The sequence below is a fragment of the Ylistrum balloti genome, unplaced genomic scaffold (assembly GCF_031769215.1).
Source record: "Ylistrum balloti isolate Yb309-2 unplaced genomic scaffold, AGI_CSIRO_Ybal_v1 Utg370056, whole genome shotgun sequence".
Classification (NCBI taxonomy): domain Eukaryota; kingdom Metazoa; phylum Mollusca; class Bivalvia; order Pectinida; family Pectinidae; genus Ylistrum; species Ylistrum balloti.
In genome coordinates, this window is record NW_026782106.1 from 410163 (window position 1) to 482251 (window position 72089).

At 33.7% G+C, this 72089-nt stretch overlaps 5 protein-coding genes across 6 annotated transcripts in view; 3 read left to right on the forward strand and 2 right to left on the reverse strand.

Moving 5' to 3' along the window:
- Positions 1 to 17916, forward strand: part of LOC132549388 (dnaJ homolog subfamily C member 11-like) — a 21663-nt gene extending 3747 nt beyond the window's left edge. Inside the window, exons 5-17 of one of the 2 annotated variants that reach the window (XR_009554178.1) lie at positions 76 to 155; positions 570 to 747; positions 1164 to 1231; positions 5270 to 5349; positions 5752 to 5876; positions 6313 to 6395; positions 7550 to 7666; positions 8275 to 8430; positions 8917 to 8986; positions 13176 to 13285; positions 13661 to 13845; positions 14714 to 14843; positions 15172 to 17916. Coding sequence is in view for 1 of the 2 variants with exons in the window: in XM_060213315.1 (XP_060069298.1) it covers positions 76 to 155; positions 570 to 747; positions 1164 to 1231; positions 5270 to 5349; positions 5752 to 5876; positions 6313 to 6395; positions 7550 to 7666; positions 8275 to 8430; positions 8917 to 8986; positions 13176 to 13285; positions 13661 to 13754; positions 14714 to 14843; positions 15172 to 15200 (1320 nt within the window). In the remaining variant the exon portion in view is untranslated. The remainder of the gene's footprint in view (positions 1 to 75; positions 156 to 569; positions 748 to 1163; positions 1232 to 5269; positions 5350 to 5751; positions 5877 to 6312; positions 6396 to 7549; positions 7667 to 8274; positions 8431 to 8916; positions 8987 to 13175; positions 13286 to 13660; positions 13846 to 14713; positions 14844 to 15171) is intronic. The other variant, XM_060213315.1, reaches the window with a different exon arrangement.
- Positions 17917 to 21998: 4082 nt separating this feature from the next.
- LOC132549355 (forkhead-associated domain-containing protein 1-like) lies at positions 21999 to 54082 on the reverse strand. Its single transcript, XM_060213283.1, has 24 exons — positions 53987 to 54082; positions 48886 to 49092; positions 40279 to 40660; positions 39534 to 39634; positions 38817 to 39056; positions 35409 to 35579; positions 33296 to 33466; positions 32261 to 32473; positions 31746 to 31985; positions 31224 to 31422; positions 30696 to 30884; positions 29965 to 30420; positions 29194 to 29326; positions 28750 to 28856; positions 27986 to 28145; positions 27435 to 27567; positions 26653 to 26791; positions 26046 to 26269; positions 25408 to 25628; positions 24296 to 24347; positions 23600 to 23713; positions 22746 to 22841; positions 22444 to 22584; positions 21999 to 22104 (listed from the first exon to the last, which is right to left on the reverse strand). Exons 1-24 carry the CDS (start codon positions 54080 to 54082, stop codon positions 22069 to 22071), a joined length of 4221 nt encoding a protein of 1406 aa, XP_060069266.1. The 3' UTR covers positions 21999 to 22068.
- A 482-nt stretch (positions 54083 to 54564) lies between these two features.
- On the forward strand, positions 54565 to 58876 carry LOC132549387 (Parkinson disease protein 7 homolog). Its single transcript, XM_060213314.1, has 5 exons — positions 54565 to 54685; positions 55596 to 55757; positions 56415 to 56484; positions 57075 to 57161; positions 57668 to 58876. The coding sequence occupies exons 1-5, from the start codon at positions 54602 to 54604 to the stop codon at positions 57826 to 57828; spliced, it is 564 nt and encodes a 187-aa protein (XP_060069297.1). The 5' UTR covers positions 54565 to 54601; the 3' UTR covers positions 57829 to 58876.
- Positions 58877 to 60166: 1290 nt separating this feature from the next.
- On the reverse strand, positions 60167 to 69995 carry LOC132549391 (mitochondrial 2-oxoglutarate/malate carrier protein-like). Its single transcript, XM_060213317.1, has 10 exons — positions 69919 to 69995; positions 68273 to 68334; positions 67774 to 67864; positions 67227 to 67310; positions 66292 to 66411; positions 65583 to 65673; positions 64893 to 64983; positions 64457 to 64556; positions 64153 to 64204; positions 60167 to 63128 (listed from the first exon to the last, which is right to left on the reverse strand). Exons 1-10 carry the CDS (start codon positions 69993 to 69995, stop codon positions 62952 to 62954), a joined length of 945 nt encoding a protein of 314 aa, XP_060069300.1. The 3' UTR covers positions 60167 to 62951.
- Positions 69996 to 71792: 1797 nt separating this feature from the next.
- LOC132549390 (SH3 domain-binding glutamic acid-rich-like protein 3) overlaps positions 71793 to 72089 on the forward strand; it is a 4758-nt gene continuing 4461 nt past the window's right edge. The window contains exon 1 of the mRNA XM_060213316.1: positions 71793 to 71893. Within this exon, the coding sequence (XP_060069299.1) occupies positions 71849 to 71893 (45 nt within the window). The 5' untranslated portion in view covers positions 71793 to 71848. The remainder of the gene's footprint in view (positions 71894 to 72089) is intronic.

Consider the following 72089-nt stretch of genomic DNA (forward strand, 5'->3'; position numbering starts at 1 on the left):
ATATATATTAATTATTGATATTTTATTGTGTAAGTATGTAAAAGTAAACATAAACGTTTGTATTTGTTTTTATAGGGAGTGGTGACGATGGGAATTAATGCAACAGATGTTTTCGACAAAGACTCTGACATGGACGAGGAATTTAATAGTTATAGGTATTTATTGTTTCAACATGATAGAAATATTCTGTTTCTGCTTTCACTTCCAGTATGACAACACTATACCTGCAAGGATGAATGTTAAGCTTATATGAAACATTTCAGCAGACAAGAAAAAGAGAATAAGAAAGTTCCATGTTGATGGAAAATGATAAAGTAATAAAGAGGACGTCATTCTAAACATCACCATTTGTTCTGATTTAAGAGGTGATTGGTTTTGAGAAGGATCAGTAAAATACTAGCCACAATATACTACTGGAGTAGGGAGGTCTTAAGCTTGATCCCTTAAGTGAATAATTAGTAAGCTAGAGGTCTTTGGTTCAAATCCGAGCTGAGATATTGTTAATAAATAATGACATCAGTTACACAAATAATTTAGCATTTTCAAAAAGCTGTCGGAATTATTTTCAGATCCAGTATTCCTAGTCTAGAAATCAGTCATATGAGTTTAAACCAGTCGGTGCAGGTTCCACTCACCAAGAAGGACACTGCTGTTATTGCTGGTACATTAGCCACTCGTAATGGGAACGGACAGGGCACGTTCACAGCCGTCTGGAGAAGACTGACCTCTGACAATGGATGGGCGGAGGTATAATATGCTACTGTATCATTACATGGTATATGTTATTAAGTATTGTGGTTTGGAGGGAATTGTGAACATATTCAAGGCAGTCTGTATACAATGTATAACTCAACTCTTTAGGACAAAGAAACACTATCACTATTATTGTACATTTTTAAAGATTCTTGGTATTTTGATGTCTCGTCTGATTCTTATGAAACTTTATGTGCTTTAAAATATTCTAGAATAATGTGGGACTTTGGCAAACTGTTTGAAATTTTAATTACAAAAAGACAAAAACTGTTACATCAGAACTACTTGTTTTGAAAACAAAAACACAACAAAATGACCATTTAAATGATGGATATACATTTTGTATCACTGTAACTATAGATAATGGAAGTGTCACTCTGCTGACTTATCTATGTATGTTCTGTTGACAGTTAGAGATGTCATGTGGTGACAACATTGGGACGACTCTACGTGGATTTAGGAAAATCAATCGTCGATGGTGGGTATCTCATTAAAAAGAGAAATACAAAAATATCATCTGCAAGGAAATAGATTTATTTGAAAAAATGACACATGGAATTTATGACACAAAATAAGTTAAGAAGAAAAAGAAAATCAAATTTTGTTCTTCGATTTCTACTGGTATAGTCACTGTTTTGTTGTGTTTCTGTTTACAAATAAATAAGAAACTGATTATCTAAGTAGGTAATGTTCTGATTAACATATTGGATTTACACCTAATATACACAAATTTCTTTCACAGATACTAAATTACATGATTTCAGTATTGTATCAAGTATGCACTGATTCACTTAAACATTCAAAATTCAAATTATACAGTCTTCATTTAAATACTATAGTGAGCCCTATATCTGCATGGTCAACTGATTTTGCTTGGACAGATGATCATCTGTTCATAAATTGAAATTACTTTAAATACATGTAGCTTGTGTGGCTCCACATACAGGTAAACTGTATGACTTTACATATAGGTAGCATGTATGAGTACACATGCATGTAGCTTGTGTGGCTCCACATACAGGTAAACTGTATGGCTTTACATATAATATGCATGTAGCTTGTGTGGCTCCACATACAGGTAAACTGTACTTTACATATAGGTAGCATGTATGAGTACACATGCATGTAGCTTGTGTGGCTCCACATACAGGTAAACTGTATGGCTTTACATATAGGTAGCATGTATGAGTACACATGCATGTAGCTTGTGTGACTCCACATACAGGTAAACTGTATGGCTTTACATATAGGTAGCATGTATGAGTACACATACATGTAGCCTGTGTGACTCCACATACAGGTAAACTGTATGGCTTTACATACAGGTAACTGTATGGCTTTACATATAGGTAGCATGTATGTATGTAGCTTGTGTGACTCCACATACAGGTAAACTGTATGGCTTTACATATAGGTAGCATGTATAGTACACATACATGTAGTGTGTGACTCCACATACAGGTAAACTGTATGGCTTTACATACAGGTAACTGTATGGCTTTACATATAGGTAGCATGTATGAGTACACATGCATGTAGCTTGTGTGACTCCACATACAGGTAAACTGTATGGCTTTACATATAGGTAGCATGTATGAGTACACATACATGTAGCCTGTGTGACTCCACATACAGGTAAACTGTATGGCTTTACATACAGGTAACTGTATGGCTTTACATATAGGTAGCATGTATGAGTACACATGCATGTAGCTTGTGTGACTCCACATACAGGTAAACTGTATGGCTTTACATATAGGTAGCATGTACACATACATGTAGCTTGTGTGACACATACAGGTAAACTGTATGCTTTATACAGGCTGTGTGTACACATGAATGTACTCCACATACAGGTAAACTGTATGGCTTTACATACAGGTAACTGTATGGCTTTACATATAGGTAGCATGTATGAGTACACATGCATGTAGCTTGTGTGACTCCACATACAGGTAAACTGTATGGCTTTACATATAGGTAGCATGTATGAGTACACATACATGTAGCTTGTGTGACTCCACATACAGGTAAACTGTATGGCTTTACATACAGGTAACTGTATGGCTTTACATATAGGTAGCATGTATGAGTACACATGCATGTAGCTTGTGTGACTCCACATACAGGTAAACTGTATGGCTTTACATATAGGTAGCATGTATGAGTACACATACATGTAGCTTGTGTGACTCCACATACAGGTAAACTGTATGGCTTTACATACAGGTAACTGTATGGCTTTACATATAGGTACATGTAGCCTGTGTGACTCCACATACAGGTAAACTGTATGGCTTTACATACATATAGGTAGCATGTATGTGTGACTCCACATACAGGTAAACTGTATGGCTTTACATATAGGTAGCATGTACACATCCATGTAGCTTGTGTGACTCCACATACAGGTAAACTGTATGGCTTTACATACAGGTAACTGTATGGCTTTACATATAGGTAGCATGTATGAGTACACATGCATGTAGCTTGTGTGACTCCACATACAGGTAAACTGTATGGCTTTACATATAGGTACATGTATGTACACATACATGTAGTATGGCTTTACATATGTGTTACACATACAGGTACTGTATGGCTACGCACAGGTAACTGTATGGCTTTACATATAGGTAGCATGTATGAGTACACATGCATGTAGCTTGTGTGACTCCACATACAGGTAAACTGTATGGCTTTATGGCTTTACATATAGGTAGCATGTATGAGTACACATACATGTAGCTTGTGTGACTCCACATACAGGTAAACTGTATGGCTTTACATACAGGTAACTGTATGGCTTTACATATAGGTAGCATGTATGAGTACACATGCATGTAGCTTGTGTGACTCCACATACAGGTAAACTGTATGGCTTTACATATAGGTAGCATGTATGAGTACACATACATGTAGCTTGTGTGACTCCACATACAGGTAAACTGTATGGCTTTACATACAGGTAACTGTATGGCTTTACATATAGGTAGCATGTATGAGTACACATGCATGTAGCTTGTGTGACTCCACATACAGGTAAACTGTATGGCTTTACATATAGGTAGCATGTATGAGTACACATACATGTAGCTTGTGTGACTCCACATACAGGTAAACTGTATGGCTTTACGCACAGGTAACTGTATGGCTTTACATATAGGTAGCATGTATGAGTACACATGCATGTAGCTTGTGTGACTCCACATACAGGTAAACTGTATGGCTTTAAATATAGGTAGCATGTATGAGTACACATACATGTAGCTTGTGTGACTCCACATACAGGTAAACTGTATGGCTTTACATACAGGTAACTGTATGGCTTTACATATAGGTAGCATGTATGAGTACACATGCATGTAGCTTGTGTGACTCCACATACAGGTAAACTGTATGGCTTTACATATAGGTAGCATGTATGAGTACACATACATGTAGCCTGTGTGACTCCACATACAGGTAAACTGTATGGCTTTACGCACAGGTAACTGTATGGCTTTACATATAGGTAGCATGTATGAGTACACATGCATGTAGCTTGTGTGACTCCACATACAGGTAAACTGTATGGCTTTACATATAGGTAGCATGTATGAGTACACATACATGTAGCCTGTGTGACTCCACATACAGGTAAACTGTATGGCTTTACATACAGGTAACTGTATGGCTTTACATATAGGTAGCATGTATGAGTACACATGCATGTAGCTTGTGTGACTCCACATACAGGTAAACTGTATGGCTTTACATATAGGTAGCATGTATGAGTACACATACATGTAGCTTGTGTGACTCCACATACAGGTAAACTGTATGGCTTTACATACAGGTAACTGTATGGCTTTACATATAGGTAGCATGTATGAGTACACATGCATGTAGCTTGTGTGACTCCACATACAGGTAAACTGTATGGCTTTACATATAGGTAGCATGTATGAGTACACATACATGTAGCTTGTGTGACTCCACATACAGGTAAACTGTATGGCTTTACGCACAGGTAACTGTATGGCTTTACATATAGGTAGCATGTATGAGTACACATGCATGTAGCTTGTGTGACTCCACATACAGGTAAACTGTATGGCTTTAAATATAGGTAGCATGTATGAGTACACATACATGTAGCTTGTGTGACTCCACATACAGGTAAACTGTATGGCTTTACATACAGGTAACTGTATGGCTTTACATATAGGTAGCATGTATGAGTACACATGAATGTAGCTTGTGTGACTCCACATACAGGTAAACTGTATGGCTTTACATACAGGTAACTGTATGGCTTTACATATAGGTAGCATGTATGAGTACACATGCATGTAGCTTGTGTGACTCCACATACAGGTAAACTGTATGGCTTTACATACAGGTAACTGTATGCCTTTACATACAGGTAACTGTATGGCTTCAGCAAACAGGTGACCAAGTTGTTGAATTCACCTGAGAGATTTAGCTATTGTATAGAGATGTTTGTGACTAAGACAAGATACTAAATTTCCAGCTATTGTACTACAAGTGCCAATATATCCTACCTGTCCAGTGGAAACAGAAGAGCAATAGCTTTCACAGGTTTTCAGACAAGTAAGTTCTCAGTCATTGTTTCATTAAATCCACACATTTAGTTTCAGTTATGGTGACCAAATGTTGTGATTTTGCGAAAGTGGTTGCCATTGTAATTCAGGTTACCAGTTAGTGACTGGCTGACCGTGGGTGTAGTTTATGTTAGATGTCAACTATGAATACATTTGTACATTTGCTAAGCACCATGGAGTTTCAAATACATATATTTATTTAGCTAGAGGAAACAAAATCTCGGCTCAAAGAAACACTCTGCTATGTTAACTTTGATAAGGAAATCTGTTAGTCAGAAAGATTTTGTGTTTGGTGGGGAAGGTTAAGCACTTTATTTAGAAAGTTGGTATTATTTGATCAGTTGACTTAAAGCCACACATTAAGTATAATCCTGATTATGTTCACTTCCAGTGGTAGCATGCCAGCTGGACACCCATCTCCAAGGTCGAATTGTATGGAATGTCGGAAGACCATCAGCCATGAGGACAATTGTGGTGTATGATAAGGAGACATATGCTGTAATATTTACTGCACAGGCAAGTTAGCTACATCATGACCTCTCAACATGCTTGTCATTGCATATTTCAAGGGTGTTTGAAAAATACGGATGATGCTAAAAACCCTTGAGTCAAAGTGAATTACAAAGACAAAAAAATGTAGCATGGTAAAGCTTGGTGAGATTAATAAATATTGGCTTCTTAAGGATAACTATGGTCACTTTCATATCATCTGATTAAACTTGTTCAGGCAGCATGGAATTATTCCACGATAACTGGACACACCTGTACCAGATGTTTGAAATGTGACATGTGAAAGTTACCTTTTAATGTGTTTCATGTCCAAAGCACAAAAAATGCTTTATAAAATTATCTCTACTCTGAGAATGTTTAACAGGTTCGGAATAGGTAATGAAGAATGATATTAGCTGTTAGTGTATTAATGTGAGCATCTAATGTGGATTTTTCTTTCCAGCTTGGCATTCCCAGCAGTTTTCTTCAAAGTGTCTTTGTCAAAAAGTTCCCCGACAAGGATGCTAAAGTCCGTCTTTCAGCTAAGTGAGTGTTATTAACATAATGAAGTTTACATAGATGTAAATTTTCAATCACTTTTTCCATCAATAATTCCATATCCTATAAGAAATGCACCTATATTTCTGCTGTTGTTCTGTAGCATTACTTACAATGCTTAATTTGGTGTTAATTATGCACTACTTAGTAAAAGATCAAGTAAAACTGGTCATATAAACAAGACAGATTTTCTTTTACTATCTCGTTAGATAATGATCTTTTATCCTACTCTGATGTTTGATTGTTGACGAACTGTAAACACTTTATATCACAGTTACAGTTCCTTTTAACAGGGACCACAAAAAAGAGAGCAACATATTTTATAAATTTTTTAAAGATAATTTAAAAGTGGGAGAAGTTGTTCCTCGTAAAGACAACTTCACAAAAATAACAGGGAATTTAAAAACTACCCCGACCTGTCACTGTTTGGTATTATTGAATGCAGTTTTAATTCAAAGAATTGTATTAATACTGCTTCCAAATTTTGGAACTCTTCTGTGTTTTTTATGTAGACCATGACAAAAGCGGCTCATAAACATGATACAAAATGAGCGTCTGTTATATGTATTTTTATATCGGGGAAGTACAGGCATTTCTTTTTGATTTCTACACAGTTTTACTGATCCCTGAATACATAGTAATCTCCAAGAAAACTGTACGATAAGTCAAACCAGGACAGCTGATGTTAGATGTTTATGTACCGCAAGCAGAGAAAGTTAAAATTTTGTTGAAATTTAACCTTAAATTTAATGTTAAAGCTGATATTCCATTAACATTTAGTACTGCATGGTAATGTTAACAATCATTACTAATGACACATCACAACAAATTACAAAACATTTTGTAAATAAACCTACATGCGGGCCGATACAGATAAGTCAAAGTCGTTGTAAACAATGAGAAGAAAATTATATGTTTACATTGCAACAATGTATCTTTTTATGGGTACACTTTAAACAATGGACTGAGGAGCAACATTAACTCTGATCCAAAGTACTATTTTAGTGTTCTATGATAAGCCCATGTCCTACCTTTAAGTCACCTGATTCATCTGATCATCGGTCAGTATAAGCTAGCTAGTCAGGGGTAATGTGTTAGACTTGTTGCTTTTGAACCAATTTTCATCTCCATTTTTATTTTAGAATTAGCCCTATTGGTGCAGTAGTGGAATATGGCTGTGAGAAGAAAGTGTCACAGTTCAGTACTCTTGGTGCGACTATGTCTATAGGAACAACTGTTGGTGTTTCTCTAAAGATCAAGTAAGATATCAGTTATATCCTTATTTCTCAGTGTTTTTCTACCACAAAGCTTAAACAATATTAAATCCGAGTTTTTAATGTAGAGACTCAAATTCTCATTAGTAATGTTTACTTTGCAGTAAAAGATGTTAATTATTGAAACAGTGATTTTTATGCTTACTATAAAGTCATATTTGTGTCCTTATTATCAGACAAATAATCTTGTAATTCAAATACTGTATAGTAGCTATCTGTGCTGTTATGAAGCTAAGTATTTTAGGATAAATTATCATTCACAGTTTTGAAAATTTGTGCTGCAGGTTGATCCGAGGCCAACAAGAGCATAAATTATCATTCACAGTTTTGAAAATTTGTGCTGCAGGTTGATCCGAGGCCAACAAGAGCATAAATTATCATTCACAGTTTTGAAAATTTGTGCTGCAGGTTGATCCGAGGCCAACAAGAGTATAAATTATCATTCACAGTTTTGAAAATTTGTGCTGCAGGTTGATCCGAGGCCAACAAGAGCATAAATTATCATTCACGGTTTTGAAAATTTGTGCTGCAGGTTGATCCGAGGCCAACAAGAGTATAAATTATCATTCACAGTTTTGAAATTTGTGCTGCAGGTTGATCCGAGGCCAACAAGAATTTTACTTCCCTGTACATCTTTCGGAGAACATTGTCCCTGAGGCTGTAGTATATGGTACCTTCCTTCCATTAGCTGCCTACTTTGTGGTGAAGAAACTAATTGTGGATCCGTACTTAAAACGTCAGGAAGAAGAGTCAGTGTTGATACTATAATTTTCTTTGGTATTCTGTTAAATTATAAATTTTTGTGGGTTTTTTACACAAATGTAGAAATTTTTTTGAAACCACAAAATTTGAGCCCCACAAAAATATATGATTTTACAGTTTTTTAAATTTACAATTTTTTAGAAGATTTTTAAAATCTTTAAAATAAGGCATTAATAGCACAGTACATATTTTCATTATTAAATTTTTAAAAAATACACAAAATTTCTTAAATGATTGTCAATAAGGATATAGAAATGAAAACAACAGTTATTAGATGTTCACACATGTTTTTATTCTACTAACACCTCCAGTCACAGTAAGATTGTTCGTGTACTTATAGAAATATAACATACTCAGACAGTAACACTAACTTTATCAAATAGTTCCATGTGTACATATTTAAACCTAAACTTTCTTCACTTAACTTTTTTGAAGACTTTAAATTCCTGACAAACATTCGTTGTAATTTTCAGGTCACAGGAAAAAAAGAAGGAAGAGGCAGCGGAGAAAATGGCAGCTAAGAGAAAAGAAGCGGCAGCAACAGTGAGTCGTTCGTAAAAACGATTTGTAGAATGATGATGATCGGTACTAACTAGTGGTATATATCTATAGTTCATTAAAAACAATTTGTAGAATGATGATGATCGGTACTAACTAGTGGTATATATCTATAGTTCATTAACATGTCATACAATTTGTAGAATGATGATGATCGGTACTAACTAGTGGTATATATCTATAGTTCATTAACATGTCATACAATTTGTAGAATGATGATGATCGGTACTAACTAGTGGTATATATCTATAGTTCATTAACATGTCATACAATTTGTAGAATGATGATGATCGGTACTAACTAGTGGTATATATCTATAGTTCATTAACATGTCATACAATTTGTAGAATGATGATGATCGGTACTAACTAGTGGTATATATCTATAGTTCATTAACATGTCATACAATTTGTAGAATGATGATGATCGGTACTAACTAGTGGTATATATCTATAGTTCATTAACATGTCATACAATTTGTAGAATGATATATATATACTGATCGGTACTAACTAGTGGTATATATCTATAGTTCATTAACATGTCATACAATTTGTAGAATGATGATGATCGGTACTAACTAGTGGTATATATCTATAGTTCATTAACATGTCATACAATTTGTAGAATGATGATGATCGGTACTAACTAGTGGTATATATCTATAGTTCATTAACATGTCATACAATTTGTAGAATGATGATGATCGGTACTAACTAGTGGTATATATCTATAGTTCATTAACATGTCATACAATTTGTAGAATGATGATGATCGGTACTAACTAGTGGTATATATCTATAGTTCATTAACATGTCATACAATTTGTAGAATGATGATGATCGGTACTAACTAGTGGTATATATCTATAGTTCATTAACATGTCATACAATTTGTAGAATGATGATGATCGGTACTAACTAGTGGTATATATCTATAGTTCATTAACATGTCATACAATTTGTAGAATGATGATGATCGGTACTAACTAGTGGTATATATCTATAGTTCATTAACATGTCATACAATTTGTAGAATGATGATGATCGGTACTAACTAGTGGTATATATCTATAGTTCATTAACATGTCATACAATTTGTAGAATGATGATGATCGGTACTAACTAGTGGTATATATCTATAGTTCATTAACATGTCATACAATTTGTAGAATGATGATGATCGGTACTAACTAGTGGTATATATCTATAGTTCATTAACATGTCATACAATTTGTAGAATGATGATGATCGGTACTAACTAGTGGTATATATCTATAGTTCATTAACATGTCATACAATTTGTAGAATGATGATGATCGGTACTAACTAGTGGTATATATCTATAGTTCATTAACATGTCATACAATTTGTAGAATGATGATGATCGGTACTAACTAGTGGTATATATCTATAGTTCATTAACATGTCATACAATTTGTAGAGTTCATAACATGTCATACAATGAATGATGATCGGTACTAACTAGTGGTATATATCTATAGTTCATTAACATGTCATACAATTTGTAGAATGATGATGATCGGTACTAACTAGTGGTATATATACAATTTGTAGAATGATGATTCATAACTAGTGGTATATACAGTTCATTAACATGTCATACAATTTGTAGAATGATGATGATCGGTACTAACTAGTGGTATATATCTGTAGTTCATTAACATGTCATACAATTTGTAGAATGATATATATAACTAGTGGTATATATCTGTAGTTCATTAACATGTCATACAATTTGTAGAATGATGATGATCGGTACTAACTAGTGGTATATATCTGTAGTTCATTAACATGTCATACAATTTGTAGAATGATGATGATCGGTACTAACTAGTGGTATATATCTATAGTTCATTAACATGTCATACAATTTGTAGAATGATGATGATCGGTACTAACTAGTGGTATATATCTGTAGTTCATTAACATGTCATACAATTTGTAGAATGATGATGATCGGTACTAACTAGTGGTATATATCTGTAGTTCATTAACATGTCATACAATTTGTAGAATGATGATGATCGGTACTAACTAGTGGTATATATCTGTAGTTCATTAACATGTCATACAATTTGTAGAATGATGATGATCGGTACTAACTAGTGGTATATATCTGTAGTTCATTAACATGTCATACAATTTGTAGAATGATGATGATCGGTACTAACTAGTGGTATATATAGTTCATTAACATGTCATACAATTTGTAGAATGATGATGATCGGTACTAACTAGTGGTATATATCTATAGTTCATTAACATGTCATACAATTTGTAGAATGATGATGATCGGTACTAACTAGTGGTATATATCTATAGTTCATTAACATGTCATACAATTTGTAGAATGATGATGATCGGTACTAACTAGTGGTATATATCTATAGTTCATTAACATGTCATACAATTTGTAGAATGATGATGATCGGTACTAACTAGTGGTATATATCTATAGTTCATTAACATGTCATACAATTTGTAGAATGATGATGATCGGTACTAACTAGTGGTATATATCTATAGTTCATTAACATGTCATACAATTTGTAGAATGATGATGATCGGTACTAACTAGTGGTATATATCTATAGTTCATTAACATGTCATACAATTTGTAGAATGATGATGATCGGTACTAACTAGTGGTATATATCTATAGTTCATTAACATGTCATACAATTTGTAGAATGATGATGATCGGTACTAACTAGTGGTATATATCTATAGTTCATTAACATGTCATACAATCAAGGGTGGTCGGATGGCGCAGTGGTAACACACTCGCATTTCACCTAGCCATGCAGGGTTCGATTCCCGAAATGGATGTGAAAAGGTATGGGGTCACCTGCGCGACCACGTGGGTTTTCACCGGGTATTTCGGTTTCCTCCCACAATAAGACCCCTTGCGTGCTTCCATCCGAGCCAACAAGAGTGATTAATATAAGTTGGAAAAACTTGCTTCGCAATTGTTGTAAAATAAATAAAGAATATTCATCTACAATGTTATATATTAGGTAAAATGTCCTGTCTTGTCCTATTAAAAGACACAATAAACATTTCAATTTAGTATTGAAAAATACATAAATTATTAAACCACATCTACCACATGATGTATAATGTGCCAGTCAATATCTTTTAATGTTGAAATTACAATAATTATAATCTAGTTTCATAGATGTAAGGTACCATATTCTCTGCTTTGATAAACCCTTGTTATGTAAAGTATACAGCCAGTTGTCTTCTTGGGAAATTATATTTTTGCTATTTCTTGATCCGTTAATATGACCGCAAACTTTTAATCTGTGAAATAATCAGTGTGTATTAAATGTTCTCTTACATCCAGATTGTGGAACTTTTATTTACTGTTATATAATTCGGCCATTTTGTTAGAAAATTGTGAATATCTTGAAACATGAAAAGTACCAGTAATACAATACTAAGATTGTGTTGTAATACGGGATACATGATTTGTTAATGCAGTTTTCATTTACTTTTATATTTTTTTCTTTGATTTAGTTGTGAAATATCACATATTAGATAGATACATCCATCAATAACTGCTTTCGTTTGAAAATTATTGTAAAAATTAATATCCTTATTCATTGTAATTAACATAAAACGGTATATTTGTAAACTTAACACTTCATTATGTTGGTAATGACTTGTCTAAATAAAGTAGTTGCTTGTTCATGTCCTCACTAGGCAAATTGTAAGAATGCATTGTTAATAGAAATATTCATTTGTCCATCCTGATGTTAATTAATTTGTGATGCTCTCTTTTTGTTAAAAGAAATACTGAATAATTTGTTCAAAGTACTTAAGTCTGTTTAATTTTTTTGTAATAAAAAGTGAAACAGAGGTAAAATAATGAAACCAACTTTGTGAGTTTATTTTTACATTTATTTTTTATTTTTAAGTTCATCTTGCATCTGTCCATTTGCTGACTGTAAACTTCCCCTCCTGACACAAAAGACATTCCTATTTCATTCTTTTATTTTCTTAGTAAAAGGCTTTAGATTATAAGTGTACCTTGAAGGTGTTATTTAAGACAGCACATTGTCATCTGTCAGTTGTAAACTTTCTGTTTTGCTACAGAAGATTTTTTTGGTTTCCATCAGATTTACTTATATTAATTTGTTTCCTAATAGGTTGAGTTGATGAAAGAGGCCGTTGAACGTAGCATTGAATCAGAGGAAAGAAAACGTGGTCTAGTGATTTTAAAGGCACTCTATGGGAAGCTTATATCTGATGATGATGGGTAAGATATCTTGCCTAAAAATGGAGAAGACAAAGTGTAGGGAAAGATATCTTATGAATTGACAATATCTGGTCCATTAATTTTGAGGACAAGGATGTGAGTGAGATATTCTATCCATTAATTTAAACAACGATGTGAGTGAGATTTTCCCTCCATTAATTTAGAGGACAAAGATGTGAAAAAAGATATTGCCTTCATTGATTTAGAGGATAAGGATGTGAGTGAAATATTCTCTCCCGTAATAAAGAGAGCAATGATTTGAGATTTTCCTTCCAGTAATTTACACGGTAAGGAAAAAGATATCTTGTCCTTAAATTCGGAGCAGATGAAAACCATGTTCATATTCATTTTATGATGATTTTTTCCTCTGTACAGAGAACTATTGGAGGGCCAGTGTATAGACGTCCTCACCCCAGTACAAGCATTAGTGAGGGACTCTCAACTTTTACTGTCTGACACCAAAACAAAGGTAAGGTCTAAAAACACACAGTAAGGTACTCACCCTAGTACAAGCATTAGTGAGGGACTCTCAACTTTTACTGTCTGACACCAAAACAAAGGTAAGGTCTGAAAACACACAGTTAGGTATCACCCAGTACAAGCATTAGTGAGGGACTATCAGCTTTTACTGTCCAACACCAAAACAAAGGTAACAACTAAAAACACACAGTAAGGTACTCACCCACTACCCTTCATCAGTTTTAGTCATATTTACATTATTCTTCACTTGATTGAAAACCAGTAAACTCGGCAAACATTGGTCTAGTTTAAATAGTCTGAGGTCTTGAGCAATTCAAGAGGTTTGTGACATATCTGAATGAATTCTCTTCCTGTTTTCTTTATAAGTATTTTGAAGATGCAAGTTATAGCTCACCTGGTCCAAAGGACCAGTGAGGTTATTCTATACCACAGTGTCAGTCTTCTGTCAGTAAACTTTTTCTACAAATCGCATGTAGAAATGAAATTGGTGTGAAAAATCCTTCAAAATAGGAAATTGTTTTTTATATAAATGGTAGATCTAAGCTTTTGGGATTTATGGAGCATGACCTGTCAAGGGAAATAGGGCAAATTCTTTAGAATTCTTCTTCTTTAGGAATGGCAGGATTCTGTCCCCTTCTTGTCTGAAGCATGAATGGTTTGATCAACCCCCAAAGGACAGAGGGGCAGACCCAATTGAGAAATAGATATAGTGTGTGTTGTGTGCTTGGAAATTTAGCATTCCTTTTCTGTAGCTTGGATGAAGCCAGATGAATAATACAGGCTCTATGGACCTCTTGTTCTTGTATTACATAAAAATGCATGCACACTGTTATCATGCTACATTGTGTATTATAAAGAATGAAGGGAGGTAATGTACATGTTTTATTCCATCCAACTTATACTCACATTCAATGTCATGATAAATATTGGAATATGTTTTGTTTTCAGTGTGATATACCAGGTTTCTATGATCCCTGCCCCGGTGAGAAGAAAACTCTCTATATACGGTATAAATTTAGAAATAAGCTGCACCAGGTTACCTTAGCAGATAATGATGCTATTCGACTACCATTACAAAGTGAGTCATTGTTATACACTTTCATATAAATTTGAAAAAAAAATATAAAACCTGAAGATTTATTGATATTTTATTAAACAAAATCATATTTCTGTGGAAATAAGATAATTTCTTCAGATGTGCATATCACTTTTTTGCTATAGATTTTGCTGCTTCCTATGTTCAATCTACTGGGTTTTTTTTAAATTCTTTCCTATGTTTATTTTTCTCTAAACATTTTATTTCTTAATGAATTCATCATTTTTCCTTTTTAATTCTATTTATACCACTTGGGGTGTTTTCATGGCTTTGGTAAAAAAAATTCTTAATTATCATTAATTTCTTTCAGAACATCTTTCAAACGTAGAAGAAACATGAAGACAGATTTGCCATCAACATTGATGTCTGTAATATGTACTGAATATAGCATCACATTCAGTCACCGCTGGTAACAAAATTCAGGGGAGATAACTCGGACTAAGTTCAGGGATTTAGTGTGAATGTTATTGAAGTAAGAGTCAGTATCAGAGTTGTGATGACAAGTCACAACAGCATATCTGCTCTCAAAACTAGGATTTTGTGACCAGGTCTCTTAAATGTTTTACTTTCTAGTTTCATAATTAAGTTTCAGTGTGCCAAAATCTGCCTGGCCCTGTTGATGATATGTTTAACTACAAGACATTCAAAAGAGATGTTATTTGTTTTTATTGTTATAAACATTTCTTGTAATTTTCAGATTATCTTGATTACCAATTTTGCTACTCATTAGCAGATTTTATAATTCCACTGATAATCAAACAATTACTATACCTTTTGACTTCATTGAGATATAACCAAGGTTTGGGTCTAACCTGCCAAACTCCTATTTGACTGGCATGATGCACCCATGCAGGTACAGTCAAAACTGTCTACAGAGGCCATTCAAAAGAGCAGAGAAAAGTGGCCTATATACACAGGTTACCTTGATATAGAGGTTCAATTACTATGACTTGCATTACATAGGGAACCCAAAAAAAAGTGCCCTTTATCGACAGGTGGCCTTAGTATAAAGGTGACTTTTAAGACAAGTTTGACAGTACATCTTAACCTTCGAGAACTTGTAATTATGTGACTTCGGTGAACAGAAATAAATCTGTATTTGATCCTTGACATTTTAGGACCAAAGTAAGACCACACGAACTTCTAGAAATCAGAAGTATTTTCTGTAATATTAAAATCACTTTACACATGATAAAAAGTTATTTTATGGAGTTTTTAGGGTCTTCAGATGGTTTGGAAACTTTTTTCCTCTGAGGAATTTAAGCAGTACAGCTTCATTTCTGAATACTTGGTATTGATATATATATATATATATGTGTGGTATTTGTCACTCAATGATAAATATTTTAATATGATGTAGCAATGTTCTGGAATTCTATTTTCATTCCAAAATTCACATACCATATTTTCTGTCAAAAGCCCATGTCTAACAATAAGGCCACCCACATATGAATTGCTGTTTAGTTAAATAAGTTTCAAATGTTACTTCATTTTCCTGCAATAAGCCCACCTTCAGCCATTGAGTCAGAATTAGTGTTTTCAGCCCCTGGGCTTATTACAAGAAAAATATTGCAATGGTGTTAAATAAAATAGTTTTTTATATAAAAAAATATAACAGAAAGAAATCACTGCGAATAAAACACATTTAGTTACAAATTAATAGAAATTTAATTGAAATGGCTTTTGATTACCCTAGACTGGTACTTGATATAAACTACGAAATTTGAGTTGTCAAGGGTACAATTTTTACTGAATGTTTAAGTGTTCATTAAACTCAACGAACAGGAAATTCCAATGTCCACAAAATTGGTATATTAATTGTACATTAATTTTATACAACCTAGTGGAACTACGTCTTTGGTCAAATCACAAAATCAATTACCATTTGTAGCAAAAAAAAAAAGATTTTTCTGAAATTTGATTTTGAAAGTTTAATATTTTACATGAAATTGTTTTTTGGTTTGAAAGAGTGAATGTATTGTAAAAAGTTGATTTAGAGAGAAAATGTGTTAGTTTGATAATATATAGATAAATGCTCTTGAGTTAGTTATGTCGCATCAGTCAGCTGTAGAGTTAGTGATGAATGTCAGCACCTGCGACAATCCAGTGAATCAAGAAAATTATGTTTTTCTGCTAACAATCAATTTCGGCCTCTCATGATGCCTTTTTTTGATGCACTATGACTTCATAGTTCAAAGTAAAATAGTTGTGGAGTTTAGTTTGTGACAAGATGTGTTATAATGGCCAGCTCTATATGATAAACAGGGATTACACAACAAGTGGTTGTTCTGTATGGTGTTCCTTTCACTTGAGTTTTTCAGGAGTTGCAAAGGAAAAGAAAACTAGTGTCCCACCCTCATAATGACCCTGGTACTTTGGACATTTCAGCCAATTTAAAAAGTCAAAATAATTCCCAAATCTCTCAATACAGACCAAAACAAGTGATTCAGTCTGCAATTCACAATTCTTATGTTTAAGTACCTTGACCAAAAAATATTTAACCTCAAAAACCAGGTTTGAAAAAAATTTGTTTACAGAAATGTTTCTTTAACATTAGAATTGTTCACAATAGCCTGGACCTAGACAAAAAATGTCAGTGATGATTATTGTACGTTAAAGAATATGAAGTTCGTATGATTGTATGTTACCAGTATTTCTATGTGATGTACAAGAGGTAGGGAGCATTGATGTATTTTCCAAAACTCAACATTTATTTATACATCTGCCCAAATTTTTAACAGATTTTATTTCTGACTGACCCAAATGAAAAGGTCAGTAAATATGCCAGCATAACTACATTCTTCTGTTTCTATGAAACATTAGTCAGTGTTCAGTAAACAAGAGGAAACACTTTGGTACAATGTTGCCTTGCCTCTTTGGTTGTATAAAAAACAGTTGAAACATCAAATATTTACAACCAATCAAAGTGTTAAGGTGTAAGCATGACTGTCAATGAACACGAATGTTATGTACATTAAATTATTATGCAATTTTCGTGTGAGTTTATATCATTGATTGAGTTATTCTTTCTAAGAATAAAACATATTTTATGGAAGTGTTTGTTGTCACTGATTTAGACCTTGAGCTTTCCATCGCTGATAAATCCGTTATCCAATGGGATTTTCTTGGTCCACTTTTCACATTTCAAGAATGTGCTGGTCTCTGTGTAGCCGTGGTCTCATACATCAGTTAGATAAAATTAAAAGTTTAGTAATGTAAGTCAGATGTCTTGGTTTGGACTCTAGTTGAAACATAGAAAAAGTATCTCTGGTTGCACTTCCTGCCATGTAGGAACATAGAAGGTATTAACAGAATTACGTAGCACTATTAAGCTTGACCGCCGAGGGGAGATGAGAATACATTTAGTGATTTTCCGCAATATCTTTGGTGTTTTTACTGATCCTTGTCACCAATATAAAAAATTATCTCCTCGTAGGATACAGATCAGTTAGTAGTGAAGGACAGCGCGTTCATCAAGTATGATCTGTCATCCTCCATTTTGAATTTCAACTTCAGGAAATTAATCCTTCTGCAGTTCACTTATGATGATAAAAACAGCCCATATATGTTCTTCTTTTTTAGAAACCAATTAAGCAAACAGTTTAAATTCAGGAACACGTACATCATAAAAAATAATGTGAACAGTGTATCTAGAAAAGATTTTATTATGTTTGTCCTATCATGAATTTGTCCCAGGGGCCTGGGACACACATCACAGTACAATAACAGTGTTACACAATGTATAATCTTGTGTAACCTACATCACAGTCAGGGATAAAAATATGAGTTTGGTCGCACCAGTCCACCTCTGGCCATAACCTAACCATATTTACAAAGTCTTATTTTATAGAATCTAAAATCATGAAAAAAAAAATGAAAATCATATATTTCATAAAAGGAAATTTTGATGAAAAAGTACTTGGCCAAATACATGGTAAACAAATCTATTTTACTATTAATGTATCAACTTTCTAATTTTTACTTCACTACTTTCCCAATAGGATTTTACAGGTGCCCTGGTGAGAGCTTGCCTTTACAATTGATAGGAATGGAAATTCTGCAGAAAAATTTCTATTTTACTGATAAACTGACAGGACAGAGATTTCAATAAAACTCTGCCACACAACAAAACACTTCCAGCCCCGAAAAAAAGCCAAACATTAGAAAAATGTTCTTGTATATAACATTTTATGATTCTATCCTAGTTACTTTGTATTAAAGGTTTTTCTATAAAATAATTACCTCCATCAGATAATATTAGACAGATATTAGTAAGAATTTCCATATTTGTGCAGTACAAGAATCAATTTAGCACTACACTATAACATGTAGGAATACCATATTTTACATTTTGCAGTCAATTAGCAAAAAAATTTACTAAAATTTAAACTGCATGTTTCTAAAACATAACTACCACTAAAGTTAGTCTATATCTAAATGATATGGAATATTGCTTGTTTTTATACACATTATTGATGGAATCTAATTTCAGTGATAAAAATGAACTGATGTGTATTTTCAAATGCAACAAGCCAATGAAAAAATAATAAAGTAAAAAAAAATCTGACAATGTATATCTTAATACTAGTATATAAGTAAACTTGAAAGCTTTAAAAAAGACTGAAACCATGATACCTCAAAATAGCATTTTTGTAAAAGGATGGAATGAGCTTGCAGAGGAGGGAATTCAGTAACGGACGGAATACAACATATAAAAAAACTACCATTCATTTCGCTAACAAAGATTTAAGCATTCTAACAAACAATTCAATTCAAAAGACTCTTTCAACAATGATATATTGTCATGAACAACAACAAAATCATATAAAAAAAACTGAAACTATTAACATTTTTATAATCCATGCAATAAGCAATGATATCAATGACGGAGTACGAATGATAAGCTATGGTCGACTATGGTAGCAGTTCTGATGACTACAGCGTAGTAAATACATTGTTACATGTAAAACAAAATTTAAGATAACATTATTCTGATGTTTGTTGATCGAATATTGACACAAATCTGAACACGAGTCAAATAATTCAGAGCAATTTTAGGACCTGGAATGTAAGAGATCAAGTGTTTAAAATAGCAAATGAATCTCATTTAAATGGAAATAATCTATGTCTTGCATTAACAGAAACAACTGTACAACCAGAAAATCGAAAAATTCCTTGTAACATACTCATTGTCAGCCAATCCAATTTGAAACAGAAAACAAATGTATTTCCAAATATTGCTAAAATGGAACAAGACAGAAAATCATGATTTTATTAATTAAGAATTTAATATTTTGCACTGATGATATTAGGGGTTACCTCCCTTCCTAAAACTACTTCTTAAGTGTTTGTTGTTCATGTGACAGTTATCATTTCGCCAACGTTTAAATTGCTGTAGTGTACTCTCAGTTTCTCTGCTTTACTTAGATACAGAAGTCTTTTAGTGGAAATCAAAGTATTTTTCACTATGGATAATTCCTACTATCGGTACCACTTAGATTTGCTGGATTTGAAATAAAATTCTTTTCATCACACAAAACTACATAACACTTATAAACCATCTATAAATTTATAAGGACTAGCCATTATTTTGCAAAAATATTAAATCTGGTATAAGTTAATTTAAAGAATTAGTATTAAATAGCTATACAATCTTATTAGTAATCATTGAGCCTACTTAAATATGTACAAATTTGATTATGTTTTTACAACAAGCTTTCATTAACAATATATAATCACATTGGATTGATCCAACATTTCGTTTTATGAAGGCAGTAGTTTGATATTTGACAGATTGCATTATCATTTATGTTCATACAAACAACAATCTTCTATCCAACTACAGCACAAGCAAATAAAAAAGCAAATATTATCTGACTATAGTCCCCCCTTAATGTCATTTTTTCTCTCTCAATTTTGTGATGAAAAAATTCATCAAAACTGACGAGTCTAACACAACTTCCTGTCTATGTCATATCAATGACATAAAAAGTTTATTAAATGTCAAGTTATTGGATATGAACTCAAATTATTGTGATATATTGCCACAATGTACAAATGTAAACAACAGTTATACCGAAGAAAACAAAGTGACTTTTAATGTGGAAAATTTGTCCCACTTAATGTTATCATTTTTTGCCTTGTTAATGTCACTTTTCTCTTAATGTCACATTTTTGCCTTGTTAATGTCACATGATATTGAGAAGAATGTAGCATAGTACACACAATAAAACTTACATACTTACTATCACACCAAATACACTACCGTCACTGTGGTAAATGTTTTTTCTTTAGTACCTTTTTTTAAATTAAATTTCAAATAAATTTTTTACAAATACAACAATATTTTCATAATTCTGTCTTTAACTTTAAAGTGTTCCTGGCCAATATTACGAAGCTATATTGTAACCCTGTCTTTATACATACACAAATATATATGAAAAACATTTAAGGAAATAAAACTTTTAAACATTTTATGGTAAACTATACTTACTTTTCAATTATTCGCCCTAGATTTCATAATGTGTTATGTTTTTGACTTCACAAAAGCTAAGTCATAAAATTATCATAATCATATTTCTATCTTACATGAACCAGGAAAACTTCATCATTCATCATTGTTAAATGAGATTACAAACAAAAATTCCATATCTTTAATCCATTGTACATATTTTCATGAGGAACATCCCGAAAGCATCATTAACAGTATGATTACAACACATATCACACTGTAAAACATTCACTTTTAACTTGTTTTACTCTTAGAGGAGAGAATGCCTCAACAACACCATATGTTTTAGCATTATTCACACAATTATGAAATATTTATTTGGGATATGAGACGCTTTGTCCTCTGTCTTCGAAGTGTATAAAACTCCTTAATGACATCCAGTTGAGGTTTTCACTGGTAAGCATATAATCCAACATTACAGAAAGTATGTCTATTGAGGACAAGACACCTCTTCCTTTTCCTCTTCTTCTAAAGAAAATATATTTGTTATCCTCCTGAGCTGATTCAAGATACAAGACTCGTCACTCACATCCTCTAAAACTTTAGAAAGTGGTTCCATCACCGAGAAGCACACTCTACGCAGTTGCAAATGAGCAGTAAGCACTACTGGAGGCTATTTATGTAATTTGTGAATGTTTGTATATCCTTATATAGTCATGTGTCACTAATATACATATTTATCATTTCTAATTTTGGTTAACTTTCTACAATCTCTGCTTGTCTTTCAAGTCCCTGAAAATACAAAAAAAAAATAAGACTTATTACCCTAGATACAAAGTAATTATTTCATCAGCATTTTCAGCTGTTTCTCCAAAATTTGGATTCGACCAACAATGAAAATTTAATTAAGTTTCAAGCACAGTCATTAATTTCAAGGCTGGGCTGGTTAAGCAGGTATATGATGGTGTTACCTCCCCTACATAGCTGTGTTACCTCCCCTACATAGCTTAAGTCATCGCTTTGGATTTACTGTTCTTCAGATTTTTCAACTAAATATCCAAACCTTTAACCCTTTTTTTTGTGTTTTTTGTTTTCTTTTAGGTTTCTGAGAATTGACTTTAGATAACTTACCATGCTATTTTCAAGTGTGGCTAGTCTGTACTCTGTATCACACAGAGATTTCTCTTTGTCAACTAATTCTGTCTTTAGGGTATGGATCTCATAATTCTTTCGTTTCATCATATCTTTCTGCTGTCTCTTCTTAGCAGCATTCTGTAATTAAAAGATTTTGCTTAAAATTATTTTTAAAAAGCTCGACAAAAAAAAAAAAAAAAAAAAACACAAAAACAAAATGTAAGATTTCACATATTTTTTTCTATAGACTTAGTCATATTACAAGTACATGGTGAGTTTGACTTTACAACAGTACATACCTTTCCCATAATATCCATATTAGAACATTTATGACTAGAGTAAGATCCAGGCCTTGAACTGGGGATGTGTGCTCGCTCATTCTCCAAGTGGAAAGTCTACAACATGAAATTGTTCATTTTCTAATAAAACATATTTTGATAAAGCAACGACAAACCAAATATCTTTCCCAGTTTGAACTCTGAATAACAATTTTGTAATTTTGCTTTAGACTGACAATATACATGCTTAAAACTTCTATTATCAATTATGGAAAAAAAAAACAAACAAACACAGTATTTGATCATAAATCAATCAGAAAAAATACTTTACAGAAGGGTGTGTGTATATTAAGTATTACAATAAACACACCCTCCTAACGCACCCTCTTTACGCACCCTCCTAACGCACCCTCCTTACACACCCTCCTAACGCACCCTCCTTACGCACCCTCCTAACGCACCCTCCTAACGCACACTCCTAATGCGCCCTCCTTACGCACCCTCCTAACACACCCTCCTAACACCCCTCCTACACATGCCCCTAACGCACCCTCCTAACGCACCCTCCTAACACACCCTCCTAACACCCCTCCTACACACGCCCCTAACACACCCTCCTTACGCACCCTCCTAACACACCCTCCTAACACCCCTCCTACACACGCCCCTAACGCACCCTCCTTACGCACCCTCCTTACGCACCCTCCTTACGCACCCTCCTAACCACATCCTCCTAACGCACCCTCCTTACGCACCCTCCTAACACACCCTCCTAACGCACCCTCCTTACGCACACTCCTAACACACCCTCCTAACACATCCTCCTTATGCACACTCCTAACACACCCTCCTAACACACGCCCCTTTTATTGTACCTTTCTTTGTTTTATTGCTGTGTTGAGGCGTTTCTCCTGATCTAGTCGATCTCGGGTACGATTAAGAGATTCTCGTAAATATTGGGTCTCTTCTGCCTTCGTCTTAACATCAGACTGCAATGTAAAATAAACATTTTGAAACAAACTATAACAACTGATCAGAGAGGAAGTCTTCCTTTATATCTATAGAGAATTTTTGCCTTGAATGAGAGTTTGTTTTAAAATGTCAGGCAACAGTGGAGAATAATCAATCTTCAACATTTATCAGCAATAGCTTCACTTTCTTATAGATAATAATGTCAAAATTGGATAAAATTACTCCACTAGTTTCATCTCTAAATTCTTCAATTCAATTAGATTACCTCCCTTTGCACTTATAAATCAACAGGTCATGTCATTATGACATTACCTGGCTCTAAATATTGCATAGATTTAATGACGAAAAATCAAGCACTTGTTAGCACATTAGATTATTGTCGCAGGAACAAGAAATAAAAATTTTGAGATATTTCCATCAATAAATATTTATGAAGGAATAGTAATGAGAGTAATTGTTCCAACTGAGATATTTTGCCAAAACGAACAAAATGAACAGACAACCTGATAACTATAAGGCATCAGTTCATTCCATGTTGTAAAACAATGAGAGTATGAAGCACTTAGATAATGATATGTACATCCATATACAATACTTACAACCAGATTTTCCACTTGTGTTGCTTTTCTTTCTGCCAGTTCTTGAGATTGCCTGTGAAGGTTTTTTGATAAGAATTATTATCTTCACAGAAATTTTAAAGCATAATGTTTATGCCCTAAGAGATAACTTTTCAAAACATCATGAAGATTTGGTGTTAGAATTACCTGATCTATACATAAACACAGTGATAATATTGTAATTGTTGATTGTAATTTATAGTATATTTCTATCTCGAATATTTCTTAATCCAATATAAACAAGATGTTTTAATGAAACACTAGGCCCTGGTTGCAACAAAATCGAATGGTCAAAAATTTGGATACCACCTGAAAGGTCTTATCACAAGGAACACACATACCAAATATGAAAGCCCTGCCTCTAAAGATGCAGTAGTTATGGGTAAAGTTAAAGTTGGCAACAGGCAGACAAACAATCAGACAGACAGACAGACAGAAAAAGACAGATAGCACAAAAACATTATGCACCCTATCTATCAATCTGGGGGCATATAAAGTCTTAAACAACTATGATACAGGTATGAAAATTTTAAATCTTTTAAAAATTTCTCCTTCATGCAAACTTCAAATTTTCCAATAAAAAGGGCTCATAATTATAAGTTTTGGCCCTTCTGTCCATAAGCCAGTAGATATTTGGTTGCCATAACTAGTTTGCAATTATATAAATTTTCTTAGTTCTATATATCATAGAGAAATTTCTGAAGTAAAGTTTCTGATTGTCAAAGTCCAAAGTCAACATAATGAAAATGAGTACCTGAACATGCAAAGGGATTTAAAGGCAAGTTTTGAAACATAAAAGTCCCAATGTAATCGAGAAATTCTCAGGGGCAGACAGGAAGCTGAACACTTTAAGAGGAAGTTGGTAACATACCGCAATGAAAAACAAAAACTTCACTTGTAAGCACATTTGTTTCTGCAGGATGTGAAAATTCAACAGAAGTTGAAATTTTTAATTTGATCATGAAAAGGCAACTTTAAGAAAACTGCTTGTTCACTATTCACTCTGAAAAGTTTGGGCTAGAATACTACATCGTTTGTTTCATTTAAAAAAAAAAGCCCTACAGGTCAAGATTGTCACCACCAAGCAATCTTACCTCATCTTGACCAGATCCCTCTCATATCCCTGCAGTAGTTCATCCTTTCTCGACACTCGTTCCTTCAACACTCTGATACGATTTGCTACAAGTTGACAGGAATTTTCACGTTCCATCATGAGTCGCTCTCTCTCATCACGGGGAATGTGGCCAATCGGACGCAGTCCGTCAACACTCTCCAGCTCAAGACAGCTGGCCACTGCTCGCAGTAATGTGAGGTACTGTAAGAAGGAAAGCACAAAATGAAGTCCCTGATCTGGTATCAAATATATACAATAAAACTTAAAATATAACTTCTATCATTTTAATTTTAATGAGCATTATATAAAAATAAATTTTGTAAATCTTGTTGTAGATATATGTATAATGAAAAAAAAAAGACATTTTAGGGTTAAGAACAGAACAAGTAGTGTATATAGTGATGTGAAACTGAATTTTTACCTTGAATATGTTTTTTTATCAAAAGATGACATTTTTTTTTTATTGTTGATATTACTTCCTGAAAGGAAAACAAAATTCTGCATTCCTCCCTGAGAGCCCATTAGAGATATTATTCTGTAAAGGGAGATAAGTCTACCTATGAAATACACATGGATGTAACTAAAAGTGTACAATTAAGGAAGAAGACCACCACTTACAGTGTTTTCACTGCTGTCTAAGGCATCCATGGTCTCTCTGTGTGCACTTCTCTCCATGTCTGCCTCAGGGTTAGAGTTACCCAACAGACCACGGGCTCGACTAACTTCACGGTCCAGTGATCCTAATGCCACCTTGTCCTCAGACAGAGCCTGATTGGCCCTCATTTCAGCAAGCTCTTTCTTGAGCATAATCACTTGCTGAAGTGCATGGTCCTGGGTCGGTACTGTGTGCATATAAAACATAACATGATCAAACAGACTTTTCTTGTTGTTTGGCTTTCAATAACAGAAATATGCTGAAAACACACACATCACCAGATCTTTCATTACATTACAAGATTTTTTGACTATTCATTATGACATTTGGGGGAGTTTTTTGATATCACTGATAAATAATATATGGCCAAGAATCTTGTACCATATAAAAAAGGTAAATCTGTTTGTAATCCAAATCTGCCTCAGATAAACATGGATTCATGGTATAGCTATGTAGCTTTATACATACCATACAGCAGCTAAAAAACACATCAAACTATAGTCTTTTAAATTACCGAAATCACCTACAAAAAGTCCCGGGGTCAGACAGCAATGTTTACTTCATACTTACACGGTGGTTTTGATACCTCCAGAGATTTGATTCGAGATCTTAGTTCAGACAAGGCTTCCCGTTGTCTCATGATGACCTGTTCGTGTCGCTCTCCACGACACTGAGCACCAAGGGCAGTCATCTCTGATGTGATTCGACCCTGAAAACCAGGTATAAAAATGTAATAAGTAGAACATGGTAGAGTTAATGTACTCTGGAAAAGCAAATGTTTTCATGACAAGAATAATGTGTACTACCTGTAAAATAGGACTGTTCATGTAAATTCAACACATGTGAAACTTTTAATGACAAAATGCTTTTACTTACACTTTAAAGCAAAAAGAACATACTTTTCACAGAAGTAATTGTCTTTTTTTCTATCAGTCTTAATGAGGTATCAATTTTTCAAGATTTCAATCCATTCTCGAAAAACAGCCAAAAACAGAGGCTCTCAAAAATTTTAAATTTTAAAGTAGTTTTGAATTTTAAAATAATTTGTAGATGCAGTTTTAATCCCAAGAACATGAGTCACATATCTCTGACCATCTGTAGGTAACATAGGTATGCTGAAAGTACTCAGGTATCACAACCCTGACACTTGAGGTTATAACCAGGCTTATATTGTAAATATACTGAACTGAATTTAGCTCAATCAAATTTTAATGCATTATCATTTTTTTTGCCTTTTCCTTTATATATGCTTATTATACAGAGCACATGTTGATTATCTCCCCTACTAGATTCTACATCTAAAAAGATAGACCTGAAGATTGTGTACCACCGTCTTTGTGAACTTAAATTACCTCCTGATCCAGCAGTGAGAGTTGGTTTTTCTGTTCCTCTTTCTCCAACTCCAGAGCTGTTTCTAGGGCTCTGATCTTGTCCATGTTTTCTGTCATGTTGGACTTATATTTCTGGGAGAATGATTTCTCTTTACTACAAAACACAGACATTAGAAAAAATGAGCCAGATATTTCTTGGTTATGAGTAATTTTAAGAAAATTATGCTAAACATTTTTTCTTTTTAAGTATTATGTATTTTGCTTCAGGTTTAATAAGCAAACCGTGGTCATTTTTCTTTATCTACTAGACCTGAGCTGATCTTATTTGGCTTTTGTTTACCAGCCTTGACACAGACTAGCCAAACCTGTATTAACAGTACATATCCATCACAATTTAGGCCTGAAATGTTACCCATTTACTTCATTGATGAACAGGGTTTGTCTGCATAAAGGAACATACCCTAGTTATCAAAGTGTTGAATCAGAGTCATTTAGAAGCTTGTCAGTTACACAGACCCCAATGTATAAGGTTTTACACTTGGTGAATTAACAACTTATACAGTGAGACATACCTTAGACTGCACTCCAGCGACTTCAGCTCCTCCTTTTGTTTGTCTATGATCTTTGACAGTTTGGCTAGCTGCTGTCGGACGTCGGTTAGTTCTCTCTCACGCTGTATAAGAAGCTCCTTATTTTTCTCATTTTCACGTTTTTGAGTCTCACTTAGTTCACCTTGAAATAAAGGACATGTGCTGTATAACATACATTATACCTAGGTGTGCAAGACATCCTAATATTTCTATTCATTGATTATATATAATAAACATTAAAATGACAAAACCAACATTTTAGGTCCTGAATTGTACCATCAATTCTTCCTAGCATAATGAATGTGGCAATAATTACGTATAATAAACATATTTAATTCGGTGCAATCAAATTTTAGCAAATTATCTCTTGTTGATAAATTAGCACAATGATGAATTAGCACAACCCATAGGAATGTTATATATAAAACATCCAGAAATTAAAATGAGTGCTATCAGATTAGAGCGCAAAGATTTAAGCATAAAGTGCTAAGTACTCAGGAAAATTTCTGGATAATTTTTCTAAAAATATAAACGAGAGTTTAAGAAACGAGAATACTCATACATAAAGGGACAGTTATATACATGTATTTCAAGGGTTTAGAGTAATTTATTTAAGATATAAAAGACTAAACATGAAATGTGTCATGATTTTCAACAATTCAATTTCCCAAAATCCAATTAAAATCACAGATACAAGTATTGAGTCTAAAATCTTTATGTTATTTAATTATTTATGGTATGGCTACCTGTAATATCTGACAATCTGGCATGAGCTCCAGCTAAGTCTCGCCTCAAACCAAGTATTACATCTTCCTGGTCCTGTATCTTACTCTTCAGCTCTGTAGACTCTTTCCTGTAACACAGAGATGGATCAGGGTCAGAGGTCACCACAATCAAATATGGAGGTATGGGTCAGAGGTTGTCATGTAAGCCATGCGTGGAGATCAGAGATTGTCATGTAAGCCATGCGTGGAGGTCTGAGGTTGTCATGTAAGCCATGCATGGGGTTTTTACACTAGCTAAGCATTTAGGTCATGGTCAGAGATTGTCACCTTAGCTAAGCATGGTGATCAGGGTCAGAGAATGTTACACTTAATTACCAAACATGGAGGTCAGGGTCAGAATTTTTCACTCTAGTTAACTTAATTACAAGATATATCAAAATCCTATAAAAATATCACTATACTGACCTTAGAATAACAATAAGGTTCTCCATTGCCACAAAGTCTTCTGATGGTTTCTGTACAATGACCTTTGGTTTGGGAGGTGGTGTTGGCTTTGGCATGGGTTTACTCTTCAATGCTGTTAGCTCGCCTCGTAATTCTGTAAACAAATAACAACTTTAGAAAATAGCAATGATAAGGTTTAGTCACCAACACTACGGTAGGATTTTGGTAACTCACATCCACTTCATTTCACAAACTCACATTTCTGTACACAACTGAAAGCTGGGCATTCATTTACTATTACTGTAACTCCTTATAATTCATGTGGTATTTACGCGAGGAGAGCCAGTTGCTAATTCAAATCTCTCGTGATTATGTGTACAAATTTCTTGATGACATGCTATTATACTGCTCATCATTCCTGAAGTTATTTCTAAATCAAGGTGAGTTTGCGAAATAAAGTATTTTCAAAATCAAAGTGGTTTACAGTATGTTCTTATCTTTAATTTCCATTTCATATGGGATTTAATGAATAAGAAGTGAAATAGAATGAAAAGTTTCTAAAATTGTCTAGGTATTTCATAGTGGGAGGGAATCTAAGATTCTGTTTATCATGTTGCTAAAAAAGATTTTGTGAACCTTTTTCCCTGATAAATATGATTTAAACACAACTGATATTTAAACCCACTCTTCCTTCATGTGGCACTATTTTCCATTATTTTCAAACCTGTGATTTTATTGTAACCTATGGCAAATGAAGTTTTTGTCCTTTGACCTTTCCACTTTGAGACCTACCATGTATTGTTTTCTTGTAGGTCGAGACCTCATCTTGATATTCTTTGGCTCTCTTGGTCATTTTCACCAGTCTCTCCTCCATGGCACAGATGGTGACTCCATGTTGTTTATTCTGCTCTTTGTAGGACTGAATGTCCTGTTCATATTTCTTGTCCCGATTCAGCCCTTCTTGGGCCAGCTTTTCCTCAAACTCTGCACACCTTGCTTCTAGTGCAGCGACCTGTTCCCTTAGTGATGTCTCCAGTGAGGCATACTCCTCCAGTTTCACTATCATCTGACTCGTCTCCTCTGCCTGGGATCGCACATCACCCTGCTGATTGGTGAATGTCTCCTGTAGCTGTTCCAGGCTCTGCTCTAGCTGTTCCACCCTTTGTCTCTCCTCCCTTACAGCATTGTCCAGTTTCTCTTCCTCCACAGCGCGAACTTCCTCTAATGCCCGATTCAACTTCTCTTCAGCTGAAAACATCATAAATTATTTTCTGGATGTTACAAAGGAAATTTATCATCACACTCTTAAATAATATCTCAAATAACAGATGCCAGCTTTGCTCAATATGAGATAAAACCAGGAGTATACATTGAAAAATTAATTACTATTACATATATTCAGCCGAACAATTCTTTCAGGGCCGCTGTGATGTCTTCAGCACTAATACTGAATCCCACAATACTTTTTCTATCTTCTTGACTACAAACTTGTTTGAGTTATTACATTTGTTTATATAATTTACCTTCAAGCCTGGTTCGTTCAATGGCATCCCGGACACGGTTCTCTGAATCCTCTTCTGCCATGGTACGGTTGCTAGCAAGTTCTTCCTTATATTGCTTTTCCACTTGACTGATCTGGGCCATCAGTCTCTCTTTCTCACTAATAGATGACTCCCACTTGGCAAACAACAAAAGGATGTGTTTTCCAGGTTCTGAAAGACAAGAAAAGGAAAACTGAAATAATGGAAAACTATAAGAAAGCAACAAGAAAATTTGTTTTATTTTACTGATGATTATTTATAAAACATCAAATTGTACAACAGTTAAACATGTATTACAGTAGAGTGTACAATGTTCATTGTTTAAAATTTGTAACATATACAAGAACCTTTGTCGTATTTTTTCTACTATATATTCAGCAAATTTTTAAAAATCTATTTGCACAAAATTAAACAATGGTTGTCTGCCCCTGGTTGTTTTGCAAAATGAAGTCCATAAGAAAACCCTTCTTGCAGCATATAAGTCTAACTCAAAAGTATGTAATTAATTACCATCATTAGATAATTTAACATTGACACCACACTGCTCTAGTGAAGCTTCAATCGATTGTTCCCATGACAACGTGCTCTTAATAAGGTCAACCAATGAGTCTCGGACCCAGACTAGAGTGTCTGACGTCACAACTGAATTGAGCAAGTCTAGTTCCTGTTTCAGTGAGGTAACATTGAATCCATTTGTCTTCAGATGTGTCTGCAAAGGGAAATAATCATTGTTACAAAACAATCTAGGCAGGAAGAATAAATCAGTTTACATCATTAAAATAAAAAAGATAGGGTTTAGTTGAAGGTTTAGTAAACATCCTTGTTACCATATTTATCTAGCAATAAGCCCATGTCTGGTAATTAACAAAAATATATATATCTAATAAATATTGTGGAGTTCATATGAATGTAGGTGTGGCTTGTACTGCTAGACAATGTTACTCTATATTTTGAAACATAATGATAAACCCAAAATTATCAAAAAACTTCAGTGATATATCTATCATATAGTGCCTTTTTTGTCAAACTTACAATAATGCTGTTGAGTTTGTTGCGTAGATCTGCAGAGGTCTTTTTGAAGCTGTCCTGGGCAGAATCTGTTGACTTCAGCTGAATCTCTAGGTCTTTAACCTTCTGGAAGAATGATGTCCTTTCATCAACAATCTTTTTGAGGGTTTCAATGAGTTCATCGTCACCAATTTCTGTCTCTGGAGCCTTAATTCCTGGTGTGGAGTATGTCACCTGAATCACTCTGTTACGGAAACGTTCCAGCTACAACAAAATCATCCTTCCATCAGCTCTGCTGACATCAAAACCATTGGTGCTAACATTAAACTCTCTAATAAACAGATAAAATCAAATACATTGAAGTAAAATGATGGATCCAATTGACTTTATTCTAGGAAATCCTGTCACAAATTCTTGATCCATGAACCAAAAGAGATGAGAAAGCAAAGCGGTACTAACTATTCCTACCCACAATGTCAGTACATATTACAACCATCTGTTACCTACTGATAATACCAGTACATGTTACAGCTACCTACCCGTTTTGTGGCCTGTTCCAGGTCCACTCTGACCACTCGTTCTGTCCGTTGGACATCAACAAGTTCGGCTTTGGTCTGATCCATCTGGATCTGTGTTTTCTTCTGAATCTGTTTCTCCTCAAATACAGACAGCTTGGTTTTCTCCAGTTCTTCCTTGAGTTTACTAATGAGATCTTGGTGCTCCTGGATCTTGTTCTCAGTTGACTTGAATTTCTGTAACACAGATGTGTAGGTGCCAGTCAACAATGATAAGTTCTTGCCTGAACTTCCGTCATAGTGAGCTCTGATATGAACTGCTGTAATGATTAACTTCAGTGTAAACTAGTCTAACAAGTGAGCTCTTGATGAGCAACTTCAATAACACTGAGCTTCATCTTATCTAACAAGCAAACTCTTCAACAACTGAGCTTATTTGTGAGCTTGTGTAGTTAAGTAATCACTGGTAAGAATTTCTCTACAAAGTGAGCTCTGCTGTAAACTTACAACTGCGCTTATGTGTAGACTTCTCTAATATCGACATCTCATGTAAACTTTAGTAAATACTGTATTTTATCAATAATCAGCCACTTCAGCCATTTCTATGCAGATTAAAGGAGAACTGTGTACATGTGGATATATATCCATAGATGTGCATTTAGCCCTGATGTGAATGTTTGCTAATAATAAGTTTTAGATATGATTTGAACAGTTCAATTATAAAACTGATTGCTGAGAAATGGCCACCCTATATACCTGATGTGAACACTTAGCTTGGTTTGATTGCTATTTTGATGACCTGTGATACAATAATCTTTAAAGCGTTGGACTACCTTATCAGTTTCATACTGCAACACCATGTAAAATATCACATCAAGTTTTACCTTCAGGCTTTTGAGAAAATTTTAGGAAAACTCACAGACAGACAGACAGGCAACCTGATTTTAAAAGGAATCAGATTCTCAATGTAAGGTGATAATGATAGTTTCATTACAATTTGCTACTCGCGGTGCAACCCCATGACTGTCCTATTTATGATATCACATAGAAGACCAATACCTGTCTAAGACTGATGAGTTCTTTCTCACGAGCATCCCTTTCCTCAGTTGACTTGCTTGTGTCCTTGAGCTTGTTGACCTTGGCAGTCATTGTAGACACATAACCCTCTTTTTCACGTAGTTCCTTTTTCAGCATCTCAATTTCCCGAGTCAGTTTGCTGATGGTAGAATCCTGTAATGTTCAGTCAATAATGTAATGTAATATTGTCATAAATGGAATAAAATCCAATGTATAAAAAATGAAACAGAGATAAGAGGCACAAAAATATGCTATATAGTGTTGTGATAAATGTGAACTTCACAGTGTTTATCAAAGGAACTTTATTGATTTAGATAACATCAAACAAATAAAAATCGTGAAATCACACAAAAAATCAATGTAAACCACTAAATAAATGACACATTATATCTTCAATTTTCCAAATCTCAAAACATGACCTTCACTTCAAACTATCACATGCCAACATCTCCGATTTGAAAAAGAAAATAAAATAAAATTGCTATAATATCATTCTAATTTGTTTATTATATACATATATTAATATTGACTATTAAAAGATACACATTTAATAAACAAATTAATTTGTAAATAAAAGAAAATACAGAGATATTTTCAATAATGTTAAAAAAAAGGAAAAAAAAACTGGCAGAGCTGGTGAATGCATCAAATCAGTGAGTGATGAACGTGCATCATCAGAGTCAGTCAGGAGCTTGAAATCAAAGAGTGATCAATGTCAGAAAAATGCAATTACATGCAAACGTTAGAATGAAAATGAAGAAATAAAATAACAATGCAGCTCATAAAAATTGAAAACAGCTGTGTCAGTCAAAATGCAAATAAAAAAATACAATTCATGACATATGAACCAATGGCAATATTATTTATGGAATCGTAACGGCAATCCAGCACAAAAATCAACCAATCAGATCATCAGGTAAAGTTCGAGATTATCATTCAGATCACTCTGTCATCGTGGACGATGGAAAAATGGGCTCTTCAATAACAAATCTCTATAAAGTAAGTGAAAAGTTTGACAGGTGCACTTTGTCTTGAAAAGCTCAGTAATATATGCGACAATAAATTTTTTTAAATCTCCAGGTATAATGTACATAGAGTCTATCTTAATATTTGTTGTTCTGTCTTCAAGATTTATCCGTAAAGCTTTGTAAACTTCTGCATTAAGTGGGAAATACCATACATCCTACATCCCAATTTTTGTTTCCCCAGTTCCTGTCTTCTCCAATTACTAAATCAGCAAGGTGCTAGATGGAATCCGTCAAATATCAACAACAGCTAAATCTTTATTACAACATATATTTTTCTGTATGTTAACTTGATTCTGAAGATAAACAGCAGAACAGCACTTAAAAACAACATCTGGAAATAAATCTGAAAATTTAAAAAGTGTAAGTACAAAGTGAGGTGCCCGGGTACAACAAAGAGAATATAGTAATTTATAAAAGGGTGCAAATCTATCAGGGAGACAGGTAGTGCAGGAACTACAGGGACATGCTATCATACATAACTACAGGTCTAGTGAAGATATACTGTCTGTACCAATCCTTTACAATTTATACTCTGTATAATCTATCCTTTTTATTTCTATGTGTAATTGTAAAATACATCATCATATACAGGACATTTTTCATATTTGAATCTGGTTAGTTTAATCGATAATCAATTAATTTTTTTCAGAAATATTATTATCTACCATCATTCATCAATAGCAGGGTTACCTCCCTTAAACATTCAATATAAACTATTTTAAATCATTTTTACTTCAAATTAAATATATTATGTCAAAAGGCAGTTTGATTTTATAAAATTCACATTTTCTAAAAGGTAAATTACACAACACAATTCCAAAGAAGGCATTCCGATATTTAAAGAAATATATTTGAAATTGTAAACCAATAAATTAATGTTATTTTTAAGATAACATACACAGTTTATATAAAAGTTTGTGAGATCCTTTTTGGAAAAGTTTCAAAAAATTGAATTGTAGAAGGTGAGACAGACAGTATAGGGAATGAATCTTGAGATCATGCAGGTAAGGTTAGAGTGAGTTAGAGTCCAAACCAAGGCAGGGCGGTCTACACCGGCGCGAACTTACTTTACTTGACAAATCTCTCTGCATTTGTGTAACCAGCCCAGAGGTAATACCCTTGTCCTTCTTAACTCTCTCCAACTCATTTTTCACATTATTTAATTCTTTAAGCTTGAGAGAGAGTTCATCTGTCATAACTGGTGGACTAGAGGGTCGCTCTAACTGGGCACTGGTCAACTGTGATAAGGAAGTGAAATAAGACCATGCTTGTAATTAAAATGTGGATTGAGGTCTGTGAACCAAAAGTATAGCATTACATTGTCATGTACAAATAAATGAAAATCAAAGTAAAAAGAAATGGGAGACTAATGAGGTTTTTTTTGTGGATGAAAAAAAATCAGAATAGAAATTGAATTAAAATAAACATAATGGTTATAAAAAAGGAAAATAAGATAAAAAAAAAAATGAAGACATCACATACATCACTTATAAAATAAAGTAAGGGACTCATCCAACTTTTATCAGTACAACTTAATTTCTTTTAATAAGAAAAAAATACCATAGTAGACTTGGATCCGAAAATGTGAGAGCAACATACATGATAAACATATGTAACAAATGGATTAGTGTTGAACATCTGGTTTTGTTTTTCAGGTTTTTTCAACTTTTTTCATAAAATTAGAGAAAATGTTCAAATAAAACTTTGAATGCATTCAAATAGGATATTTATGGCAGAGAACAAATGTATTTAGTAGTACAGTCTGAACTGATGTGAAAACTTCATGGAAAGAACATCATATATGCTCCAAAATAACTTTGTGAATAGACTAACATCCACACAAGACAAGTGGTTTCAGGTCAAATGACTGTGAGGCTAAATCTGCATTCATAGATGATTTACAGACATATATAGAAAATTAGCGAGGTAGAAAAAGTTGCAAAATATCTAAGAGAATATTAAATATTCAATGTGACAAGGGGAAAATGTGTGATCTTCACATACTGACAATCACTGACACAATATAAACATACTGAATCGTGTAACACTTTAACAACTAGTTACCTGGATTGTCCGAAACTGGGAAGGATAAAAAACATACGGTTGGTATTGTAATAACAAAGATGACAAACCTGATAGTAACTGATCTATTTTTGTATCTTCTACAAGTATTAATACCAATTTTGGACCGGTCATACAGCCATACTTTCCAGTTAGATGTAGAAAATGGGGAACTGGAAAAGGGACACTGTGTCATTTAATTAAACTCTATCGAAGAATATAAAAAAATCACATTACAACTACCTAAACTTTGAAACAGGTTAACAATAGTGTCACATACAAAAAAGAACAGATTTATCTTTTGTACACAGAACAGATGAGACTTGGTTAAATGGACATATTAATGAGTCTAAAATCTAGAAAGGATTTTCAACTCAAAGAGACAGTAGAACCTAAGGCTATTTCTAATTCATGGATAAAACTACAGCTCAGGTGTACATGCTGTTGTCAATAGTTTGTAGAGGTTTTTGCTAACCCACAAATAACACTACAGCTCTGGTGTACATTGTAGATGCTACTGTCTATAGTCTGAAAAGGCTAGTTTGGACCCACAGACATAACACCATAACTCAGGTGTATGGCATGCTAGAGTCTAGTTCTCAAGAAACAAATGTCAATTAATTAACTCAGGTGTACGGCATGCTAGTGTCTAGTTCTCTAGAAACATATGTCAATTAATTAACTCAGGTGTACAGCATGCTACTGTCTAGTTTTCTAGAAACAAATGTCAATTAATTAACTCAGGTGTACGGTATGCTAGTGTCTAGTTCTCTAGAAACAAATGTCAATAAATAAAGACACTTATTAAGGCTATAGCTCATGTCTAAGAGTTTATAGTATATTAACAGACTTTTAGGTAAGGCACTAAAACATCTATACTGTAGCAACTAAGCAATCGATCAATTGGCAAATGACAAATGACACTATTTTTTCAATTCCTTGAAGGAAAAAATAGTTTGGGGGATTTCAACTGTAATTCAACATCCCCTCCATTCCCCCACCCATCCCATCCCACCCTACCTTATCCCAACCGTAACCCCACCCTAACCCCCCAACCCCAACCCCCTCTCAAAAAAGATTGGAAATGTACTCCATTTTATCCAAAATCTGAAATTTGCTCGCAATATGTGAAAAAATGACATGTCAACAAAATAACATACAACTGTATAATTACATTATGTAACCTTTATACCCATGTTTACACAGCAGCACTACTCACAAAACATGTTAATGATGATTACTGTTTATAAACCATTCTAACTTCTACAAACACATGAACCAGTCCCTCCTAAGTTCCACTGGCAGCATTCAGGACAGATTGAAAGACAACAATAATACTGACAGGTTGGGGGAAATTCACAGACCATAATTGAATGTAGGTCAGGACAGATTCATGGACCATAACTGAATGTAGGTCAGGACAGATTCATGGACCATAATTCAATATAGGTCAGGACAGATTTCAGGGACAATGATTTAATGTAGGTCAGGACAGATTCATGGACCATAATTGAATGTAGGTCAGGACAGATTCATGGACCATAACTGAATGTAGGTCAGGAAAGATTCATGGACCATAACTGAATGTAGGTCAGGACAGATTCATGGACCATAACTGAATGTAGGTCAGGACAGATTCATGGACCATAACTGAATGTAGGTCAGGACAGATTCATGGACCAGAACTGAATGTAGGTCAGGACAGATTCATGGACCATAACTGAATGTAGGTCAGGACAGATTCATGGACCAGAACTGAATGTAGGTCAGGACAGATTCATGGACCATAACTGAATGTAGGTCAGGACAGATTCATGGACCATAACTGAATGTAGGTCAGGACAGATTCATGGACCATAATTCATTGTTGGTCAGGACAGATTCATGGACCATAACTGAATGTAGGTTAGGACAGATTCATGGACCATAATTCAATATAGGTCAGGACAGATTTCAGGGACAATGATTTAATGTAGGTCAGATTCAAGGACAAAGAAATTTACTGGAGATTTTTGAAAAGATGCAAAATGAAACTGGTGTAGATTGATAGAAAAAAAAAAAATCACAGAAAATTTGAGTGATTTATTTACTGTAATATAAACCAATTTTGGGTGGATTCTCGAGGCTAATTCAGCTAACATGACTCTATAGGGAAATGGGTTCTGCTCTTGGTAGAAATGATCAATATCAGTTTGTATTTTCTATTAGTTTGATTCTGTCTCTAAATCTGCCACTGGAATCTTCCTATTATGACACACACAACACAGACTTTAACTGAGACTTTTCTGTGATCTGAAGTAAAGTCATAAAACAAGACCTTTTAACAAGAATTGTCACTAGCTAACAACAAGTAACAAATTACATTTCTGGCGATAATTGCTGGAAAAATCATCAAATCTGAGACAGAAGCTCACCTGTTCCTTCATGGAAATCATCTCCATGTTTTTGTTGGTAAGTTCATTCTCTAGTGCAATAACGCGCTGGGACAGGTCTGTATCACCACCCATGATGAGCGGCCCCTGTGTGGTAACACGATGCTGGAGCTCTGCGATCTGTTGTTGCAGATGCTGTACCAATTGTTCCTTACGAAATGCCTCCACCTCCATGGAACGAAGTCTTGATACTTCCTCTGTCAGTGCAATTATTTTCTGTTCCTAGAAAATGAAAACAGAATTGTTTCGTCATCTTGAATGCCTGATATTTCTAATCAAACATTACAGACTGATGGAAGTGACAAATCAGCAAAATTCCTACCAAATTATTTTTTCATTTCAAATTCATGCAATTAATTTCTACTATCTAAACTTTCAGTGCTTTTCTGAGTAAAATCACTTAAATTAACAATACAATAATGAAATACATTGAATCTACCTACTCAAAAATCTCAAAACAAAAACATTAATGCAACACAAAAATCAAACTTGTGTACAATAATCATTTGAAAATATATTGGATTAAAAAGTGAAAAAAAAATTTTTTTGGCAATGAAAGTAATTGTTATAGGATTCAACTGTGTTCTGAACATATTTTGGGGCAAAGGTTAAAGTTAGTGATACCATATATCAATATGTAGTAAGGGAAAAGGAATGAATGCTTTTTGACATAAACTTTAAAAAAAAATAGCAACATACCTTTTCTTGTAGCCTCATAGCTTCTGGGACACCTCCCATGGGAACTGATACAGGAGGTGTTGGTCTTCTGTCTAGTCCGTTGGTCCATCCTCCTGATACACCTTAACAATGATCAAATTAAACATCTATTAAATCAACAATGCATTTCTACATTCTATATTGTAAAATATCTGTACACTGTTGCTAATGGCAATTAAAACACCTTCAATACAACCATGACATATAAACATCCCTTATTTTACCATGACACATAAACATCCCTTATTTCTACCTTGACACATAAACATCCCTTATTTCTACCATGACACATAAACATCCCTTATTTCTACCTTGACACATAAACATCCCATATTTCTACCTTGACACATAAACATCCCTTATTTCTACCTTGACAGATAAACATCCCTTATTTCTACCTTGACACATAAACATCCCTTATTTCTACCTTGACACATAAACATCCCTTATTTCTACCTTGACACATAAACATCCCTTGTTTCTACCTTGACACATAAACATCCCCTATTTGTTACCTTGACCTTGGAATCCTGAAACAAACTTATCCAAGTAATTGTTATACTAGTCCATTTTATTTTTTTTTTTCTTATCAAAATTTTTAACAAAATAATGTTGCTAAAGTGACGGCATTCATTTTGGTCAATGTCATTGTTAGAAGTCGGTAGGATATCAAGTTTAATGAAATGTCACATGTTACAGATCTGACCAATCAACTACTATAACATACCAACAGATCTCTGTGAAGTTACTGGCGACTGGACTGGAGAAGTGAAAGTCTGCACCCTGTCAAACGTTCCACCAACCCTGCGAGCTGATCCCGCAGCTGATCCTGCAGCTGATCCCGCAGATAGAGGCCTAGCTGATCCTGCACTGAGGGGTCGTGCACGAAGCGAAACAGGAGGACGAGGTACAGGCTGATTTGAAGGTGTCCACACAGCTGATGGAATTGTAATGGTAGCTGTACCAGTAGATAAGTAAGGCAGATTCATTGATCCCTGGGCTTGGGTCATAGTTGGCTGCATGTCCGCCTGGACGAAATTTGTCGTGTCAGAGAGGAGGGTGAGGGGTTGACTCCATGCTGGACGTTGTTGTACAGGAGGATATGCAATCTGTGAATACAATGTTATACAATTTCATACATAGCTCAGTATACAATCTGTTTTATTATGTAAATCACTACATCAAGACCCTGTTACCAATCCTTATTAATTTAATGCATAAAATTAATGAGTAGTGGAAAAATCTGAAACCAGCAAATTTTTCTGTGTTTAGATTTTAGAATAACATAGAATTTTATGTTGAGATACAAACAGTACAAATTTTCCGGTCTTGAATGGCAAAAATTATTTCTGTGATAAAAATACACCTTAAAATAAAAACTAAGAGATATCATGACGAATCAAACCAGTACACTTTGTTTTATACCTAAAACGTCTTGTATGATGACAAAAATTACTTTTAGAATGAGTAGCATTCCCATTAATAGCTATCTTTTGGGTTAGCCATTAATGGAGTCAGTTTCATGATTATTATTGTCTTAAAGAAATTTTGTTACCCCTAGCCACTTCCAATCTTCGCATAACATGGTAGTCATCTTAAAACAATTTGCATGTGGTGAAAGCATGTCACAAAGATTTAAACTGAATCTTGACTGGATCAGCCACCAAGGTGATGGATGTACAGTAACACTTCAAAAATGTCTTTGCTAGTTTTTGTATGTCTCTGGTTTAAAACATATTTAAACATTACCACATGGATTCTTTATGTAATTTTTTTTTCAAGTCACAACTATGCATTTCAATATAATACAGACAGTTTTTAAACAATAAAATCTACTCGCATGCTCTCCAGATAATATTATTGTATACAAGTAAAGTTTTTTTTGTATTTTTCGTTAAAAAAAACCTCAATTTCTGCATGTTACTGTGAATTACCAACACTTACAACTTATATAATCCTCAAAATTGTCAAGTAAATCTGTCTTAATCGAATCACCAGGAAAATGTACAACAAATATCTTTAGACAAGAAGTGTTTATTTCATTAATCAAACATGATTAAGTATTTTTTTTCAAGTTTAAATAACTAAGTATTGAACTCCCTCTTCATTTTATCACGTATCTTTTATAAATGTGTGGATAGCTTGCCAACACAAACTTGGGACTTAATACAAAGCCATATTAAAAATTGATTTGATATCTATCACTGAAGATTGGACATTTCCTTAAGTTCCTTCTATAAAGACGTAATCCTGCATAGATTTAGCGTTATCTTTTTGACCTTCTCACTATATCCAGGTAACATGATATAATACCCTATGTCAATACACACCTCGCCAGCACTCTGAGATAGCTGAGGTCGACTGCTGGGAGGCTTTGGGTGTCTTGTCATCTCTTTTACAGAGCTATCAAACAGCACACTTTTTTGTCAAAGCCTTAAGTGGCATCTGTCTGAGCTAGTTTTTAATAGCAATCCGGATTTCTACACCAATATATAATCTTACACACCACTTAACAGCAGAAGGTCCTTAATTTCACAACTACTATGATCCTTTACAGTTTTGTGTATCAATTAAAATGTTTTGTTCTTTGAAATCCTTTCAGACAAGTTGTTCACATCTTAAATCCAGTCAATGTGTTTAATAATTAGTCGGAGACACACAGGTATAAAATATTTCTTGTGGTTTAAGTCTTGATATCCAGGAATTTTTCAGTAATCCTTGTGTTTTTATCTCAGACAAATGTGGGGAGGCTTTCTTTGGAACACAATTCTTTTGTTTCTGTATAACAGTAGTAATTGGTGGATGTAACTAATGTCATATCTATCAACGTTATACACAAGTCTGGTATCAGAAATCTACACCAAGTACCACAACATAACCACAGGTGTCCAGAGACACAGTTGGCAAAAGATTCTGAAATGTGTTTTCTGATTAAAGTGTCTATATGAACGCTATTCCTTCACCTGTCTGATAATGCTTCCAACTTGTCTCAAAACACTAAGTTGTCCAAAATTAAGATACTATAATTCATCTTCTATACAACAGTAATATCAATGTTTTTCCTCAGTCTGTGTCAGAATGCTCCAGTAGGTCTCAAAAAAGACTACAAGATACTATGTGTCTTCTACACAACTGTAGAACAGATCTGAACACTATTCCACCACCTGTGTATATCGCAAACATCAAATCAGTTGATCTGATAAATTCTCACATCCAGAGACAGACTTGTTGAACAAACAACGGTCGCTGTCATTTCATACTATAATTATATATCTGAATGATTATCTCCCTGCTGTGTTAAATTAGTGTCTGTCATTATCCACATAGAAATCAATAACAGCTAAAAAGTAAGACAACAGACTGTCAACACACAATTCTGACGTCCCAGTCTACTAGTGTGTATACTATAGCTGCCAGATCACTAGGGACTCAAGTTGTGGTAGGGAGACATAAAAAACAGGCTGGGAATTATTTATATACTAATATGCTAACTCATAAATCATGATAATTATATAACTCCTGATACAATTAACTCTAAACAGACTAGATTAGTGAACAATATCGGACTGTGGAACAGTACCGACACTCGTTCAGTCCACGGATATCTCTATGACAGACCTGCCCTAGTCTGTAGGTTTCTGACAATAGACCTACTCTGCTCGATCACCAAGGTTCAATTGTTGATAAATCAACCAAATTATTAATACTACCTATTGAAAATAGGCATGCGACTGTAATCTTCACACAGAGATATTAAGTATCCGACAGTCGTGGAAAAATGTTGGCAGATCCAGTTATCTAGATCACCGAGTCATACTACAATGTATCAACTTTAAGGCTAACAGATATAGTTTTATCATAAACAGCATTATGTAATTTCAAACTACACTTACAAATTATCTTTCGATAAGTCTTTTACAACCCACACATATACCGATATGCTCTTTCAAATCATTAAAACTTATCAAGGTAAGGGATCTGTAATATATCCTGGTGCTTCCTTTGGTTAATACATGTGTGCTTTATATCTAAGTGACAGATTTTCAACACCATTGCTGAAACTGACAACCATTAAACATTAAATATCCTGGATTCAGATTATTAGCTTTGGATAGTGTTCACAGAATCATTTGTATCTATAAACTTTAAAAATTATTATCAAAAGAAAAATTTGATCACCATTTGCCTTATAAAACATAAGCTAATTTTTTCATAAAACTGAACCAAGAGTCCACATGGAGACAGCATGATATACATCCTTTGGTAGATGTCTAATAATAGTGTCATTATGGGGAACAAGTTTTAAATGTGATATTTCGTGTTTTACAATAAAATCGTGAAATTTGATGTTAGAGATATTTTACAGAATATATATAGAAGTGTAATATGTTGTTACTTCTTTGATTCTGTTCTTACTTTACCAGTAATACCTGAAGTTAATGGTAAAACTAATGAAGTGTATGTAAGTACAGTGCTAGTCCAGATCATGTAGTAATAACATACATAATATGGTATACATATCAACTGATTAGAAATGGGACCTACATGATATAAATACGCAATTTAAATTTAAAATCCAATTCCTTTTAATTTTTTAAAAGATCTACAACTACTACAATACAAACTGATATAAACGGAGTTTTAAAACAAGCCCTTGTAACGTTAAGGTTAAATAATACTACCCTTCATTCTTAAATTTTACACAAAATAGACAATGGCCTTGGTATAGAACTGACAATGTTTACAATGTCCAATACACACAGTGGATTAAGACTTTGTTACATTAGGAACAATAGGTGTATTGAGGTCAAAACTGGCCAATATTTAACTCAGTACGACATGTAATTTCAAATCCTTATACCATTATTACAGAAAATGTATGACGGCCAATTTTAAAACAGGTTTTGGAAAGCTATAGAGAGGATCATCAAATCTTAATTTAGATTTCTCTGTCAATGATAGTGAATGTGTCGTGGGGTTTGACAGGTACAGACTTGTTGACAGGTAAAACAGTGGGTAGTCAGGGAGCTGGGAAACACACACTGTTGTGTACACCAATGCTATTTACCAATATAACACTGTATATAATCAGCCAACAGCCTGTCATAAATAAAAAACACTTTCCATGGGCGTAACTACATGCGAAATATATCGTAACAGGCAATTCATTGAAATATCAAATTTGATTTTGTGTTCAATGACAGCTCTCATCAAAGACTTCCTGTTTCTACATTGAAATTTAAGTAACCGTAAAATTTTCCTTCAATCTGTAATCATTTTGAATGACTTTTAAACACAAAATATACTTACATTTTGTAGAAAACTTCTTTAAAAGAAGCTACCAGCTAAGAACTGAACTAGATATAAAACAGATAACAGTAGAAGATAATGTTTCTTACCCCATATTTTTCACTGTAATAATCACTTTTCGACAACTCCATGACAGAATGTGTGATTGATATTTATAAACATCCAATGAAAAATATATTAATGAGCCAGTAGTAATCACAGATTGACCGACTTTATATAAACATATGCACTGGGTTTAATCCTCTGTGAAAAAACACCTTATCCAAAGGTTATAAATCTTTATCCTCTTGTACGATTGTATGGCACAGAAGATTTCAATTCTGTCCAATATGTCAATCCAAATGGAAGGTACTGGTGTGCAGTGGATCACACTTGTATTGAAATGACAGCTAACTTTAACTTAACTGCACAATTAATTAGCTGTACATGTATAAGCTCTGTATATACCTCATAAAGAAGTATTATACTCCCCTGAATTTAATTCTCCTGAAAGTTTCACATTTACTTTTAATCAAAATCCCCATTTTCCTGGGAACGCAATAACACATCTCCTCTACATATAAAGTCAGCTTGCAAAATATAACTCATAAATGACTCTGATTTTGTCTAGTGTTGATCATCGTTACTAGGCCTGCATAACAGAGAAGTTTTTAAAGCAAGTGTTTGACATAGGATACCCTAGCAGTCTTTCTATGTGACATGAACGACAAACAAATCGCGTAGACTTTCACAGCTCCTCCTGCACCAAAGATCAGGCGCTTTGGACTTGAGCATATCTATGTGACCAGGAAAACTCGATTAGCTATTCTGAGTATAGATCTTTGAGCAAACACTTGTGGACAAAGTGGATTGTTCTGCAGTTTGTGTTGGAAACTATCTTTGTGTACCTACGGTAGATATCGGTAATTACATCGTAAACTTAATTCAAACACAGGGCATTCCCATTTATCAATCATTAAAATATTAGTTTCAGGCCAGGGAAATATCCATTGTAGCCAAGAACAATCAGTCAATATTTTCTCATGAATTGTTTTCTTTGTAATTTAAATGCCCGTAATGGAAATTTTTCCTAAGAACAAAAAACATATTTAACATTTGTTACTAAAGCGGTAGATTTGTAGATACACATACATTATCAGATAAATGTGTATCCACTGAAGAACTTACTGTAAATCTTATGATCAGAAACGAAAGTATTTTACCACATCAATTGAAATCAAGAGCATTTTTGAGTAGGTTTTTTTTGTAATCTTAGGTACCGAGAGTGGGTGCATGATAAAATATATATTTTACAAATAGATCTGTTGGTAGGCAGATTACACTAACCAACCTTACAACATAGGCGCCATAGGAAATCATATATCACCTAGTTTTTAATAATGAGCCATTGTGAAAATCAATCACTTTAAAAAAATGTAGATAGCTTTTGAAGACTCAAAACAAAATGTATTTTACATGTTTGAATGATCTAAAAACAGAGATTTAAACGTTTTGTTACTGTCCTGTAGATTACATTGTACATGCTGTTATTACATGTCTGTATTAGTGTCATGGTGTCCTGTGTAGCAGTATACAAATCATGTTATATACTAGTACAGGGTGAAGATGACATTGAAGTATTTGTTAAAAGGCTAGTCATAATGATCATGAAAGATAACAGACTTACAGAAATCTTTTGTTTCTAATTTGAAAACAAAAACAAAAACAAACAAAAAACTAAATAATACAAACAGTCAATGCTATTATCACAAAGAATAACTACACATTCATCAGCATAAAAGTAAAATCTTTAACATTTTTTTTTGAAGTTTTAGAGTAATTCTGGTACAATGGAACTAGATAAGAAACAAAACAACATTCAAATCTGTGAGAAGTACATGTAGAACTCATTATAAATGTCTGACATGGTTTTGTATTGTAGGTAAATATAACAAGAAAAATACTGAAATGTTAAATGTAGGTCAATAAATTCCTATTAGTTTCATAGATGTCCATTGCTTCAACACATTCATATTTTATCATTTTGCAACAAATATACATTGTGGTATATAGTAGTACAACAATTTTAAGCGTGTTGTATTTTTCCCTCAGTTTGAGTCAATATCTATTCGTCCAAGATCAAATCAACATTTTTTTTCTCTTAAATACATCTATTTTCATTCCATCAAATTACATGTGAAAGAAAAAAAGATGGCAAATGTGAATCCTGTAGAAACAAAAAAATATTGTAAAACGATGACCTCAGAAAAGAAAGAAAAATAACATGAAGTACCCATCAGAAAAAAAGTGAAATTTCTCATTTTGCTACAAAAAAAAGTATGGGTAATTGCATACATAACGTCCTAAGGAGGAGATGTTTGTAAGAGTAAACTGTAACATTATTTCTATAAAGTAATAATCAATTTTCTAACATGCAAGTCTTACAATAAGCATCTGAAACTAGAGGTAAATAATGTAAATTGTGTGAAAAAAAGTGACAGAAAAGAAAGAAAAGGGATTTGATAGTGTATACAAGAGAGTGTCTATTACATTTATATTCACCTTCAAAAGAATTTTATTTCTTCCAGTATGTGAAATCATATTACATGTATGTATACTTATCAGAACAAAATGATTAACTTCTTTTTAATTATTAAAAAAAATCATAGTTTTAATGTTGTAGCAGACACCTAGTTTTTATCTAACATGCATTGAAAGTCTGCTGTTTGGAATGGGATATTTTTTATATGGAATGGGATATTTTTTATATGGAATGGGATATTTTTGACATAGCATGATCCTGATCATCATTTCTAAAGAAAAAGAAAGTTTAACATTCAAAATCAATTTTTTTCTTTTTCTTTATTAATTTTCAATATACATATTCCTGACTTGTACTGTAATGACAAATGAAGCTAGGTATCAAAACTGTATTATAATCAAAGGGAGACAACTATTGAAGCAAAAACAGCAGTTTTTTCAACTAAATCTAAATTTCGGCCAAAGTGAAAGAAGCATAAAGAGTACAGATGACAAGTGAAAGGTCCATGGCCAGAAGAATGTAAAGGTCAAAGGTTAATGTTATTAATACCTGTTGGAATCCTGGGGGCCTCTCCTGCCGGGCCTGGGACAAAACAATGAAGAGATGATAAAGGAATGATGGAAGTTTGGAATGAATGGAAAAAACATCAATCAACACTATCAATGATTAGAATGGAGTTGAACAAGTGAATTATCAGACTCTATCCAATAACTGGAGGTAAAATTTTCAAAAAATCAATTATTTAAGATATTCATCTAAAAGTGAAACATGGAGATAATTTGTGCCAAAATATTGTGATTTTTACCGTGCTAAATAATCAAATCATTCGTGATGATTTAAAAGTGAACATTGTTCAACGATTTTTGATGAGTCAGATACCAGTAAAACTGTACTATAGTTATCATAAACAAAACGTGATCTCATTGTTACAAACCTGTATACACACCAGTTACATTAGCACACCAAGTCTAACACCACAAACTCAAATCCACTATCTAAACCCATTGAATTTTGCATCTCAGTTTGGAAATGTGTTAACAAAATATCCAAATGTTTGGAATGAATATGTAAAACAATAACATTTTCAAAATGTCAAAAAATAGGTATATATCAAAGAAATATTACTTATATTGATGATGTAAGTTACTGGTATATGAACCTAATTTTCATTAATATTTTGCAAAGTTGTTTTTTTTTCTTTTTGTTACTGCTGCTGAGTTTCCATTTGAAATTCTTCTCATTCACACTTTTGCAAGCAGGACTATTCGGCATGTTTTGGAACATTTTCTTTGGGTTGGTAATGTCAATAGGAGATCTTTTAACACAACCAGCAGAAGATACTTCTACTTGTGTTATAAGAACTCCTGTTCTAGGACAGCAGTACACAGAAATAAAAAATTAATAGTAACATGGATATTTCATAATCATTTCAAAAACTGAGGAGCTAAATCAAAGAGGGCTAAAAGATCAAACAATTATTTAGTAAAGTCACAATACACTTACAGGTGGTGGATTTTCTATGTTCAGTTCATACGGTATGCCACCATATCCAAATTTGATGATGTCACCTGGTGCTAGCCTCACTATGGCATTCTGTACCCGACAGTCGTTGACGTAGGTTCCCTGGGCAGTGTTGAGGTCCTGAAGGACATAACAATCTTCCTGTTCATGATACTCTATCACAGCATGCTGCTGGTCAACTCCGGATGTCTGAAATGATTAAAACAGGAACAATTAAAAAAATTTTAAAAAAAGATCAAATAACCAATCATTAATCTGATGCATTGAACAGTTTTGGTAGCATACATCCTTAATTCAAATCTTTAAAAGTGTTCAGGTAGAGCATCTTACCATATTTTATAGACACTATGATATTTCAAAGCATCCCCTCCTCTGTTAAATACCTATGCTTCTGTCATTATGAATAATAATTTAATACAATATCATGTGGCTAGAGTAATTAAAACTTATTAACAGTAAGATTTTTTTTAAAAAAAAACCAGGTATTATATTTTATGACACAGGCAGTGGTTATATAATGTACAGCATATTTATATCCTCCCTGCTTTATATGCAGTAGACCTTCCATGCTTCATTATCAAATTTATGTTTAGAAGATAAAATCTGCATGGCAAAGATTTTGTCATAATCTTCAAAGGTACTAGAAACACAATACAGCTAAGTGCTAGGAAACTTTACATAAGATTTTAACATAATTTATTTTACCTTTAAGTTATTATCATAGAATGACACTTGCTTTTGATGTTTTCCTGTTTTCTTTGATTCATTTCCATCCTTCAGTAAAATGCCACACCTCATAATGTAGTGTTACATTTTAGTTACAATTTTATTAATCATTCAACTAACTTATCAATTATAATAATTCCTACTTTGATCACTTAAAATCACTGCCTTTCTGCTACACATAACTCAGTTGTTGTCACAAGTATCAAAGTCTGTTTCTAGCTTGTCATCTTATATGTATCTGATCAGTAATATCACCAAACATGTGCAATGAAAAAACGACTCCTAAGAGCAGTTCTAGGTAGACCATTCTGTCAAGTTCCAGTGTAAGTAAGAACACTATTTAGAAGCTTAAAGTAAGATAATAAGGTAGAGCTGTTTCACTGTGCACACTTCTTCTCCTCCTAATAGGCAGAAGGGGCAAATCATATGATTTTACCCATTCTTAGCTATGGTAAAATATATATGATATCTAAATCCATCGAGAAAACTGGCATGTGAAACAAACCACCTGGCTATGGAATGCCACATAAAACACTGTTGTTGTGTAAGCCATTCAAAATCAGACGAAAATAAGCATGATGTTGGATGTGATCTGTAGGATCAAACATGTCCCACATCAATTATAGATATATCTCCAAAACTACATTAGCTGTATTTTACCTGCACATTATTACCCCGAAAATTACATAACTAGCTCAAGAATTATTGACTGAGAATGGTGGTGAAAGTGACGCTACTAGCCAAAATGCAGTTGGGTATGGATTTCCTACTATTGGATTTCCAATCAAACATTGTTCATATTCTTTGTCTACAACATAGAAAAGTATGTCCACTCTGCAGGGCAGTAATTATATCCAGCTTCAAAAGCAGAGAATCACATCCACAAACAGCTTGGTAATGTACTGGTCATTTAACCTTCCTCAGTAAACGGTCAGTCACACCGGTCAGTCACACCGGTCAGTCACACCACAGACTGATTATCCTTTTTTATTAACTAGCAGAACATTCAGGTATTATAAATCAGACCAATGATATTTTTGAAGCTGACTACAGAGCAGACAAAATGAAAAACACATGAAGAAGAAAGCTAATACTGTTGGAAATAATATTTGAATCAATTCAAACCAATCTGATGACTCTCCCAAAACTCAACACCAAAATCAATGTCACAAACCTCCTGTCAGATAATATCTGGTAATGGCCGACAAAATCACGAGTGATAGGAAGTTTTCAGGGTCATTAGGTAAAAGGACCTTAAAATAAATGCTGTTATAGGGTTATCACATCAGTGTTTATATTAAGACGATGTTCTGTATCACATTTGAGCATTGTTTTGACTAACATAAGTCCAAAAAATGAAGTTGGAAACTTTTGAATACTGATAAAAATTAAAGATATATAGCATTTTTCATGATTAAAGCAGGTCATGATAGGGTCAATATTAGGTTGGCCTAGCTAACAGAGTTGAAGAAACTACAAAATTTAATTATTATCTACCAAAAAAATGTGGTTAAGTAAAAACATTTTTTCATTCTATTACCGTATGTCAGTTTTCGCAGAATGATAAAACATTATTATGTTCAGAATCTTCAGATTTTCACAGAAGCTTGTGTAAAATGAAAATATGGTAGCAGTGACCTACATATCATTTTATACTGTTGTAACAATTGCACACCAAAAGACATATTGGATCAGTATATTACAGCATAGTATATTCTGCAATAAACACAAGGCACAAACAGAGGATGGGCTTATTGCAAATGAGTGAAATAGCAAGGGCTTGTTATTTTGCTGAACAGCAATATTGATATGACCTTTATAGAATACTGACTATTAAAAAGAGTTGATCTTAACAGCTATAGGGTGGACTGCTATATTAACAGTCATATACTACATTCTATTATAAAAAATTACCATTACACAGAGGCATTATACATTGAAATTAACTTTAATAGATGACTATTTCTAAACACATACAGAGAAAGGTAATAGGGAAATAATTTTAAATCCATTCAGATATTCAAGGGAAACAGCACGGAATTACTGAACTGTATTATACTCCTAAGGCATTTGAAAGAGCTCTATTGATAGGTATATGGCATATATATATAGTTCAGTTAGAACATAGAATAAACCATCCTTTTAGTACATATAATGCATTTATGACAAACAGTAATCATGTGCATCAAGGTTATTCTGTTCAGGTTTAATAACACTACAGTGTATATACTATATCAGTGATTTTTGGGACTCAGATTCTTGAGTCGACTCAAAGCTTTTCTGTGGGACTTACTCAAGTCTTGAGGACTAACTCTGTATCTTAGTAAAAGGACTCATCAAATTTTTGGAAATGGTTCCCTGGACTCACCTAAAAAATCCTACAAAAATTACTGCTGTATATTTGCTACTTTCAGATTCTGTGATGTTACTCATAGAAATTTGAAACCACATCTTGTTTCAGGGTTTGTACATTTCTAAACAAATGATGAGTTATAAAGATATTTACAAGGCCCTACACCGATACTACTGCATTGCAGAGTAATTAATATGCAATGGTCCAGACTAGAATTAGAATTTGAATCCTCCAAACTCTCAGTTAAGAAAATCTCAAATGGGTTAACCAGTTATAGAGAGACAATGTTGTGCCCAGCCCTCCCAAAATACCTTACCCTAAATTTGTGGGTATAGTGCGCAGGTACTTTTTTGGGGTCAGATAAAAAAAAAAAAAGGTTTGCTACAGAAAGATTAATTTATTACTGGTAACCTCGATGAAACAGTTGATGTGGTTGATAATTAGGAAACCACAATCATCGTGACCCTAACATATTTAATTACCTTATGTAAACAAATTCACACAGGTGCCTGACTTAACAAGCATGAAAGGCTTGGCTAATTGGATAATTAACGGTTCTTAACAGGTAACAAACACGTTGAGTATGAGGAGATTGACACCTGGCTTGGACTAAACGCGTGCTATTGCTCAGAAAACGATGATGTTTTAACTGTCTGAAAAGTTTCAATCCTACCTTGCCCCCATATCTGTAACTACCGCGGTATCCGAAGGTACTTAATTATAGATTGTTTACACCGACTTTGACATGGGGAAACAGCGAACATCGTTTACAGCGAAAGAAAAACTGGACGCCATTGACTACACTGAGAGACTTGAGTTTCGTGCTGCCAGTCGCCACTTTGACATTCCAGAGTGAAATATCAAGGCACGGAAGAAAAAAAAGACTGTCAAAAGTCCCAACCACTGACCAGAAGGGCTGACAAAGGTGCGACAGCGAAACACCCAGAGATTGAGAGATAGCTGTTCAACTTTGTGTGCCATCGCCAAGGTATTTGGCTATCGTTCTTTTCCATTTTTCTGGATCTTATTTGAGACTAAATAAGGTCCAGGACAGTTTTCAAAGACAGCTCATTATGAAAAACTGGTATATATGTACTGACTGGATTAGGCTTATAAGTTTCCTGTGACTTCTACAAAAGTATCTAATAAACATTTTAAAGACAGATGTCTGGTGCAAGGTGAGAACACATCTCTACTGTATGTATGGTAATATTCTCAATGGGATAGACTCATCAGAGAAAGTTTGAACTGAATAAAGTCATGGCCTATAACAACAAATATGAACTACACTGTACATGGGACAAAATGATTGGTTTTGGATAAATAGCTATCTCCATGATGAATATGTGTAATGTACTTTATATGGGTTATATTACTGAAGCTTTAATTTGTCAACAATAACAATTCAAAACTTTGTAACAACAAATGTAGTTGGAAGATTCTAAGTTGATGGGTATATGTACTCTCTCTCTCTCTACCAAAATTTAAAGAAACTTAGTAGGACCCTTCGACTCCTTTGAGATTTTGAGTCTATGACCCCATCTCTGACATCTATACATCAAAGTGTGCCTAACATCTCCCAGAAACTCTGACTTGATAGAATGTGGTAAATAGTCCAAGATACTGTTGAGGTTTGGGAGACTCCACCCCATGAAAATATTGTACAGTACACACCTCTCCTATGAAAATTCACTTGTACAAATATGTGTAATAGGAGGGAGTAATGGAAAACACGCTACCACTGGCTGGGGTAACGAATATAATGTATTGTAACATATTATTTTGTGTACATACTATATTTATTATATGAAATATCATGTATATATAATGTGGAAACCAGTAACGTATAAGGAACATGTAAAGAATGCTAAGAAGATAGAAAATACTGTGATGGTGTTGTCATATTGACGATGAGATGATGCATGATGTACTTTCAACACAACCCGAATATGTCATTTGGTGTTTGTGCTGAAACATCAGTAATCAACGTTCAAGAAAATATACCTGCAGTGGAACGTCACATCCTTCACGGCCGAGTGTTGTCACTTTTGGTGACAGTGAAAACACTGTATTGTCACTTCCTTTCAAAAATGCTTTCATATCGTTGACACGGTAACTTCACAAAAATATGGACTTTCTAAACACGGTGATTAGCAGGTGCGCGTTACCAACAACTATTCCATTTATCAGTTTGTGTTCCGTTATATGTTGCTGAAGTAAGAACCACACATCATCTTGTTATTGTGAATACAATACTCGTCAATGCATCAATTGTTTATCCCTCATTTGCATCAACAAGTTTCGTTAGTTTACTGTCGGCGCGAGGAGTCACGCATGCCCAAACAAACATGACAACCAAACAACCATACTCTCTAACCTAGTGATAGTTAGTAAACATTATGAAGAAAATGAGTGAATAAAATGCAATATCGTTTTCCTATCAAATATAAATTATCAACTTCATTGGTTTGATAATTGACAACTTTTACCCCTTAATTCAAAATGATGTAATCGTCATTTAGAGATTGTTTTATTCTCGGTCAATGAAATGCTTTGCAAATAATAAACCTCGAAGAGACCAAGATCAATCAGTCATTGGGGCACCTTGCTTCTTGAAAAATGTCGAAGGCACTAGTAATTTTAGCTGCAGGCGCAGAGGAAATGGAAACTGTCATAACTGTAGATGTTTTAAGAAGAGGAGAAGTAAGCATAAGTTTAAATTTCTGTAACATATCAGTAATGACATCTTTGCATTTTCTGGTATTTTCACTTTTTTCCTCGACATTACGAACCCGGTTTACAGCGTACAGCAGCATTTATATAGGTTCCAAGTATTGTAATAAGTAGAGAAGTATCCAACTATATTTCAATAGAAGTATGCAACGACCACATAAGGACTCGAACTTTGACATACCACATTGTAATTACTCACAAATAAATACAAAGATTTCCCTTTAAATTTAATAAGGGGAAAATGATAGTTTTAATTTCAAACCCTGCACATTTTTACCAACAAAATACTTCTTAGCACAAACATTCACTTTAGTAGCACTTTACCATTGGTGCCGTGACCAGGAATAAAATAATAAAAAAAAGCCAACAACAACGTAGATTTGAACCTTTTTATGCTGCATGTCTATTTTTTTCTGATTAATACATTTATTACAACATGTCTGTAAAAAAAACTTTGATATTAGTGTAAGGTTAAATAGTTTAAAGATTGCTATCAATTCCTGGTCACTGAACCAATAATTCATAGATCAGAAAAATATAAATTTGAAAATAACTCTGGACAAATGTCTGTATTATAAAACAGGTAGACATGTACACATTACAATGTGGTCTGTTATTTTAAATCCTGATGTTACATTGTGGACCATCAAAGTGCAAAACATGCTGTCATTTATCCTGAGGGGGACAATGCTGTTTTTCTCAAATTGATATTTACAGATCAAGAAAAAATAGAATGAATAATAGAACACGACTTCTTTGATAAAATGTCATTATTGTTTTAACCAATGATGTCATGGTCCTGTATCACATAAGTCACATACATGTATTTCAATTGCGGTAATTGCTTAACAGCTTCTATATCTATTATTTACTGTTATAGGTAGCAGTGACCCTAGCAGGTCTGGCTGGAAGTGAAGCTGTACTGTGTTCTAGAAATGTTAAACTTGTTCCAGACATGAGCTTGGAAGAAGCCATGAAGTCGGCTCCCTTTGATATCGTAGTCTGTCCTGGAGGAGCAGGAGGGGCACAGGCCATGGCTCAGGTAGATTTAGCTTGTTATTTATCTTAAATCGTCACTTAGTTTACATTTCATTGACTATAGCAAATTTTACTGTATTTGAACAAATATATCAGAATTGTCAGTGTAGGTTAAAGACTTCCCTCTGGCATAGAATTACATGTATGTATCTAAGTGTAATTCATGTATCAATCACAGTTCAAATGATATTCAAAATCGGAGTTGGAAGAAGTTGTAAAATTTTAAACCATTACCTAATGCATTTCAAAGTTCATGATTGCACTATATCTTCTTGACTTAACAAAGGATGTTTTCCTGTTACCCTATACTGACTCTATTATTGTGCCTATCCTAGACTTTCAGTTGCTATTGTATCATTATGGAAGCAAGTTGTTATATTTATGATTACCTACCCTACTTTTGTTTATCAAAACAGGAAACACACTTTTGGTTTGGCTTAATTCAATACATTTTCATCAGGATGATGGTTGTTTTGTTATTTTTTTGTTTTTTGGAGGAGGTGAGGGGAGTTTGGAACAAATGCTTGGTAACAGCGTAGTATACTTATTGTACTAATTAAGTAATGTTACTACTATTATACTGCTTCTATTTTCTGAATTGTACTTGAAAACATTGAAATTCCCAAAAAAGATGGCAATTTCTCAGGCATTTTTGTTTTAGTCTGCTGAAGTTAAGAAGATTCTGGAGGATCAGGAAAAGGATGACAAATATATTGCTGCAGTCTGTGCAGGTATTAAAGACAATCTGGAAATTGTATACTTTAAAATACAATTTAACCTTGCAAAACATTATGATGTCATATTGAAGATTGTTATGAGCTACAGTTCCATTTTAAAGGAGATTTATGAAACTCTTCACGAATTGATTTCTCTTGATGCCCAGTCATGTTACCCATGTGTTACTTCAAATTAATGACATCATTGTGAAATCTATTTGTGCATTTTGGAACTGTTCGGGGAAAGAAAATGGCCAGCAGGCAATCATCTTGGATTTTGATTATTTTTGCTGTTTAGTAATAGGGCTTTTTAAGGCTTTTTGGGGCTGATGAAAGGCCACATTCCAATTCAAATTATTTCATATTTAAGAAAAAGTCCCAAAATTTGCAATTTATCCCTGAACATTTTCTTTAGGGAGGTATTCTAAAGACTAAAGTTACACATAATAAAGAAAAGAAGGGAATAGATCCAAGTTTAAGAACAAATGAAGATCATAGAGTTGTTTTGTATAGTTGCTTTTTGACATTTACAGATGCACAGACTAAGTCCAATATTCATGTATTATTTCAAAGCTTACATATATAAATTGTCATATTTGGTTTAGGTCCAACAGTACTTCTGAATCATGGTATTTGCAAAGGTAAAAGCATCACTTCCCATCCTGGCTGTAAGGAAAAGATGGTAGCATCAGGTATGTCTTATTTATCTCCAGTTCTGATGGGTCGTCCTTTCTCCTCCATAGATTTTGTTATATATTCTCTATCACATCTAAAGAAGGGATACATTCTGTTCTGCCTGAAATAGTACATGTCTATATTGAGCACCTGTTTATGACAACCACCTACAGTATCAAGGTTAGTTATCATTAAAGTCTTTTTAAAATATGATATATACATGTTCTCTTAAAAGAGCTGTCTATTGAATATTCAACTGTAGCTGTCATTATCAGTTCACCCCAACTTATCTGGAAAAGGTAATATGCTTAAATAAAGCTTATAAGAAAGTTTTTATTTACTGGTTTACTAATCCATTTACCTTGTGTTTTTGACATTTAAACTTACTGTTTCAGAAAGAGTGTTCATCCAAAGAGATGAAAAATTTAGGAACAAGGAATTATCTGTTTGTTTAATTTGAAAACGATCAAGTGATCAAAATCATTATTATCAGTAATATGTTTCTGTTTTGATTTTATGCAAGGTAACTACAAGTATTTAGATGAACGTGTGGTTCAAGATGGCAAACTCATCACTAGTAGGGGTCCAGGAACCTCTTTTGAATTTGCTCTCAAGATCGTGGAGAATTTGAAAGGAAAGGAAAAGGCAGATTCTTTGATTAACCCTATGTTAGTAAAGGTGTGAATTTGAATGGACATCTACTGCAACATTAAAAACAATATTTTACAGAATTTGTCAGACTGAGAATTGTGATGGTATATATAAAGTATGTGTGCCAATATAGTATGTTTTCGAATTAATGAAGGGAGGTAACTCTAAACAAAATCCCTGCATGCTGCCAGCCACTTATGTGGCATTAGAGATTTATTTTATGCCCTTATAAGAGTTAAAATAATATGTTCAGTGTAGACCTGTACCCATTGCTACATTGTGAGACCTATATTCTCTCATTTTTGTCCTGATTCATTTGGGAAAAAAACACCAACGTACCAGATAGCACCTTGACTTGATGAAACCAGAGACTTTCAGATTGGTACTTACTTTGAAACTCAACATGAAATGGATTAAGCTAAGAGGTGATCTATGGAATGTTATGCTCTAGTGTCCAGGCTGTGACATTTCAGTGGGGTGATACATAGAAGTTTCTATCAAATAGAACCAGTTATTCACTGACAAATGGCATACACTGGACGTGAGTCTAATCAAAGAAAAAAGCTGAAAGTGAGTTGGTTGTGCAATAAACCTATTTGGGGGGCTTAAATTGGTGCAAGACTAGCTGGGCATGATATAGACAGGTTGTGCTTGAATTTGTCCTGGCTAAAATAAGGTTTTGTTTCTGGAAGATTTCTTAGTTTGTGCTAATACAAAAAATCCTCATACTCTGCTTTAAGGAAAACTAATTAATTATTTAAGATTGACATATATTAGCTTAATAGTGTTGTATTTAAGCTAGAATGACTGAATGGCAGTCTGCATGCTGTGTGCATGTACTGATAAATGAAAAAGACATTTTCTTTTCAGATTCATGATAATTATATATAATACTTGCTAAATAAAGTTGTTAGGAAATCTAAAAGATCACACTGTTTAAAGAGCCCTGTATTTTCCTCATGCATAATTATTATGGATGTTTAACAACATCATTTTGGGTGAATGTTTGAACTTGTAAAATGTTTGTGATGCATTTATTGATAATTATACTTGCTAAATAAAGTTGTTATGAAATCCCAAAGCTCTTGTTTGTTAAGAGGCCATTCTGTTTCTGCAGATTTCAAAGTAATTCACCTGATTGTTTGAATGGCCCCTATATGCTAAGGAGTACACTCCTTCAGATATCTTTACTAATGAAGTAGAGAGTGCCCAATAATGCTAAGGAGTATACTCCTTCTGATATCTTTACTAATGAAGTAGAGAGTGCCCAATAATGCAATGCTATACTCCTTCAGATATCTTTACCAATGAAGTAGAGAGTGCCCAATAATGCTAAGGAGTATACTCCTTCAGATATCTTTACCAATGAAGTAGAGAGTGCCCAATAATGCTAAGGAGTATACTCCTTCAGATATCTTTACCAATGAAGTAGAGAGTGCCCTTTAATGTTAAGGAATATACTCCTTCAGATATCTCTACCGATGATCTCTACCAATGAATCAGAGATAGTAATTCATATCCATACTCATACAGTGTATAGCTTAAATTTAAACCATACTTGGATGAGCTGAAATTCAGTGAATTACAGGTTTCAGGGACATTTCTTCATATATAGATATCAAAGATTGTATGTACATGTACACTGTTGGTGCTGTAACCTGTGGAGACAAATGTACATACTAGGAGATGATTTGGTCAATCTATCCTTGCCAAATGAATACTGGTTCAATTTAAATGAATCAAGTAATGAAAAGTGAATAACACAGTTCATTCTGGTGAAACTTGATCATGCCTGACATTTTATCAATTAATTTGTATTTTTTATGACTTGGAACATCTTTGCAATTTTTTTTCAAAATTTGAGATAAAGTTGTATAACACAACAATGTGTAATTCACATTTCAGAAACCCTTAATGTTAAACATGTTTATTTTCCAACAAAACACTGGGTATCGCTAAAGCCCACATGTTGACTCAAATCCAGTTGACATTAAATATTGACCTTGACCCAAACTTTCACAATACAATTGAACACTTACAGTATCTCCCCATATTTGTTTGCACATGATAAACTGCCTAGGATCAATACACACTTTGTAAAGTCATATGTAGATCTACCTGGGATAGGAACCTAACACAAGGTGTTATTTAACCAGCTATGATATTGCATTTTGAAAACTGATCCAGGATGTATTTTAAGGTATGTGAAAGTTGCACATCGCTTATAGAGGATAATGAACTTCAGTATGGTATACAAGTTTCATTCAGCTATCTTTAACAATGAAGAAATCAGGGCAATAACAAGAACTTGATATGGGAGCTTCTATGCCCCCTAGGACAGGGGATTAATACAAATCAAAAATAAAATCTGTTCTTCCAATAGTACTTTTATTATGACATCCATTTACAAATGTACACTTGCCAGCTCTATATATAAACAGGTACCTAGAACACACTCTTGAGACTGGATTAAAAAAATCTCATATTTATAACACTCCTAACATACACAAAAGCATAAAATGTGATGTGTTGTAAATACTATCACATTAGCAATGTTCAGGGTGGTCAACTGAGAACAAAATGTTACAGCTGCCTTCGGTTGGTTAGTAAATTAAGGGGAAAATAAATTTGTTAGGAATATGCACATTTTAATTTGTTCACTTAAAGATTTTTTTCTTTGACAAAATATATTGTCAGGATAATGCATTGTCAGAAAAAATCTCCACAACAAAATGATCACAAGTTGTCAAGATTCAATTCTCATTCATAATATTAACATGTAAAATCTCTCTACTATGAAGACATGTTCTTGAGTTGTTCTGGCTACATGCCAAGGCTTTGAATTCAGCCACTCCATACATTTTATTGTAAAATCCAGTCCATTAATCAAGATTTGACACCTTGTACTCCAAATGATTCCCTGTAGTCAGGAAATATGACAATGATTTAAAAGATTCAGAATCATTTGACAAAACATCTTAAATCATTGGTCAGTCTTTATGTACTACATGGTCCTCATATTTTATTCACAAGCTTAACATGATTTGACATTTATAGCACTATAAATGTATTAACTAAATGGCAGTAGAATGTAATATTGATCATTTCTTAAATGATTCATATCAAGTATTGATAAGTCAGCTTTATAAGGAAACATAATGGGCATCTGCAAAATGTGGTAAGTATTTACAAAAGTAAAACAATAAAAAAATATTGACATAAATCAATTAATAAACAGGAATTTTTGGTAAAGCATCTGATTTAATATTTTTTTTCCATTTCAAACTCAATACGCAGTAACTCCAACCTTGAAAGTTACTATATTATGTTTCAGAAAATCTTGGATTGATTAATCACCGCAATTAAACAAATAATCATTGATTAAACTGATATGTTGTAATGACACAAGTGGAACCTTGTCAATGAACGGAAATTTGAGCAATTTAGTGACATACACTATATTTATCTGCCAATAAGCTGACGCCCAAAAATAAGCCCATCCATGTCTATTATTATATTACATCTCTTATAAACATCTTAAAACTTTTTTTAACAATACTAATTATTTGTCCTGAATAAACCCATTCCTCACTTTAAGTTAATAGTTTATTTATTGGAGCCATGGGCTTATGACAGGACAACTGTTAATTACTGTAATGTAGATGATCGTTCATTATCATCTTCCTAAAGAAAATTATCACATCAATGTCACCTGTGCATGGTTTACATCATAATTTTCAATATAACTAAAACAACTAAATGAAAAACTTAAACAAGAAGTACTAATTTAAACAAAAATCACTTTTCAAATAATATCTCCAGTTAGACAAATGCACACTTATAACATAAGTTAGAATTTAGTAATGGCAAAATCACATATTTTGATTTATAACTAAAACATGTAAGCCATGGGTACACTCTGCATATAATTTTCTTTGATATAATAATTTCCCAACTTGGAACTCTAAAACAGTTCTTACAAGCACTTTAATCTCATAATCTCTGATAACTGAGTACATGTCAGTATACAAACACCTATTGTAGTTGTATGTCTAGTTTAATGAAAACTTCAGTATAAATAACTCCTATCCATAAGTGATCCCAGCCAAACTTTGGAGGTCACTGGATAGACGTTAAACTAGAACAGTCATAGCTGGTACCAAATTATTGGGTAGCTACATGCATGTATGATATCACATTTCCACCGCAACTCTGCTGCATTACATACTTGTTGATAGGAAAAAATACCTGTCAAGTTACAGGGAAAATAATCACCTCCATTAAATATCAAATTAAAAGATATTCCACCATCAAGTTCATTATTTTTTATTGGTGGGATACTGGCACATAAATATTAATAGTTCATTAATTAAAAAGATCTAATATCATCAATAACTGACTCTTACGATTATAACAAGCAGCATGGTTCAGGTAATCAATAGTTTCCCACAATCAGACCAACTTCTGCATCACAACTTTAAATTTGTATAAACTGGAACGTGCAATGCTTAATTCAATTGTAGCACTTTGGTTTCCAAAAAAGGAAAATCACAAAGAAAATTTGCTAATCCTAGTTTTAGTAATAAAATGCATTGGACAAATAGACAGACATATTATAGAACTAATATGACCTGTTAAGTATTACATGTGAGTAATCTATTGTCAGATTTTTTTTTTATCAGACTGGATACGGAAAGCTTGTTTTCACAATAAATCAATACCTTGCAAGATCACGGCAAATTCTACTGTAATCAACAGTGGCACAGGATTTAATTTCAGCCATCTGTTTACCAATACTAACACCTAACAAACGCTCTACACAGTCACCTTCCAACAAATAGAAGGGTATCGCTAGTAACCCAAGTGAATGTAATGTTCAGCACTTTGTGAAGTAAAGAAGTATGTGAACCAAAACGAAATTCAAATGACACAGAAATCCTAGAGATAGTTTTAAAGTAGAAATTTACAGATCTTAAAAGACAATCAAATCACTGAATGTCTTCGATGTATTAAAAACACTATTGTCCTCCACCGGCCGAGAGAGTCTTTGATGTCCTTAACACACTATAGTCCTCCACCGGCTGAGAAAGTCTTTGATGTCCTTAACACACTATAGTCCTCCACCGGCTGAGAAAGTCTTTGATGTCCTTAACACACTATAGTCCTCCACCAGCTGAGGAATTTCCCATCACATAGGTAGCATACAATTTGTTCATTCTTTCAAGGAAGATAAAGGTAAGTACTGTATGTGGACCTAGACGGAAGTAGTATGGTGTGAACCCTTTCCAAAGACTGAAGAAACCCTCCTGTCCAATGGTCTTTATCCAAACATCCTACAAATGAAAACACGTTTGCAAATTATACGATAGTAAAGTTAAATGACTTGTTTCTCTGAATCTCACTGCAACAGAATAACATTTGTCATGGTATATGCATGATTGTCTTCCTTCAAATATAAATACTGGAAAGGATTAAGCTTTTAGGGGTCATTTTTTTATAACTAAGGGTAGGATAAAATTGTGAATAAACAAACTTCATAAAAAATTGTGTACAATGTACAACTATTTAACCTGCTTATATTCAGGTATCAGATTCACATGTATGTAATTTGAGAAAGTGGTACCATAAAACTTAACTTGATTAATATCTAAGATAGCTCAGGGGTGATAAACCTAGAAACCAAAGCTACTGCCATCTTGTAAACCTATAATGCCTTCTTGTCATCCCATCATACACCATTATCCAATATAAGGATCACACATGCAATTTGAGAAAGTTCCCACAACGTCTTCTTTTGAAACATTTTAACAAAAACAGTTTCAGATTGTATAAAAGACAGAAAAGTGAATAACACCATTTAATACAAATTTAGAGTTTGAGTAAAGCCAAACAATAAATTGAACTGCATCATACAGCTGTTTCGTCCTTCTAGGACTCGTCAGTTATAAGAGCCTAAATGTTAACCATAGAAGGCAACTGAGGAAAATCCAAAGTGATTGAAAGAAACTTCAGAATCAAGATGGGGAGTTGCACTTGCCCAATAATTCAGTTAATTTCATAATTTTCTTATATCTGATCCTTTTAGAAGAACATCAATTACATGTGTATATTCTGAACAGTGCCATTTATTGAATGGATTAAAACATGGCATGCAAGTGTGGCAAAAGCTGATAATGGACATACAATGCAAGGAAAGGTGGCTTGAAAAACTGAGGGCTGAATAAAAACAGCAAGAAAAAAGGAGGACAGAATATTTTGGAAGTCTCAAGAAACAATATACAGTTTTCATATTTTCATTTATTTAAGTATCTGATCTTGTGTTGATAATGGGAAATATAATACACAAATCCTACTTACAATAGCGCCCTTATATTCTGGCTTCCCATCAATGATCTTCATGTTTTGGATTCTGTTGGAAATAATCAGATGAAGTATATGAACAGTCAGTTAAAATTATTTTCGACGTCACTTATAAAATATCTGTAAATCACATGAGAATCAATCAAGCACAAAATATACCAGCATGAATTACACAGTAAATAAATAAAATTCAATTTGATAGCCCAAAATAATTCAACTGCTATGAAGTGATTTTGTATATCCAAGATTGAAAACCTTTAGATACCCGATAAATTAATGTAACTATATAATGGCTGATTACCTGGTCTTAGCAATGTCAACAGGCATGGAGGCAGTAGTAGTAGCAAGTCCACTGATCATACTGGCCACAAAATGAAGGAACAAGTTATCTTTGAAGTAACCTGTAAAAAAAATCAAATTCCAGTTATAAAATCACTCTTACTTCCATGTTGATATCTAAACTATAAAGCGTCCTAGTGACAAGAATGCCTCCACTCCTACGCAAACCAAAATATCTGATTAAACAGGGGACACAAACAAACCTAACAGACCGACATAAGTAACACTGTATGCTCCTCCATCAACAACAACCCCCACCCCTCTTTCTACCTCCCCCAACATTAAATGGCAGGCACATAAAAGCTAGCACATCAAATTTAGTACAGACACCACAACAAACATGATACAGAGACTTCATTGGTTATGAAAATCACATATGTTTTTATGTCAATACAGACCTGTACGCATGAGATTTTCCTTGGCCTGTGAGTAAGTGGCCAATTGTACAGCATTGACTACCATGGCACGACCCACAGTTGGCATACATCCCTGGAAAAAATATCCATATGGTTACATGTGCACAAGGAACATTCATATCTATTCTTTCCCTACAAAATACATCCACAAGATATCTTGGTGCTCACTATCTGAGGTCACATAAAAATATCAAAGAATATGGGAAATTCATCAAAATTCAATCTTCATCATCTTCTTTATGCTGATATCACGTGAGGAAATTTAACTGCAAGTCCTTTAACCATTAACCAAACTTGATACCATAATGGTTTCAGGTTTGTTTCTTCCACATTAGTCAGCCCCAGTTTGTCAATGTAAGTGAATCTAAGATCATGTCAATGAAAGGAAGAACATCGGACATCTGGTAAAACTTAACACATTTTGTATTTTTAAATATACAACGATATAGGTGAAGAATTCTTGCATTATGATCAAGATAATAAATCTGAAAGTGAAATATTAGCTAACACAGCTGAAGCTAAATGCTACATACATTGCTCTGTATCACTGCAAACTACTCAAATATACTCAGTATTACATGTGGTATATTGTTACTAATTCCCCATATAGTAAGAACACCCTCCTCAGTAACAATTATATATCGTATATTTGTATTATATATTGTTACTTACCCTCCACATAGTAAGAACACCTTCCTCAGTAGCAATACGATACAAAGCATTAAACACACTTGTGTAACCTCTCTTTTGGTCAGCAGGTAATCTGATTAAAGAAAAAAAAAGTAAACCTCACATTTGAACATAGTCAAAATTTTGTGCAGTACTGTAAAAAAACATTTAAGGAATCTTCACATCCTAGTAAAAATAGAATATTCAAAATCTTCTAAATTTTGCTGTGTAAGATTCCATCTGAAAATCAGAGCAATATACTAATAATGCATTGTTATTAGGATTTGTCAGAATCCTAATGCTGTATTGAAAATAATGCATTGTAAAATTGACAAAGTAGCAATATATTTATATGAAAATACTTGGATCCTCTATTTTCATTTATTTCTAGTTTTTCTCTTCCATTCTGTAATAGAATGTTTGTATTTCCTTCTTATATTCTTTCTGGTTAAAAAAAATATTCTGGAAATTTACTCTTTAGGATTAGTTCATCTGAAAATCAATGGGCAGTTTTTGTTTCTATTTTCTTGCAGGAAGTGAAAATGTCTCTAACCAAACTTAATTTTCAGAATAGTGACAACTTCCTAATTTATATGTTACAGCTAAAACCTAGCAATTTTTCCCTGTGTAGGATTTTAGTATCTATTTAAAAATAATGTTAACTCTGAAAGGTCATCATTTACAAATACAGAAGAACTGTTACAACACATACCTCCCGTCAGCTGTCATTCTGATGAGAGAAATTTCTGCAGGTGTTCCCACAAAAGCACCAATACCTCCTGCTGTGATACCAATCCCAGCCTTCATCAAAAATGTTGGATTTTTACCATCTCTGTAAAACATGGAACAAATTTAACTCAGAAAGTAAATCTTGAATATTTATAATTCCATATCATTAATGTAAGGCCTTCTTAATGAGATGCCAGTACAACTAAAATATATCTAAAAGAATGCTCCTAGAACTTAAGACCAGAGGTAGATTTTGTTAGTTTATTACTGCTTTTTGTCTCAAGAACAGCGTTTGCTTGGTTGAGGACAGCAGAAGTACCCAGAGAAAAAAGCATTAACCTGCAGCTAGAACCTGAAGACATTCCACTGGAATGGGACTTTCACTAAATTCTGAAACTGGTGGTGTTTGTGATGATTAATACCTGATACTGTTAGTCATAATGTGATAATGTGATAATTTAATTACTTGACATTCAAATTTATTGACAGAAACTATTGGTTTTTATAATTTCAAAATAGGAATGAAAAAGAACATCATCAATCAGGAAATATTTGCACTTTGTAATTTTTTGAGAATTTCACAAATGCTGTTTCCACTTTAGTTTAGCTAGTTATCAATGTATACCAAGTCCTGCATTTGCACTATTTCACCCCCTGCAATTAAAATACCAGCTGATTTTTCAGTTTAGAGTTAAGGATACAGTAAATTGATATTAAAACAGTAATTTCATTTACGTTTCTTGCAATGAAAGTAATGCCCTAAAATATGATTGCTGATATTGCAGTTGCTTTATGTTGATAATATGGCAATATTTACGGATGTGCCAAATTATGTATGTTTACAGTGCATGCTTCTGAAATAAGAAAACTGTTTTCAGAGCATAAAAGTATCATTTTTGGGATTAATCACACACATACTTTGAGAAGTGTTCAAACAGCGTCATATATATCCCCAGTCGTGTTGTTGTATATGTAGCTTGTCGTAAAAGTCCAGCTGATAACCTGACAACAGAAATCGCATGCATCAGTCAAGGCATAAATATGTATGGAGTTCCAGTCGGTTACATTTTATATGGAAAAGTGAGAGAGAAGCATTTGCAAGCAACTTTCAATTTTGAACATTTAAAGTGAATTTTTAATTGTTATAGGTATTGTACATGTCAGTGTTTAAAATAAAAGAGACTTAAAAGGACATATTTCTATAAAGAGAAATCTTTCACATGTATATCTGGCTATTGTTTGTTGTGACATGAAATAATTACTGCTGGGAACATAACCTTCAGGTCTGATCAACTAATTAAATAGTGAAACATCCAGCAAGCCTCAAAGCCTTGTGTTTAATTTGAGGGAGGATTACTGTAAACTAAGGTTAAAGCATAAATACGTAATCAAAACTGGCTGGATTTACCAGTTCTGACACTGCATGGAAGTTTCTGTGGAGTACTACAGTGTGTTAGATTCTCACCCTGTGTATATGCCTGTAAGTCCCTCATTCCTAAAGATAGATCGCAGGGCTTGTAAACTGTTCTTGTGTTCTTTTGCCTTACCTCCCTCACCTACAAAAGGATTACATGTATGAATGTATACTTTCAACCATAAGTATTTAGGAGCACCTTCACTAGACCAGAAATACCATCCTTCATCTGGCTAGTAAGGATGGAAAGACAAAAAAAAGTTTACCTTAAACCAATTATTCAATTGTTACCTTTTTTATCTACTGACATATAAATGTCTATAAGATTTTTATAACATACTTCATCATTTTCTTTATCATTCACCATTAATTGAATTACAATGACAATATATATATACCTTTTCAGAAAAAGTTCAATCCAAATTTTTCCTCACATTTCTGCTTGATATCAGGATTTTTGCCACCCATGAAAGTATTGTTTAAATATGTATACATTTACTTACATCATCCTCTTTTAGTAAGAAGTACTGAATTACAAGTTTACACTTACCACTCAACTGCATGCGATTCTTGACCAAATCCAAAGGCTGCACGAAAAGGGTAGCAGCCATCCTGGAAATAACAATGTCATCATAGTACACAATGTGTTAACAAAGTGTTAACGTTGGTATGTATATTTAAGTTGTTGTAAGATTGAACATTACGGGCCATCAGAGACAGATTCTGCTTCCCAAATGGGGCAAAATTTAAGTATGAACAGTAACAAAGGGCAATAACTCCTATATTACGCAAAAGAGAGTAATGGTTCTTATACGCTACACTTTTCCTCATCAAGGTCTATCTACCCATGAAGTTTTATGTTGATACCTCTTATAGTTTTTTTGCTGTGCTCTGGACAAAATTATGATGGACGGACAATCAGACTGACATATAGATGGGTGGACAAAATGGCAGTTATATGCTCTCCATTTAGAGAGCATAAAAACAATTTAATCTTTACAATTTTCTTAATAAAACCTTTTATTTACTTTACTTACAAGGGTAATGTAGACAAAAATAAGATTCTACAAGCCTACAGAGTATTTTTTTAGACTACTAACATTATACAACAATGCCAAGGTGCTGATGGAGAGGGCTTTCATAGGCTCTGCCTGTTGCCCAATTCCTATTGTCAATACCACCAAGACAATAAAATATACAACTCTCTAGTGATGTTTGTATATAACTAAAATAAGGATATAGAATTTATAGTGGTTAATATTGGTTAACTTTAAAATTTCCAACAATGATGTATCAATATTTTCCCATTTTCAACAGGGCACTTATTATGTAAAGGATTTATTATCACCTGGCAGTTGACCAGTGGCTCATACAAATTTATGTTTGAGAATTTCGTTGACAGGAATGAGACATAATCATAGCAGCTTTCTAAAGAAATCTGATCCTCTAATTGCATGCATGAATACATGATAAATTTAATAGGCTGGGAAGACCTTACATTTACGTGCATGAACTGGAATGCATGCACATTCTCTTGTTACAAAGGATACAAATATTCAAAAGTCAGAAATAGTTAATGTAGAGGTAAGTCATATCATGACAAACCTGAACAAAAGCATTATGAAACTGTTTGTAGTTATTCCTTTCGTTACTTTTTTATTATCATTTTTTTTAATAAATGATTTCTAAATTATTTTGTTGGCACTAGAATAGTGTGGGTGGTTGATCTTGTATGTTGAGCAGTGAGCATTACTGCTTTTAACAGTAAGCCAACCTAATGTACTCCAACAATGTTAGAGGTTCAACAGAAACTTTTGACAGGAGTAAGCCAAACCATGGCCTGCTGCCGAACGATGTCTACCCCCCAGTATCGGCTAGACAAAAGCCGATTTCCAAGGACACTCATATTTCAACATTTTACTTATTATCCTTGGGATATATCGTGATAAAGCACATTAAGAATACTATGTTGATTGCTTTCATTATGTTCTAAATGCACCTGAAACGTACTAATTTGTTTTATTTTATGCTTTAAGATGACCGGAACTTTTTGCTGTGGGTGAAAACATCGGCAGACACAATGCATCGTTGGCAATGAAAATTAACTGAAAATAGTAAAAAATGCTTCAGAGTCCAGATATATCACATAAAAATGTGCATATACATGAGATGCGAATAAAAAGTTAACTGTCTTACCCAGCTCCACCCCCAAATAGAAATTTGTAGACTTTGGGGATCTGCTGTGGAGGTGACTTCTTACTGGAGGCCGACATCTTGGATTAGTGACCGTCACCTCGGAAGGTCGATGTTCACGTGATTCGGTAGTGAGGAATACGAATCAGTACGTAGGTTCGACGCTAAGATAGGAAAGAAATTAAAGTGTTGTTGATGCGATCTTCATCTATTTTCATTTTTTCTTATTATAGTTCTTCAGTATCAATTTGCACGTATCATGATGATGATGACAACAACGACGATGTATAATTGAGAGATATGGATGATGATGATGATTATGATGATCATGATGATGATGCATTAAGGACTGCAATGGCGAATCTTTTCAAGATGATGTCACAACCGTCTTGCATGTGACCGATGATTTTCATGGTATTAATGACGTGGATGTGAGGATGTTTGCATGTCTTTTGTGTATATATTACGTATTGAAAACATCTCAATGATAAAAAGAACTTGATACACTGAAAAATTTGAAAATAGTTCCGATTGTATATTGAGAAATACTTAAACTGTATGTGTAACTACTGACCATTTTCAATGTTAATGGATGCAACTTGGGTGAACATTGAATGATGACGACATCCTTTAAGGACTTCACTCTGACAGCCGTTTAGATAGGCGGTTATCTCGCAATTTAACGACTTAATTATACATGTAAGTTTACTACTTTGATAAGTCATCTAATTTCACACGTACATGTTCCCTTTGGTCCATAGAGGTGTACACACAATTCTGAGACCGATCAGATTAGTAAAGATTCATTTTTGAGGAATAAAATTACCTTCGTGTGGCAGCCGTTTTTAGATTTTGAATGATAAAGTTTGTTATCGCTTTCTTTGTGAAACTGGATAGACCTCCTTCAGATATCATATACACGTTTCTCTTGATCTTATGTTGTGATTGTTTAGTTTTGAGACTGAAAGTGGAAATAATATGGACATCTCAGATTGTATTCAAAACTTTAAATGGCTGACACACGACTGCTATGTTTGTTATTACTCTTTAGAAATGTTTACGGATTTTCTCGTCCCGATTGGTTCCCGATCAATTTTGCTGTTGATCTAGAAAAAATGGCTACACGGTAGCTTTTTTCGCAATCGGGAAAGCAAGCAAGCGAAAAGTGCCGAGGGTTCCCGATTGGCTTTTTTCGATGAAAAAAAGGTCATTTTCTTTCCGTCGGATATGCGTTCTGTCCGGCGATTAAATAGCCAAAGCTGGTTGCATGTAGTAATGAATGAATGAATGGATAGATGAATGAATTGACGGATTGCAGAACGAACTAACTAACAAATAATATTTATTTCCATCGTACAAAACATTACGTAACCCAGAAAAAATGGCTACACGCTTTTTCGATGCTTTATTTTACATATTAAAAAAAAAAGTTCATTTCGTAAAATGACTAAAGGAAATTGAAAAAAAAACGGAAAAGATTTACAATAGTTCATACCTCTGATTAAGCGAAACTTGCAAAAACTATTTGAATTTGAATTTTCATAAACTAATATTGCTTTCAACCTACTGAATAAGAAAATTCCTGAATCTGGAAACTAAAATCCTTAAAGTACGTGAGCGGAAATCCAGTTCTTAATTGTTTCCCTTTCTTGTTGAACATTGTGCATCTCCTTTTGTTAAAAAGTGATTCACCAAGTAAACTTTACACATAAGTAAAGCACACACCTAACCTGCTGTTTGGAAATATGAAACCTTCCCGGAAGGATTCTCGACAGACGGACGATTCCATTAAGCTTTCTGAGGGGTATGCGGAGGGCTCCACCAAAACACAGGGGTATCTGATTACAGAGCTGCTACTGTTGCTGACTAGCACGGCGATCGGAGGAGGGTGCAGACATTTTTTTTAACATTCTGACAATTGTAAGCCTTGACGATGTCTGTCAAACTTTATATGACGTCAGTGTCTCCAAACAGAAAGGTAAGTAAATATATGTTGTATATGTGATCAGGTGTTGAGGTATGCCGTTGTCTATGCACTGATAAAGGCGATAAGAAAAATGGAACTTTCTTTCATAAGTTTTGGTCTGAACCCACTTCCGGCATCCTGAGTCGGGTTACCAGTTGATATCTCTTAGTTATGGATGATGTCGAAGAAATTGGTCATCTGTTTCTGA

What these genes read in the sequence shown, in the direction of transcription:
- LOC132549355 (XM_060213283.1), bottom strand. Translation starts at nt 54,082, where the DNA reads ATGAAAGCATTTTTGAAAGGAAGTGACAATACAGTGTTTTCACTGTCA. An exon ending in AACTCATCAGTCTTAGACAG is followed by an intron (nt 32,474 to 33,295) that starts GTATTGGTCTTC and finishes TCTGTGTTACAG; the next exon opens with AAATTCAAGTCAACTGAGAA. An exon ending in CAGATTGTCAGATATTACAG is followed by an intron (nt 28,146 to 28,749) that starts GTAGCCATACCA and finishes CTTTATTTCAAG; the next exon opens with GTGAACTAAGTGAGACTCAA.
- LOC132549387 (XM_060213314.1), top strand. Translation starts at nt 54,602, where the DNA reads ATGTCGAAGGCACTAGTAATTTTAGCTGCAGGCGCAGAGGAAATGGAA. An exon ending in ATGTTTTAAGAAGAGGAGAA is followed by an intron (nt 54,686 to 55,595) that starts GTAAGCATAAGT and finishes TTACTGTTATAG; the next exon opens with GTAGCAGTGACCCTAGCAGG. An exon ending in GGGCACAGGCCATGGCTCAG is followed by an intron (nt 55,758 to 56,414) that starts GTAGATTTAGCT and finishes TTTTTGTTTTAG; the next exon opens with TCTGCTGAAGTTAAGAAGAT.
- LOC132549391 (XM_060213317.1), bottom strand. Translation starts at nt 69,995, where the DNA reads ATGTCGGCCTCCAGTAAGAAGTCACCTCCACAGCAGATCCCCAAAGTC. An exon ending in CTTACAGGCATATACACAGG is followed by an intron (nt 67,311 to 67,773) that starts GTGAGAATCTAA and finishes TTCTGTTGTCAG; the next exon opens with GTTATCAGCTGGACTTTTAC. An exon ending in GGAAAATCTCATGCGTACAG is followed by an intron (nt 64,557 to 64,892) that starts GTCTGTATTGAC and finishes TTTTTTTTACAG; the next exon opens with GTTACTTCAAAGATAACTTG.